Here is a 72089-nt window from a genome sequence, read left to right on the forward strand (position 1 = left end):
TGTCTCCTCATAGTCTACGCCATAAATCTGCGCATTGCCCTTGGCAACCAATCTTGCCTTGTACCTGCTCTCTGAACCATTAGCATTGTGCTTGACTTTATACACCACTTACATCCAATTGCCATCTTTTCCTTAGGCAAAAGCACTAACTCCCATGTTGCATTTGCATCTCCTCATCCATGGCATCTTCCCATTTCTTATTTCCAATTGCCTGCTCAAAGCAAGTGGGCTCAACCTCCTGTATTGTTTTTACCATGTAAGCATAATGATGGGTTGTATATCCATCATATCTCAACCTATCAACAGGGTATCTAACCCTACCTGCATACACATGGATCACTACCAGGTGTCCTCAAAACAGTCCTAGTTCTCCTTACACAAAGAGTAACCATAGACGAAATGCCAAGCTCCTCATCAAGGCTCTGCTCAAAGTTGCTAGAGTCACTCTCCACATATGAGTGACCTGCTCACAGATCAAGCACAAAAGGTTGATCTACCTTTTCCTTCCCTTTCCGTGATACATGTGTACCTGCATCATTCCTCAACCTACCTGACCATGGGCTAACATTGGATCCACTGCTCGAGGACTCCCCAGGTCCACTCAACACCTGTGATGATTGCTCTATATGTGGTGCAGCTTCAGCACTTCTTACATCTACACCTTCTGTTGCCTTCACTATTGGTGCATACCAGCTACTCATCTCATCAAAGACAACATCTCTGATTACTTACATCTCACGAGTGGTAGGGTTATAGCATCTATAACCTTTTTGCTCCATAGCATAACCAATGAAGATGCATTTCTCTGCCTTTGGATCCAACTTTGTTCTCACTTCATCAGGAACATGTACATATGCAATACACCCAAACACTTTCAAGTGAGACACATCCGGTCTTATGCTGCCTGTAAACTTCTGTTCAGGAGTCATACCATGAACAGTTGCAGTGAGTGTCCTATTCATAATGTACACAGCAGCTACTGCCCAAAAGTAATGTGGCATATTCTTTTCAGCCATCAAGGCATGTGCCACTTCTGCAATGTGCTTGTTTTTCCTTTTTGCAACACCATTCTGTTGCGGAGTGTACCTCCATGTAAACTGCCTCTAGATTCCCTACTTTCTCAGGAAATCACTGAAGTCATTGGAGAAATATTCTCCCCCACCATCTGATCTTAGGCATTTTATTTGCATACCTTTTTCCTTCTCTCGACCAAGGCTTTAAATCTCTGAAAAAGAGCAAACACCTCACTTTTCTCCTTCATGAAATAAGCCCACACTTTCCTAGTGTGGTCACATTAATGAATGTAACATAGTACCTGCAACCTGCAATTGTTGCAGTCTTGGTCGGTCCCCATACATCTCAATGTATGACATCCAATGGCCTTGCACTGACATGTTTTTCATGTGGGAAAGCATGTTTGGCTTGCTTACCAAGTTGGCATGCTTCACATACCTTATGCATACCATCAACCTTAAACTTTTGCTCAACCATCTGTCCAACAGAAACCAGGTTCTTTGTAATATTCAGAACATAAAGTACATTAGCCAAGTACTTCATTTTGCCATCCTGTATAGACAATGGCACTTTACCAACATGTGCAATGGGATGCACAGTATCATCACCTATTTCTACATAACCTGGTTTTTCCATTTTCTACATATCTCTAAACCACTCAGCATGACTGGTCATATGGTTAGAGGCGCTAGAATCCACATACCATATATCTTGAGATCCTGACACATCCCATGTTTGTTATGGAACTAAGCATGTGCTGCATCACAAACAGCTACTCACTTCTATCATCACCTCCATGTTTGCTAGATGATGCATAGTTGCCTTGCTACAACTTTCCACTTTTAATGTCATTCTGCTTTTTGTAGCAGTCCTTTGCCATGTGTCCTAGTTTGCCACAGTAATAGCACTCTATGCTATTTGCATTCTGATTTCTTTGCCAACCACCTCGGCCTCTTTGGCTCCCCCTGCCTCTAGACTGGCCTCTTCCACCTATGTATGAATACTGTTGTGAATCATTGGACTGCTGTTGTCCAGAATTTTGATTTCCTTATCGGCCACCACCTTGGCCTCGACCACGACCTCCACCTCTGCCTCTACACCCCTGAATTAGAGTAGAAGGCCTGTTCCGATGTGTCCTTGCTTTGTGAAGAAGAATCCTCACCTAAAGCCTTTTCTTTTATGATCAGCATAGATATCAAGTCGCGAAAGTTGGGAATATTCTCCGTAACTGCAATGGAGGTCTTGAATGGCTTGTACTCTTTGCCAAGCCCATTCAAACAGACACTCACCAAATCATCATCCTCCACTGATACATTGATAGACCCAAGGGATTCAACAATTCCTTTGATCTTTAAGGCATATTCATTGATGGACATGCTTTTCTTTTCCACAGTATGCAACTCTTGCTTTAACTGCAACTTCCTTGCCTTTGTGTTAGTTTGAAACATCTAAACCAGATTCTTCCATGCAACGGCTCGAGTGTTTGCATCCTGTATGTGTCCTATCATACTGTATGTGACACTAATTGAAAGCCAGTACATGACTTTTCTTGCACCCTAATTCCAATCCTTGAATGTCTTTATATCTGTAGTAGGAGTGGCATTCTCCTCAGATAACTCTGGAGGCTCCTCATTGTCTCCCTCTACATAGTCCGAAAATCCTTTACCCACCATTAGGAAATTGGTCATTCTGAACTTCCAGGCATGGAAGTTATTCTTATCCAACCTCTCACTAATAATCTAATTAATTCCATTAGACATGTTTTCCTGCAGCAATCAAATAACCTACCAACAGAGACAACTTCTGTATATGCAACCTGTAATATAGGAGTATCTCCTGTAAAACTGCTGTAGCAGTGGTACTTCAACACAACCTATGTGTCACCAAATGTGACCAGAGTACATGTACATACACCCATTAATCAAGGATACATGTGCAAACCCTGTCTGCGCTTCCAAAATGCGCTTCCAAAATGCACTGTTGCACTCCAGTAACTAGATTTCGAGCAGAACTAGTTCTCTACCAGAACTTCTAGAATACTACCCTGAAAATACCTTGCAATATGAAACATGGCCCGTAATGCGCCCGAAACACGAATCTGACAGAAAAAATGTTATCCAATAAGACAGTATACATGCCTTGTAGCTCCTCTCCTGCGAAGACAGCTCCTTAATCGAAGATGTATAGCTCCTAGAGCTACTGAGGGGGTGTTGTACCTAAACCAAGAAGGGGAAAGAGATGATGGTGCTCTTGAAAGAGATGATGGTGCTCTTACCCGTGTAGTACTGCTTCCTTCCTTGCTTGTTCTTGCCTCTTGCTTGCCTCCTTAGCTCTCACATGAACCAGGCTCTGATACCATAAAGAGAATGTGGGGGAGAGGGAGAGCTTCAAACCCTAGCAAGCAAAACACAGAGCAAGACACAAGAGAGAGATGGATAGCTGAATTTTCTTCTATCTTCTTCTTCTCTACTCAACCAACATAACATAAAGATAAGAGTACACACTATATGGGTTACTACTCAACTACTACAACATACAAGGGTCAGTCCATAATGTGAACCCGACTAAATGAGCTAGCGCTATAACTATGCCAGTCTCTAGTAATCCAAAATGGCTGTCACACACAGCTCGAGTGATGTCTAGGTGGTGGTCTAATCCAATTGTTATGGGTACTTTTACACTCTGTTGGTACACTCTGATGGATTGTTGTGTTAAAATTTAGGGTTATCGCTAGAATTGTCCAACAACACCTTCTCCTTCCCAATAAGGCTCTTTAGGTTCATATATTGTTGTACTAGGTTTGGGTAGAATCATTTAGTGGAAATCCTTCAATGGGATCTTGCCTCACATCGATACTATGTGTTTCACCTTATAAGGTAGTAGTATGTTCTACAAAATAATAACCCTAGTATAGGGACTTATTGGCTTATCTACATGTAGCCAATTTTTTTTGCGAGTTTTTGGTTTAAAAGTTGGTAAGTGTATGAACAATAATTCCCATAGTAGAATGCATAATTCCTTGGGCACCATGTGAGCATAGTGAGCATTACATGTGGGTAGCTAGTTCCCTATCTTAAGATCAATTGATTCTTCTTTAGATTAGTTTGGTTCTTGGGTTGGCATGTAGAGTGGCTATGTCACTTCTACCGAGTGCCAATATTAATGTACCTAGTTTAGGTGCACTAGTTTAGCCTCGTCCACCTAGGTTGATGGCCCAATAATAAATAGATCACAAATCCTAGTACCCAAGTTGGTGCTCTTCCACCTTATGCTAAATGACTCCTCACTTAATAAAGTGTCTAACACTTCCTATCTCAAAAGGCAACAAGTATTTCATTGTGTTTCATTTGAATGATAGGGTTTAACGCTAGTTTGATAAGGAGATTAAGGAATTAAGGGTCATTCAATGTATTTAAATCTAATTAATTATCATTGCTAAAAGTTCTCTCTAAGGTGAGGTGCATCAATCCCTTAGAAAACCTTCAATTTTAGCTCTAGAATATGTAGTATAATATTTTAAAATTTTGAGAATTTTTATCAAAATATGTGAGTGTACACATGTAAGAATACACAATGGCAGAAGCTAGGTGAACACATTATAAATCACTAAATTACACAAAGAAGTGGAGAGTAAACAATATTATTTCTTGTAAAAAACTTGATTATAAACTGATGGCATACGCCTACCCATGTGCTCCGAGTAAGAACCTACTTGATGGCGATCTAGAAAGACTCTAGACGAAGGATATTGCTTACATGAGTGCTTGAACTCAATGATAAACTAAGTTGGCCACATTGGCTAACCCACCACTTGGTCGAAAATGACTGACCGACCATATCATCCGATTGAGATCATGTAAGACTACAACACGATTCCGTAGGAACTATGTGCAGCTCCCACACCCATCTGAAACCGTCTAGACTCTCAAATGGGCCCAACCCGAGAATAGTGTCCTCGAATTGCTATCTAGTGGCACTTACTAATGCGGTCACATAGCCTGCACAAGCATGCATCCTACTTAGCTGAGTGCCAAGTCTACATAAGTTGTCTCCTAATGCGGTCACATAGCCTACACAAGCATGCATTCTACTTGGCAGAGTTCCAAGTATACGTAACTTATCTACTAATCATCCACACTTATGCCAAGTCTACATAAGCCATCTACTAACCATCTGGCCACACTTGGTCAACATCCATTGTCTACCCTGGGAAACTGCGAAGATGCCCGGGTGCTCACCACAATGGTTACTCCTTATAAAGGGAGGCTTACAAAATAGATCACATCCATCACCTGTAGAAACAACATGAGGGTGGAGCATTGAGAAAATGCTTGCATGTGAGTTAGCTTCCATAAATAATGCCCATACTTTTCTTTAAAAAGTATCATAGTAATGAAAACCTTAGACAAAAGTCAATAGGGTTGGTCCACAAATGGCATATGGAATAAGATCAATTCTCCTTCTTGCACGCTTTGAAAATTTTTGCCTTACGAACTTTTTAAATTTTCATACACATCCATGTTCATGATCTGTAATGCTAAAGTATGAACACTTAAGTTTGATGGAAAGTATTTCTTTCAACCTATTTACATGAATATGACTAATTCATTTGTTCCCTCTGCCAATTTATTTGTGCCCTATCTCTAAATCTAAATCATGTTAGTCCCTTGTCATCACCTCTATGAAAGTTATCACAATCTCTAGAAATTTTAACTTTTCCTCTTGCTCCTCACAAAAGTGTACAATAGTTGTTTTTGTTGTTTGATTTTGTTTATGCATCTAAATTTTATTGTTGCCATTGTTATGTATCTTAAATTTTATTGCAGATCCATATTTTGTTGTCTTTGACATTTAGCATGTATATATTGTTCTCTTCCTTTCATACCATGTCCTTAACTAATAATTGTATCAAAACCTTTGTATTCTTGCCCTAATCCATGTAAACATACCAAAGACAAACCTTCACCTACTATAGATTCAATAATAGATCCTAATTAATCATGCAAACTCTTAATGTTCAAGACATATTATGAAACACTCATACTTTGCTTTGTCAAAGCATGTATCTCCTACTTCAATTGAAGTTGGCTTGTAATTGTTAAAGTTTAATGTGGCTTAATTAGAATGACCAATTTTCATTTGGTGTTGTGGCTCCTTGTGCGTACCCAATCATTGACTTTGACACAAAATTGTTATCCATCCAAATATCCTTATGCAAAAAACCTACAACCTCTCTTCCCATCATTTGATGCATCATCTCTTGGTGGTTCTATGTTGCTAGTATCTCCCAAACTCCATTACTGAGATGAAGTAGTGTTGCATCTTTTTTCTTTAACATTGTTTTATTCCTACATTCACCCAAACTCCATGCACAAGCTCTTCGAAGCCTTGCACTAGCGCATTCAAGTGTGTCTCACAAATGTGAACCCAAGTAGGTCTCTCCATGGACTCGCATGTTCTAAACACTTGCCAAACAACACCTTTTTTATTAGTAGTATTACATCTTAGTGTTGTTTATCTAGCTTTTCAATAAGAGGAGGAGAATTTATTATTCTAAGAAAACTAGCGAACGCAAGTTGTGATTGCTTGATGCACCTATATAAGCCCTTGCACATATCTTGAATTCTAATGAATGGGGAATCGCTAATATCCATCTCTTTGTCTTTCATTATTCACTTCATTTTAGATCTACTTTTTCTTTTTCTCTATTGTTATTGGCCACTTTAGAATGAGACAAAAATAATGTCTACTACTCTTCTATATTTGCATGCGCGCACACACATTTTATATAAGGCATAGAAAAAAGAATCAAGAAACCTTCATTTGAATACATCACGAAATCTTAAGATACCCTTTTCAAAGCTTACCAAGCTTGTAGAATTTCTTATAAAGGCACCATTTCTATTTACCTTATCTTATTCTTCTTTTAAAAACCCTAATGTAAAACTCTCATAGCTCCATGAATCCTTCTTTAAAGGAGGAAAAGAAGAGAAACTTGTAGCCCATCCTTGGACGAAAAAAAACAAAAAAAAAACTACCACAATTCATGCTCTTTAATAGCATGAAAGAGTGCCATCAGCAGTGGGTGAGAAGTTTAAAGTCTCAAGGAGTGGTCCTAAGTATGAAACTTGCCAGCTATAATTAAGAGTGACATAACAAGGAGGCACAAGGAGAAATGAGTGTATTGAACTTCTCCCTATGCTCTCTTTGAATACAAATGAAAACCCTCACCTTTGATTGAGACGGTCCCAATTAGAACCTACCCACTCCCTAGGGAGAGTAGTAATTTCAGTAGCGCCAATCCTCCCAATACAAAAAGAAAAAAGCAATGATACACCTCTCTTCAAATTTATAAAACAAAATATCTTATAACACAAAGTAATTTCTCCACTGAAAATGTACAAAATTCAAGCCTACAAAATAAGCAAAAAAAAATTATACAAACAAGTAAACATGTTGTATTTAACCCCCCCCCCACCCCCCAAAAAAAAAAAAAAACAATCACAATCTTAACAACAATTATACAACATCCACAAACAATAAATATTTAAAGTTAGGAAAAAATGTTGGTACTTTGTTCTGCTTGAGTTTTTGTCCTTGCATACATAACTCTTCTCAAGTTAAGGACTCGAGTAATTCAAAAACTTTTTGAATTTTTGGGAGATCTTACTCACACAGGTTGGGTGGATACGGTGACCTTTTTCTTCCCAGAAATTGTGTGTGTGTGTGTGTGTGTGTGTGTGTGTGTGTGTGTGTGTTCGTTCCTAGTCACCAAAATCACTGCTTCGATTCAACTCCCCTCGTTTTGTGATTGTTTTTTTGCATAGATTTTCCTCCTATTGGAAGTCCTCTTTGCACAAATTTTCCTCCTATTGGACGTCCTCTATGCATAGATTTTCCTCCTTGCACTCCACTTCCAATTCAACCTGCTGCAAGCGAGCATGTCTATTCTCTTAGGATGATTGCATCACTCAGCGGCATGTATTTGTTGCATCACCTAGCAACATGGTGGAAGAGGGAAAAGGTAGGGTGCAAGAAGGGAGGTGGGGTGTGCATATATGCAACAAGGAAGGAGTTTATTGTTCTTTTTTTTTATTAACATCCCAATGGATCATCTTCATTAACAAACAACATACAACAAATGCAGACGCTTAATCATTTGTCACCATCAGGATCATCATTATCACACAAAAACAATTAGCAAACGTATAAACAAAACATCACAAGCAGTAAACCAGCAACATGCAACAAACACATACAGTTGATCATCCTCATCATCATCATCATAATCATCACAAGCTATGCACGAAAGACAAACACCAAACTTATTCCCTTGATTATCACCCTCGTCATCATGTAGGTTGTTTATATTCATTAACTGCTCAACAGGATCATCATTATCACACAAAAACAATTAGCAAACGTATAAAGAAAAAACATCATAAGCAGTAAGCCAACAACATGCAACAAACACATACAGTTGATCATCCTCATCGTCATGATCATAATCATCACAAGCTATGTACAAAAGACAAACACCACACTTATAAGCAGTAAACCAGCAACATGCAACAAACACATACAGTTGATCATCCTCATCGTCATGATCGTAATCATCACAAGCTATGTACAAAAGAAGAACACCAAACTTATTCCCTTGATTATTATCATCACCCTCATCATTGTGTTGGTTGTTTATATTCATCAACTGCTCATCAGGATCATCATTATCGCACAAAAACAATTAGCAAACATATAAACAGAAAACATCACAAGCAGTAAACCAGCAACATGCAACAAACACATACAATTGATCATAATCATCACAAGCTATGTATAAAAGACAAACACCAAACTTATACCCTTGATTATTATTGTCACCCTCGTCATTGTATAGGTTGTTGATATTCATTAACTGCTCTTTTTTGCTTTTCCACGCATGAAAACCACATCAGGCATAAAACTCCAGGTGGACCATGCTATGCGAGTCTTGTTAACCATGCTTTGATATTCAGTTCTTCAGGAGATATGATTGCATAAAATTGAGTGCATCTTCCATGGTCTCTTCCATTCTTCTACTTGGTCATCCATGGTTGTGGCATAAAAGGAATCCTAGCTGTGTCATCTGCTCACCTTAATGCCCATCCACAGTAAACTGGCACCACAATTACACTTATGTTTTACTTCACCTCCTTCCTACTAGGCACTGTTCTCGTTTTTGAAGTTCCCATTTCTAGGATACAACTTGCAGGCTGTATAATTTTTCCTTTACCCAAAATAATTCTTTGTAACCTGCTTCAAATACTGTAATTCTCTTTATTCTTTCAAAGACAAACAGGTAAGTTTAGAGAAGCTTCAGAGGCTTGCAGGGGCATAGTGCTGAGAGATGTCCGAGCAATCATTTGAGGGTCCAAGAAGGCCAAGAATATTAGGATGGCCTAACCAAAACTCAAACAACACTCTAAATTCATTTAAGATCAAGCAACATGCCCTCAAAGGCCCTCGGAGGCCCTTGAGAGATGACAAAATTGCCATCGCACAGCAATTCTTGCGGAAAAAACTAAGGGTGCACAGAAGCCATTCCTGGTTAGTTCCTGTTAAGAATACATTACATAAGAAGTAGGCGCACTTTGTTTTCTTTAGCCGTCAAAGTCTTTAAGCAATCACTTGATGGGGCGATTTTCAAATGCAAACAGCCATGTGATTGCTGCTACTCTTTCTCAAAGTTTCTCAACTCAATACTACCACAAAATTTTACAGTTGAGTACAGGAAAGATCTATATCGCAAAACAGCTCCACATACACATGCACGTTCCCTTAATGCGTTATTCACTCCATCCTCCCCTAATACAAACCTAAATACCTTGTACTTGCCTTGACAAGCATGCTGTTATTTGTTCTTTCACCTCTGACAACAGAGCAGAAGCAAGCAAAGTGCAATCAACTGCTTTCCTATTTGGCACAAAAGTCGGCTTTTAATCAGGAAAACGTTCAAAATTAAACAATCACTAAATTTGCCAGCTCAAAAACTGGGAGCACGTGATAGACAATAAGCACGCACTTGCATTTCACATAGAGTTCCATGCAGCCAAAATACTCCAAACTATGTACCAATTTAGTCATGGTGGGGTTTGAATGTGCATTTGTTCAAAACCTGTAGCATTTGAGACATAATGATCTTAATTAGACAAATCAGTAGCTTGTATCGTCAATAAGACCAGAAGCATCGTTAATGCCCCCATTCTTATCTTTCCCATGACTCTCAGAGAAAGGTTAACCAGGAGGCCATTCCATCCGCCTACCCCCAATGAGATGAAGGTGCAGATGGTACACAGATTGACCTGCATACAACATAAGTTGCTCCCTTGTGCTGAGTCTCGGTATGCCAACTCTACCATAAACAAATACCGATTAACTAAAGCATGAATAGCACTTCCTTAAACTTACATCCATTAGGCCCATCATTGATTACAACTCTGTAGCCCTCTTCAAGACCTTCTTTAAGTGCAATAAGCTTTGCAGTGTAAAGCAGATGCCCCAAAATTTCCTTGTGTCTCTCCTCTGCCTTTGGCAAAGACCAAAAAACAAAAAAAAAAAAAGATTTACACTTCATGAAAGTAATAACATTAAGTATCTCATTGCTCTGGGCAGGTGCACCCAGCTAGACAGAACCAACATGATTAGATGTACATGAAGTCAAAAAATATATATATGATCCAAAAGACGGCAATGCAAAAAAAATGTCTTTTATGACTTGCTATGAAAGAATGGATACTATGCTGTAATACCCACAAAGAAATGCTGCAAGAACTGTACAACACTGTATATGGACAGCAAGCATAAAGGAGAAAAGAAGATCACTGCTGAATATCACCAGAAAAGGTAGTACATCATGTGGAGCAGCATAAGGGAGGTCCCGTAGATGTTGTCTATCACTGCAGAAGCTTAAAAGAGAGATAATAATGATGCTAAGCCAAGCCAACTTTACATAGGTGGGAGAGGAGCTAGTCGGCCAGTAGCAAATCAAAGGACTGGCCGACAGTACAAAAAAATCTGAAATAATGTCTAAAAATAGGCAAAAAAAATATGTAGTGCCTAGATGCACATGCAGGGCTTCATATGGAGCCAGATACAAGCATGAATGTGCATGGGAACGTCCATCTCGGGATGAAATAATTTCCAACACCTCTTCAGCACCAGATGGGTAGACCAGGTCCGGTACACTGCAAAAAATCCTCCAAAGAGTCTGAAGGAACGACCTCCTCATAAAAGGCACAAAGCTCATGAATATATGGTACATCTGAATACCGAGAAGGTCTCCGGAAGAAGCCACAAGAAGATCGAGAAGATATCGAAGACGAAACACCAAGATCAATGTGGAGAGAGATGCCCTCAAGAGATGGAGCCATAGATGGCTCCAAAAAATGTGGTACCTCTGCATCTACAACAAGTATCGGGACCGAAGTAGAATCCTCCTTTGAAGAAGACGGAAATGAAACAACTACTGGAACAAACTCATCATCAATGATAGCTGAATTTGCCAAGTTCAAAGTAGGAACAGGCTCCAAGATAGTGAAAGATGCCTCCTTTGAAACACAAGAACGAGAAGCAACTGCCAGGAGAGAAGCCGCCAAAGTATGAAGCTCTAGAATATGTGAGGATATCTCAGCAAAATCATCCACCTACTCTGTAGAAGAACCATTATCCTCCTCTGAAAGAGAGGAGAGAAAATCTGCAATAATAACATTAGCATGGAACAGCGCAAGAGAAGGAAGATACTCATCCAAAGGGATTATAGGGGAAGAGAAGAGAATCCCCAAGAGGGGAGAACGGTGATCTCCAGAAGCCATCACCTCCAAGAGCCCAAGCCTCCTTTAGAAAGACTAGAAGAGAGGGTGGCTGGGAGGGAACTAGAAAGAGAAGAGAATAGAATGACTGTCCAATGGTAAAGGCTGTAAAGCAGCTCTGTAGAAAGAAATTGCAACACTTGAGGCAGCCCCGAGTGAAAACGCAGGTTACTGATGAAGAAAACACAGCAGTAAACAGCTCCTATATGCTGTAAACAGTCAACAACAGCATGGGAATAGAAAACGCAGGTCCCTATAGATGTTTCCTGCTCTGATTCCATGAAAGAATGGGTACTATGCTGTAATACCCACAATTAAATGCTGCAAGAACTGCACAACACTGTATATGGACAGCAAGCATAAAGGAGAAAAGAAGACCTGCTGAATATCACCAGGGAGGGGGAGGTAGTACATCATGTGGAGCAGCATGAGGGAGGTCCCGTAGATGCTTTCTATCACTGCAGAAGCCGAAAAGAGAGATAATAATGATGCTAAGCCAAGCCACCTTTATATAGGTGGGAGAGGAGCTGGTCGACCAGTACCAAATCAGAGGACTCGCTGACAGTGCAAAAAAATCTTAAATAATGTCTAAAAATAGGTAATATATATATATATATAGTGCCTCGATGCATATGCAGGGCTTCATATGGAGCCAGATACAAGCATGAATGTGCATGGGAAAGTCCATCTGAGGATGAAATAATTTCCAACATGCTAGTTCCATCGATACCACTGTCCTTAAAAGCCCTTTCATAACCCCTATCGACATGTCAACCGGCATTCATGCTGCCCGGCCCTTCTGCTCTACAACAAGCAAAAGCTGGTCTATCTGCAATTTTTGGCTGCCACGCGGTTGGGTGCCCACTACCCTGCTAGCCCGGCCAAGCCCTGCAATCTCTGGTGGCCCACACTGCTACCTGCTGCCTGTCCACCCCATTGCTCTAAGCTCTATACTTTATCCAAATATAACTAGCAGCATACCTCAAGGCTCAGACTACCTCATGCACTAGTCAAGTCTTTTTCGGTTTAATAATCCAGCCTTCAAGTGACAATTTCTGATGACCTTAAATGGACCCTCCCTAACTCGGTTAGACTCCCCATTTGTAGCCCCATGTGACATACCTGCATGGTATAACTAGGATTAGCAGCCTCCATCAGGGACGAACTACATAGGGAAGGCGCCAGGCAGCGTCCAGGGCACTAAATAGCTGCAGATGGGTGCCAGACAGATGTACATGGACACCAGACAGGTCCGGACAGCAGTCGGTCAGGCCAACCAGTAGGATAAGGAGCAGATGCAAGTAAGAGGGTTCGCCCCCCTCCCCTCCCCCCCCTTCCCCCCCCCCCCCTCCCAAAAAAAAAAAAAAAACCTTCATTTATCAATGCCTTACTTCAATCAGCAGTCCAGTAGCCTCTGGAGCTCACAAGTAGTGCGTTTCAAGTCCAATGGCAGCAAAGTCAGCCAGCTTTTGGGAAAATCATCCACGTTTTCATCAACTCAGGCATTTGTATTGGTGACCATCGGTTAGCTTTACAGTCATAGCTTCTGTATTTTGGAGCATTTTCTCGCAGTTTAATATAGAGACCAGTTGAAAGTTTTTGGAAAGCTCTGGCATTTCCAGCAGCTGGCCAAAAGAATTGCATTTGGTATCAGAGCTAAGGGTGTTCTACAATTTTTTCCTTCAGCCCATAGAGCCAAGACAGCACAGTAGGGTTTGGGTAACGTTCACTTTTAATACCCTATTTGGGCACCAAAGAGCAGATAGTAACTTTAGCCGATAGACGGTTCGCAAACCTCAACAACTAGATAGCTACACGGCTCTATAACCAAATAGCTACCCTCAATAACAAGATAGGGGCCTTGTAAAATCAAGTGCTCGTGAGGATCAACTATACAGACACCCACAACTCCTCAACTACAGATGATGGGTAGGCCAATAATGTGGAGCATCCAGGGCACTCCATACATCACTAAGAGCTTCAAGCAGTACTCTGGGCATCGCTTCCCATCTCAGGCGAGCCACCCATCAAATCATCATGGGAGCCAGCCCGAGTTGCCATTCCAACCATAGTTGACGTTCAAGGAGGCACCACTAGCAGTCCCTGTTAAGGGATACCTCTCCACAAGTTCCAATCCTTCTCTATCCCATATTCGTCGAAGCGCTATTGTAAGGTTCTAACTCCCAAGACACAATTCAAATGCCCCATGAGGAGCAACCCCATTTGTTGAAGCTACTCAAACCTCCCAAATGCAATGGGATATTGGATGGCGAGTTAATTACCGATTGAGCCAGGAGATGTCTGCCATACTTGCTGTAGTAGAAGGTTCTTGTCAAAATGCACAGCAGAAATGAAGACAACTGCAGTAGAGAGAAAAACACAGATGAGAGAGCAGGAGAGAAGCTGTATAACTTTGCTATATACACACCAGTGACCAAAAAATCCCGGAATCTACAATGTCAAGTGTGGGGGGCAAGGAGCCATTTTATATGGCCTCACGCTGCTGGTCGGCTAGTTCAGAACAGGCCGACAACAACACATAAGCTGCTCATGACCATCAAAGATGCATAGTCGGCCAGGTCACCAAGACAAGTCGGGTAGCAAACCAGCAGTCGGCCAGCAAAAGGAGACAGCCGACAGCCCTCCCACACCTAGAAAAAAAGGAAAAAATACATGGAAGTGAGGAAAAATGGGGAAACACCAAAACTGGGCAAGCACACCCATAACAAAGGCCCTAGTGTAATGTACAGACAGGAGATGACTGCTAACACCCCCTCTCAGCTCCTGGATGTGGAACCAACCCCAGTGAACTGGAGTGCCGCCCGAGCATAGCCTGAGGTAGAGAGTTTGTGAAGAGGTCCGCCGCATTGTCCTCCGTTGAACAATAAATAGCAAACCAGCAGTCGGCCAACAAAAGGAGACAGCCGACAGCCCTCCCACACCCAGAAAAAAAGGAAAAAATACATGGAAGTGAGGAAAAATGGGGAAACACCAAAACTGGGCAAGCACACCCATAACAAAGGCCCTAGTGTAATGTACAGACAGGAGATGACTGCTAACACCCCCTCTCAGCTCCTAGATGTGGAACCAACCCCAGTGAACTGGAGTGCCGCCCGAGCATAGCCTGAGGTAGAGAGTTTGTGAAGAGGTCCGCCGCATTGTCCTCCGTTGAACAATAAAAAAGCAAGATGTCAGCAGCCAAAATCTTCTCACGAACAAAGTGGTATTGTATCTCTATGTCAATGGCCACCCATAAATAGAAATGAGCATTCTAGCTTAATTAGCCGCTCAAAAGATATACAAATCACAATTCATGCTCCATGAGCTATCTGATAATTACCAACTCACATATGGAATAGCTTTGAGCAAGACAATGATCAATTTGAAGAACAAAGTAGGATGGTTATATATTATGCATGTTTGCATGGTGTATGTGGTCGCTTAGCATGGGTTGTAGTATTGCAGTGAGGCATGCAAAGATGAGGCGATCGTGTACAGGTTCCATGGGGTGCAGCAAGAGTGTTGATTGTGCTCTGAACCGTGGCGCCAACCACACACAGAAGCGCGCTGGTAGTAGCAGCCATATGTTCCGCAAGTGGGCTGCCTGTAGAAAGGCTGTACAAGACCTGGACCAGGCTATACAGAGCCTGAAATAGGCCGTACAAAGCATGTGGATAGGCCGTACATGATCCAACGGACAAGCAGGCGTTGATGGGCAGCCTGGCAGACATGTGGGCAGCGGAGCAGAGAGAGAGCAAAGAGGATGGTGGCTGTTTGCAAAAGCAGGCTTTAAGCCATCTATAGGGTATAGACCGACCTTTCTTTCTATTTCTCCCTTTACCATGGCGGCACAACTCCACTTCATTGATGCCGTTTCCAACCACACGGAAGATCGTCCTCAAGGGTCAGGGGAACACATGGAGGCCCAACAAGCGGTGATAGAAGGGGTGGAGAAAACTTACTTCAAGGTGCGCATGGCACAACTCCATGCAAAGTTTCGAGAAGAGATCCAGCTTTCTAAGAATTAGGCGGTTTTACTTCAATGAGCGGTGATTGGTGCAGCAGCTCCTATGGGACCAGCAACAGTAGCTCCTCCTCTCACACCCGAGGCTTTTGCAGGTGAGAAGAAAGAGAGGACCCAAGAGGTGGTTTGTGAGGGCAAAAAGACGAAGGGACCAGATGTACGAGAGATCAGAGTAAATCAACGCAGCATGAAATGGATGAATAAGTGTATGTACAATGATGAATGTAATCCTATACAAGAGGCCCTCTGATGTGAGGTGACTCTCAGTAGTAGACCGACAAAGAAGCAGATACAAGGTCAGAGCTGAAGCATGGTCGGTGACGAAGGTTCGCATCGATGTGAGGCGAAGGCACTCCGAGAGGTGGTCGGTGTCGAGGACTCGCGTCAATGGGTGCAGAGGCACTCTGAGGTGGTAGATGTCTGTAGTGGGCAACGGAATGTGTAGTGGTCCAGGCTCTGGTGACAAGGATGTTTCAGTACCTAAGTGGTGCAGACTCTGGTGACGAGTGTGCTGCAGTTACCTGAATGTCGAATGATGATGAGCAGAGAGGGCTGATGTCCCGATGTCGAATGATGATGAGCAGAGAGGGCTGTTGTCCCGATGTCAAATGGTGATGAGTAGAGAGGGCTGCTGTCCCGAGGTGTGATGATGATGAGCAAAGAGGGATGCTGTCCCGAGGTGTGATGAGGATGAGCAGAGAGGGCTGCTATCCCAAGTAGATAAGATCTGCTGCAGGTATCAAGGGCTGAGCGCTATAGATATCATATCAAAGAGTGCTGCTGCTGTAGAGGGTAGAGTCAACAGCACACAGGAACGCAGGTGACTGCTGTTGTGTGCAGGGGATGGAGCTGATGGATGTTACAGATGATAAACAATGTTGCTACTGTTGCAGAGGTAGCACCGGCAGCAAACAGGTTGATGATATGATGTGTTGTCTCTTTTCAAGTTTATGAAGCGATGCTTATATATGTGGTTTGGGCTGCTGATCGGCCCAAAAATGGGTTGTCAGCCAGCAGCACAAGACAAATAATCAAATAAATAAACCCCTTTTAGGGCTGGTTAAAAAACCATTTTCACACACCCCCTCTCAGACCAAAAGGGCACCATGAGAGAAGATAAAGGATACCACGGTCCCACACTGACACACTGACAGAAGGCATGTATCCCCCTCTGGAAGCGAAGTCTAATAAGTTCCAAGAGGAAGATTGCGATGCCAAAGGTGTAAAAAGTGAGTAGGTGTAGATAGGCCAGTCGTCTCCCAATGTAAGACCTCGAATGGGGCTCTCCAATGAGTAAGAAGTCCCATCCTCCATGTGGTCCAAATCTGAGCAAGAAGAATCAACATCTGGTGAAAAAGGCTGGTCCTCCGGAATCATGGGTAGACGATCCATGTTGTGAGCTCTCAACGTCTTCAATCGCTTTGCTCACGATAGCTCTGATACCACGTGAGTGGCAAAAAGACTAAGGGACCAGATGTACGAGAGATCAGAACAAATCAACACAGCATGAAATGGATGAATGAGTGTATGTACAATGATGAACGTAATCCTGTACAAGAGGGCCCTCTGATGTGAGGTGACTCTGAGTAGTAGACCGGCGAAGAAGCAGAGACGAGGTCAGAGTTGAAGCACGATCAATGACGAAGGCCCACGTCAATGTGAGGCAAAGGCACTCCAAGAGGTGGTCAGTGCCGAAGGCTCGCGTCGGTGGATGCTGAGACACTCCGAGGTGGTAGATGTCTGTAGTGGGCAGCGGAAGGTGTAGTGGTGCAGGCTCTAGTGACAAGGGTGCTGCGGTACCTAAGGGGTGCAGACTCTGGTGACGAGGGTGCTGCAATACCTGGATGTCGAATGATGATGAGCAGAGAGGGCTGCTGTCCCGAGGTGTGATGATGATGTGCAGAGAGGGCTGCTGTCCCGAGGTGTGATGATGATGAGCAAAGAGGGCTGTTGTCTCGAGGTGTTATGAGGATGAGCAGAGAGGAAAGCTGTCCCAAGTAGAAAAGATCTGCTGCAGGTATCAAGGGCTGAGCGCTGCAGATATCACATCAGAGAGTGCTGCTGCTGTAGAGGGTAGAGCCGACAGCACACAGGTATGGACAGAAACGCAGGTGGCTGCTGCTGTGTGCAGGGGATGGAGCCGACGGATGCTGCAGATGATAAACGATGTTGCTGCTGTTGCAGAGGTAGCACCGGCAGCAGACGGGTTGATGATATGATGTGTTGTCTTTTCAGACTTATGAAGCGATGCTTATATATGTGGTTTGGGCTGCTGGTCGTCCCACAGATGGGCTGTCAGCCAGCAGCACAAAACAAAATATCAAATAAATAAACCCCTTTTAGGACTGGTTAAGGTCCCATTTTCACACATGGTTGACTCTTGGCTCAACCTCTCGAACGTACACTTCGAGTTCCACCCATTCCTGGAAGCCCCGAAGATACAGATGGTTAGGGCGTTCTTCTAGAGGGGGAAAAAGCCCTGACATGGTGGAGAAAACTCACGAATAAACTGAGTACTTGGGTAGTTTTTTGAGATGAGTTCCTCCAGGCTGAGGATGAGTTTTATATCGTGGGCAAGTTTACGGACTTGGACATGAAGAACCTATCTTTCGACACGGACTTACAGAGTCACGAGCGGCACACATGGATGCCACAACATTGTGTTTTTTTTTATCTGATGGTTGGCGCGGGAACACAAGTTCCAGGTAAAGAACAATCCTAGCAAGACACTAGAGGATGCAATCTGGTATGCTAGGATTTATGAGGAGACGATGGCCGGCAAGACACAAAAGAACATCTCTGAGAAACCTCAAACCACAAAAACCTCTAAGGAAGCTTCGAGACGTAAACGAAAGTTTAAGTCTAAGAAGGCTCCACAAAACCAAACCCAATCTTCGGGTGAACCCAATCCGAAGAAGGATCTGAAGCATCAACACTCTTCAAAACATTAGGGAGGGCAAGGGTTTCTCTTGTAGTCAGAAGGGAGTTGTCCAGAGGCAAAGACCAAGGCAACTAACTCATTTGACCAAAGTAGCAAGTAATCCTAAAATTTCTTCCGTGAATACTATTGTTTTAGGCCAGAGTGCTTGAATGGAATGTGTTTTCTGCATGACAGCCTTAGGGAGTAGACTACTATATGATGAGTTTCACTAGGCCAACGTGCATCCTTTCCACAGGATGCAGTGGATGATCATGGATTTTCTTTTGATGCCCGTAGCATGATTGTGGCAGGCCAGTTCTACTAGCAGATTCGACTTCATCAGGGGAATCTTGAGTTCCAGTAGTGGAAGTGGGAGTTAGAGGCATTTCAATTCTCTCACCTAGTGGTTCACTGGCTGCTAATTACTATCCTAACGACTTGATACGTATGTATGGGTCGATGTTAGGGGAGACTAAGCACATCCTTTTTGACCCTGGTAGCACTCACAACTTCATTAATGGTAAACTTGTGCTAAAGTTGGGAGTGAAGATGCATGATCACATGTATCCTGTAAACCTAGCGGTGGGACATGGACAGATCTCGAACAGGCGTGTGTCTCAATTATTGATATCTATTCAGAGTTAAACATCCATGTAGAGTGGAAGGGTCATGTTTTGTCCTTCGTAATGGAAAGTACTCCAATATGTTTCAAGGCTGATTTTTCCGTCCCACGCTCTATTTTGTAATTCAACAAGATTTTGTAATATAATATATAATTAGATGAATCCAGGAACATGCCCAAATTCACCTTATAAGAATGAGCAATTTATAACCTCAAGTTAGTCATCCACAAGACAATAAACCATCAACTCCATCATGCATAGTATGGACTGGATACTTAGACATCCCCACTAACGTCATCAGTGCCCAATAGTGGATGTAGAACTTGGTATCAATATATGCTCCCACCCCCCCCCCACGCACGCACACACACAAATAATAGCATACAATCATACAAAGGTCTGTGTACTCAGTTTCTGTCAGAGCTTCGGAGATACAGGGCAGACTCAGCCATAATGAAGCCTAGCACTAAGGATCATAACAAATAGAAAGAATTATTACAACAAAAAGGTAGTTGATAGGACATATGCACCACTAAAGATAGAAAGAATTTAACACAATATCAACTTGCTGCAACTTAGACGAAAACTTCACAATGTGAAATTTGCTACGCTTTCATCTAATGTTAATTGCGGTTTATAACGGTTACGTTAGATATTTGGAAGACAATGGATTAGAAAGCATTAGTGCGGGGTTTCGTAAATGTCTTCTCTGATGAGTTACTTGTGGTCTTCTAGCTGGTCGATTGATTCATCACAAGATTGTTTGGATCCCAAGGGTCTCAACTTGTGGGTATTGCATCTTACAGGATGTGAGCCAGCTGAGGGACAACAAGATTGCCTAACAATAGTTGGAATGTCTCGAGATTGGGACAGATCGTACAATATATTTCCTCGTGGGAGCTCCATTAGGACGAAAATTGTCGAATGCGTGGACGTGTGAATTATTTCATTGTTCTTCTAGTGGTTTACCTATAGGGTTGACCAAGACATGGGGTGGAGGTGTAGTGCACCAAGACTTAGTTGGGAAAGGATTGATCACCCTAACTTGCCTTTAAAAGTCTCAAGGAGATTTTATAGGCTGTGTATCCTAGTGGTATGGAATCCTAGGATCTGTCGCATGTACAGTTTCTCGGTGTAGCTATATTTTCTAACCTTGTTATGTCCTATCCTTATGGGGGATAGTTACCCTACGATGGACAGTGTGACTGCTCCCTACAGGAGGCCTACAGATCGGAAGACAATATACACATATTTAGAACACTCAAATCTAACTGATATTAAACAATGGAAACACAGAAAATACAAATGACACCAGCACTGGGGTCGGAAAGGGCCCGTCCCCCCCGCCTCAATACTTTTTGTATTTCTTGGAGTATTTATATTTATACAAGTGTCACGGGGCTGACAGGCCAAATTTCTCCACAAGGGAGTGAAAACAACCCAAACAGAATTAGTTCAAGTCGATGTAGAGGTGTTGGTCGGAGTAGCCTCAAATCAATGGCTCATTCCACCTTCACTGGGTGCACACTTGCCTTTCACTGGTCTTCCGGGACCGTGCACAAACAGGTACGCCCGTACTAACGCAGGCAAACAATAATACACCGCGGAGGGAGCGTATCTCGATTTTCCTAGATAAGCTTTGTACCTGGTTTTTCCTCATACCCTCATTACCTTCACTGGCTCCTCTATAGGTGAGGGTGCAGTCAGAGCAATCATGGGAAAAACCACTACCCAATGGCTTTCTAAAGTGTATGCAACTACAGAAGAAACTTGCCTACTCAAAGCTTGAAATAACAACATTTAACTTTTAATTGTTATCTGAATTTGAAATAAAAATATAGAAACAAATACATAGCATAGGATTTAATTCAAATCTCAGCAAAAGAAGACCATTTCCCTTTTTGTTGTGCTCCAAATGGGTGCAATCAACTGATGAAATCAGAGCAACCAACCGGTACAAACAGTGTGGCAGCCAGCACAGTTGCAAGTACACGTGGGCAAGTACAACAGCTCCTTAGGCAAGTTCAGCAAGTACAACTGCTAGGAGGCAGGTACAGCCAGGTACAGCTGGAGCAAAGAGGCGGGTACTGCACGCATGAAGAAGACAGGTACAGCAGCTGTGGAGAAGGCGGGTGCAGCAGCCGTGAAGAAGGAAAGTGTAACCATCAATCCACACGTGGGTATTTTCCCAAAAGAGTCCCATGCAAGGCTTTTTTCTTTTTAAGTTATAAAACCTTTAATCAACTTATTACTTTGGACCCCCCTCATAAAAAAATGTCCAGTCCCTATTTAAAATGGGTGTGAACACAATACCTTATAAATATTAAGGTTTACTCTAGTTTATGGATTTTACCTTTTAAAAAGGCCAAAATGAAAAATACTTACCACTTGTTCACACGCCACACCACCAAGTCAGCAAACAGCACTCCACGGTACACTGGGGGCATCCCCGTCCAGTGTACTGGCACGGCATAACAGGCAGACACATGCAAACAAGTCATGCAAAAACAAATTTATGCATGCAGGCATAAATGCATGTGCACATATAATGGACAAAATCTCCCTTTCATGAAACTTGTACAAGAGGTTCCTGTCGGGCACAAAACTGGCGCGACAGAAACATAAAGATATGTCCTCGTCTTCCTATGGAGTGACAGTCCCACAGGTAAGACGCTATCTTGGCCATACACGAGTGGCACCAACAGGCGCCCGTCCATTCAGCACGAAGCAGGTCACACACGGGTGGCATGAAACTGGTTCCCATCCATGTGACGTAGCACTGATCACACACGAGTGGCACTAATCTGGCTCCCGTCCATGACACCAAAAGACTTGCCCTTTCACATGGGACACTGGCCTGGCCCCATGTGAACATGGCATAAATTTGGCCGCTCTATGGAGTGACAGTCCCATAGAAGTGGCTCTAGAAATGGAGATGGACCAAATGGTGACATTCCCCCGGGCTTCTAAACAATTGTCCTCAACTGAAAAGCCTCAAGATATACCTACAAAAGCTGAGGATAGTCAACAAACCCACTTTGCATCAATTGGCAAATAATTTTTAAATTTCACAAGGTATCTCTTGGAAAGTTTCCCATGTGGTAACTTCCTCTCCTTGTGAAATACAATCTGCTCTGGCTGAAGAATCTCCTCAAGCTCATCAACTTCTGGCGGATCTTCTGTGACAGGCTCCTCTGGATCTGGCCCCATATACTTCCGCAAAAGACTCACATGAAAAGCATTGTGAATCTTCCAATGACTGGGTAAAGCAAGCCTGAAGGACACTTCATTGATCTTGTCAACCACTTGGAAGGGTATCGAGTAGAAAGCTTTGGATATGATCCCTTTCGTCCTGGCCTCTTCCGAAGCCTAGCTTTCTCAAATTTCAGCAATACCCAATCACCTTCCTTGACTTGCATGTCCCTTCTATGCTTGTCAGCAACCCTTTTATGCTTGTCTTGTGACCTTGCAATGGCTGTCCGCACCTGAGCAAAGGCTACATCGAAGTCACGTACATACTCATCAACTGCAAAAATCTCATCCTTTGTACGAAGGATGGGTGGCAAGACCACTGTTGGGGTAAAGGCATTATGCCCACCCTTATAGTGTGTACAAGCCCATAAGTTATAGTACATAGTACACTTAGTACTTTTAATGTACTAAGTGCACTATGTGTACTAGTGCAATATACATGTGTGATAGGGGAGTCACACACTCACACTTGATGAGTTGACTTATCCCCACAACTCTCTCTCTCTCTCTCTCCCTTGCTTCTCTGTGTATGTCTCCCACATGAACTCTAACCCTAATGTCTTCTCCCATTCAACTGGTATCAGAGCTATGGTCATTCCCTCCCTCTTGATAGCATCTCAGGCTGCATTTCAGGCTGTGGAGCAGGTGCTTCCAGATAGCATCTTCTGCTAGCATAGAACAGTGAAGCTAGACGGCTGGCTTTCAAGTGTTGGGTGGCGCACCAGGAAGGGGGCGAACCTTCAACAAGAACGCCTTTACGCACTCTTCACAACCACTCGTGCGCTTGCAGCTTTCAGGCGTTGGTCCAAGAAGCGTGTAGCGCTACCAGGTGCAGAGGCCGTGGTGGCATATCTGGGACGAGGAAGAAGCTCAGGCTGCCTAGCGCAGGTAGCCAACAGCCAGTCGTAGGCTTGCAGCAAGGCGCCTGGCCACAAGGCGTAAAGCCACTAAGCAGGCGAGCTCGAGCGGAGGCGACGCCAACAAAACTACCTTGTCGCGTGTAGCGCCGGCTACAGGCGAAGGCGGCGGCAACTGGGCGTGAGCGAGCGCATCGTAGCGAACCACTAGGCGAAGGCGTAAAACCACGTCTACAAGCTTTCCACGGGGACAGTTGAATTCGCCCAGCCTGGCTTCGAGCTGTTTGCTTGTAGGCGCACAGTCGACTAGGATTCGCACAAAGGCTCTTCACGACTACCCCAGCCCTCCGTCATCCGTACAGCAGCAGGCGCATCAGCTTGATTGGAGCAGCCATCAAATCTGCAGCAAGGATCACCTCCAAGAACCTGCACAGCAGCTCCTTCAATTGCCCATTTCTGCAAAAGCAGCAGCAGCATCATCAACCCTTTTTTTTTCTGCAACAAAAAATCAGAAATTACAAGGTATTCTGCTTCAATTTTTCTTTGGGATTTGCAATTGAGCAAGTACAATCATCAATTGAGCAGGTACAGGTGCCGAATTGCTCAATTTTGAGCAAAATTGGCAAAATTGGGTGACATTGGTCACAATCAGGATCAATTTGCAGGAAATTGGATGTCGAAATTTGGGGCTTTTGATGTAATTGTGCAATTAAGCATTCATACATGCTGTATGATGTGAGAAATCGCACATTCGGGCAAAATTGCAGCAAATTGCAGTGCAAATCAAGGGGCTTTTGTGCCGATTGGGTTGATTTGCATGCAGGCAATCGCATTTGATGCTTTGGGCAACGTGTTGATGCCTGTCACGCACTCAATGTGCCTGTAAATCAAGGGGCTTTTATGTACTGGATGTATATGTGGCCAGGGAAAAGCATCACGAAGACTCTGGATGCCTTCATGTGCGTCAATGTACCATGTATAATCAGCAATTGATCTTAAATCAAGGGGCTTTTCAAGATCGTATGCTTGTTGACCTTGGCAAAGCAGCAGGCAAGACATTTATGCCTTGAATCCTCAGAAATCAGCTTGCAGTCAAGGGGCTTTCGCCCAATTTCTGTTCGGGACTGTTGTATGCAGTGTTCGGGACTGTAAAAGTCTGATTTTCATTCATTTGGACAGCCAGGAGAGCATTTATTGCTACTGTACCTGCTGGTACAGATTTGGCACAGCTTTGTGCAAGTTTTGGCATGGTTGTACACTGATTTGAGTGAGGAAAAGGTTCAATTTCAACTGCTGTACTTGCCAGTACAAGTTTGGTACATCACAGGTGAGCACTTGGTACTGTTGTACAGTACTTTGGAAGGGCAACAGAGCACATTTAAGGTGCTGTCCTAAATCTGCAGCAACCAGATTTTGGTGATTTCATCCAATAAAGTGGGAGTAGAGTTGCATTTGTGCTTCCGCAGTGGGAGATAAAGCTTGGGAGAACAACTGTGAGCACTTTGTGTGCTTTTGGTGCAGTGTTTGCACATTTTGCAGGGAGTCAGGCATTGACAGGTTGCATATTGCTATGGCAACCACAGGTGAGAGCTCTTCATTGCTTCACATCAAGAAGCTTGAAGGCTCACATAACTATGATATTTGGCAAACCCAGTGCTATAATGTGTTGCTCCAGAAAAAGCAGCACAAGCCTATCAAAGAAAGGGGTGTAATGCCCGCTTCTCTTACTGCTGAAGAGTGGGAAGATATGGATGAGCTGGCAAGATCTACTATCATGTTATTGTGTCAGACTCTTTACTTTTCAGCATTCGTGAAGAGAAGACAGCTTGGGGAATGTGGCAGAGATTGCAGGACTTGTATGCCCAGCAAAGTGCCTCAAGCAAAGTGTATTGGTTGAAGAAACTCATAGGTCTTCAGATGAAGGAAGGGGCGTCTATGGCAGCCCATTTAAATGAGTTTAATGGTATTGTCAGCCAAGTTATAAATCAAAAGTTGGCAATGGACGATGAGTTCAAAGCCACTTTTCTCTTATGCACTTTGCCAGAGAGTTGGGACACATTCAGGACAGCCACTAGCAATTCGAATGCTATGCTGTCATATGCAGATGTTGAGGGTGCTCTTCTTCAAGAAGAGATGAACAGGAAAAACAACTCTGTTGGAAAGTCCAATGCAATGAATGCACGTGGGAGATCCCAGCAAAGGGGTAAAAGCCAAGAACGGGGAAGGAGCAAGTCCCGCTCCAAAAAGGATTTGGAATGCCATTATTGTGGCAAGAGAGGACACATCAAAAAGCAATGCTACAAATGGAAAAATGATCAAAAGGAAAAGGGAAAAGGCAAAGACAAAGACAAAGATGAAGCCAAAGATGTAAAGCCAAAAAGCAAAAGTGGAGTCAAGATTGAAGAAATCAATGTGTCACATGCAGGTGACAGTGAGGATGAGGTCCTATTTACGTCTTCACTTGATGCCTATTCACTTCTTACAGGTGGTCATGGTATGCACTCATGGATCATTGATTCAAGTGCCTCCTTTCATGTCACAGGTTGCAGAGACTTGTGAAGGAGTAGTTTATTTGGGTGATAACCATGCATGCAAGATTCTTGGCAGAGGTGATGTGAGGCTTGTATTTTCAGATGGCTCACAGCTTATGCTCCATGATGTCAGGCATGTGCCTGAGATCAAGAAGAATCTGCTTTCTACTGGACAGCTTGATGATGCTGAATATGTTACCACATTTGGTCGTGGAAAGTGGAAGATTAGTAAGGGCTCACTGGTTGCTGCCAGAGGCTCTAAGGTGGACACTCTTTATTTCATGCATGCAGGTGTTTGTCACCATGCTAATGTAAATGCAACCGAGCTGCCAGAAATCTCTATGTGGCATAGCCGGTTGGGACACATGAGTGTCAAGGGAATGGAGCAATTGTCTCGTTTGGGTTACTTGCCTTCTCTAAAGTTTTCAAGTTTTCAGTTTCGTGAGCATTGTATATATGGCAGGCAACTGCAGTGCCCCCACAAGAAAGCTCTTGGACAGAAAGATGCTCAGTTAGAGCTTGTGCATACAGATGTATGTGAGATGCCTCAGCTTTCTTTGGGAGGGACAAAATACTTTGTGTCTTTTATAGATGATGCCACACGCAAGGTGTGGGTTTATCCTCTTCGTTTGAAGAGTGATACATTCTCAGTGTTTGAGAAGTTTGTTGCTCTTGTTGAGAATCAAACTGGCAAAACACTGAAGGCTTTGCGTTCCGACAATGGTGGAGAGTATATGTCCAAACAATTTCAGGACTTTTGTGATGCTAAAGGCATCAAGAGGGAGCTCTCTACTCCTTATGATCCTCCACAAAACGGGACAGCAGAGAGGATGAACAGGACCATTCAGGAGAAGGTCCGTTCTATGTTGTCACATGTTGCATTACCTCATGGTTTTTGGGCTGAAGCTGTTATGACAGCCGTTCACCTTATAAACAGGTCACCGAACACGAGGCTTGGTGGGAAAGTGCCAGAAGAAGTATGGACAGGGAAGCCTCCGTCATACAAGCACTTGAGAGTGTTTGGTTGCGTTGCGTACGTGCACATACGCAGGGAAATGCGCACCAAACTTGATCCTAAGTCTCACAAATGCATATTCCTAGGATATGGTGACAGAGGTGAAATGGGGTATAGACTTTGGGATCCCGTGAATAGAAAGATTATACGCAGCAATGATGTCATTTTTGATGAAACATGCATGTATAAGGAGCCTACAAGGCAACAGGAGCGCAGAGTCATCTTTGATGATGATGGACATCATGGACAACAACCAAGGGCTGTAAATCAGCCATTACAGCAGGAAAACCAGCCCTTAAATGGTGCTGAAAATGGTCCAAATGGACAGCCAGAGATGGCAGAAGATATCCCTATGGATATACCACAGTTAGAGGAGATACCGGGCATGATTTTTCAGCCTTGTGGCATGGAACAGGAGCCACCAATGGGTGATATGCAGGCTGGACAGCAACCTGCAAATGATGGTCATTGGGTACGGAGGTCTACTAGACCCTCCAGAGCCCCTGACAGGTTTGTTCCAGGGGTTGAATACTTAATGCTTACTGACTGTGGGGAGCCCTCATGTTATAAGGAGGCTTTACAGAGGGCAGACAAGGCTCTTTGGAAGCGTGCCATGAAGTCAGAGATGGATTCTCTGCACAAAAATGGAACATGGAAGTTGGTGCATTTGCCTGCAGGCAAGAAGGTTTTGCCATGCAAGTGGGTTTACAGGCTCAAAGTTGCACCTGATGCAAAGCCAAGATACAAAGCCAGGTCAGTGGCTAAGGGCTTCAAGCAGGAATATGGTGTGGACTTTGAGGAGATCTTCTCTCTAGTGGTCAAAATGACCACACTTAGAGCTGTGTTAGCTTTGGTTGCGCATGATGATCTGGACTTGATTCAGATGGATGTGAAGACTGCTTTTCTTCACGGTGATCTCCATGAGGAGATATATATGCAACAGCCAGAGGGTTATGCAGTGACTGGAAAGGAGAAGCTTGTATGCAAGCTGAAAAAGAGTCTTTATGGGCTCAAACAGGCACCAAGGGAATGGTATCATAAATTTGATACATTCATGAAATCCCAGAAATTCAAGAGAAGTGACATAGATCACTGCTTATACACCAAGAAAGCTTTGGATGGCAGTCTATTGATCCTCATCTTGTATGTTGATGATATGTTGATTGCCGGGAAATCTCGTAAGGAGATGGATGCCTTGAAGCAGAGGCTGCATCAAACCTTTGATATGAAGGATTTAGGTGATGCAAATCACATTTTGGGTATGCGGATACTTCGGGACAGAAATCAGCATGTGTTGTATTTGTCTCAGAAGGAATACATTGGCAAAGTTTTGCAGAGGTTCAATATGGACGGGGGGAAGAAGACTAGTACTCCTTTGCCTCCATATGTGAAACTCAGTGCTATGGACAGCCCACAGTCAGATAGTGGCAGGGCTGATATGGCCAAGATTCCGTATGCTTCAGCTTGTGGCAGTCTCATGTATGCCATGGTTGCTACTAGGCCGGACATTGCATTTGCAGTGGGAGTGGTTTCTAGATACATGGCCAACCCTGGCAAGAAGCATTGGGAAGCAGTGAAAGGTGTCATGAGATACCTGAAGGGCACACAGGATATGTGCATTTGTTTTGGCAAACAGGATGCATTAGTGCATGGTTACACGCATTCGGATTATGCCGGTCATCCAGATAACCGGAAGTCTACTACCGGTTATGTGTTTACATTCACAGGAGGTGCTGTGTCATGGATATCCAGGATGCAGAAGTGCACAGCCTTATCTACTACAGAGGCCGAGTATATTGCAGCCACAGAGGCTTGCAAGGAGGCATTATGGCTATCTCGGTTAGTGATTGATTTGGGTTCTACAAGGGATATTCCGTTGTTGCATTGTGACAGTCAGAGTGCCATCCAGTTGGCAAAGAACCCTGTCTTTCATGCAAAGACGAAGCATGTGGATGTGAAGTATCACTTCATCAAAGAGGTGATAGAGAACAAGCAAATTCAGCTTGTTAAGATTCATACGAATGACAACCCGGCTGATCTGTTGACAAAGAGTTTGCCTCCGGAGCGGTTTGCTCATTGCAGACACTTGATGGGCATTGGATGAGGCCAGTTTCAGCCTTGATATGGCCTTGTATATTATCATGTACATGCTGATTTTTTCTTTTCCTTCATTTAAGGGCACTTTGCCTTTAAGTGGGAGGTTGTTGGGGTAAAGGCATTATGCCCACCCTTATAGTGTGTACAAGCCCATAAGTTATAGTACATAGTACACTTAGTACTTTTAATGTCATAAGTGCACTATGTGTACTAGTGCAATATACATGTGTGATAGGGGAGTCACACACTCACACTTGATGAGTTGACTTATCCCCACAACTCTCTCTCTCTCTCTCTCTCTCTCTCTCTCTCTCTCTCTCCCTTGCTTCTCTGTGTATGTCTCCCACATGAACTCTAACCCTAATGTCTTCTCCCATTCAACCACTGTGCCATAAATAATCTCAAACGGGGCCTTTCCCGTGGAGGCATGAACTGTGTTGTTGTAGGCAAACTCTACAAGTGGAAGATACTTCTCCCGCGCAGTCTTTTGATCTGCCACATAACACTTCAATAAATCCAACACGGCTGAATTTCTAGCTTCACTTTGGCCATCCGTTTGGGGGTGATAAGCTGATGAAAACTCAAGTTTAGTGCCCATGTTATCAAATAAAGCCCTCCAGAAGAGGCTCGTAGTCCTGGGATCTCTATCCCCAACAATGGACTTAGGCATACAATGATGCTTGAAGATATGAGCAAGAAAAAGCTTCACCATATGATAAATTTTAATGGTTTTCTTGACGGGCAAGAAGTGAGCTTGCTTGCTAAACCTGTCCACAATGGTCCAAATAGCATCATTCCCATACTGGGATCTAGGCAAATCCATAATGAAGTCCATAGTAATGCTTTCCCATGGCTGCGAGGGAATAGGCAATGGCTAAAGCAAACCTAGAGGCTTTTGCCTATCAAATTTCACCTTTTGGCAAGTAAGACATGCACGTACGTATGCCTCAATGTCTTTATGCATGCTTGGCCAAAAGAAATCTCTCTCAATCATGCGTGTAGTAGGCATAATACCTCTATGACCAGCATTAGGTGGAGCGTGACATTCCTCCATAACCTTTGGACGCATATCCTTCACCACACATAAGCAGTTATCCTTCATAAGATACCCTCTTTGATCACATTAGAGGCATGTGAGTGACCAGCCCTCAAATCAATCCATATATGGCAAAAATCAGCATCCAAATGATACAAATCTCGCATGGTAGATAAGTCCCCATGAAAGGCCACTAAAACTGCAACCACATAAGGCCTCCTCGATAATGCATCTGCCACTACATTTTTCTTTCCCGAAGTATGTACAATCTAAAAATGAAACATGGAAAGAACGTTTGCCATTCTCATATGATTCTCCGAAAGCTTTGTTTGAGAAAGAAAATATCTCAAGCTTTACAAAGTTTCAGAACTGAGAGACCCACGAAGCAATATGGCTTGACAAAGAGTTTTTCGAAGACTATCCAGCGTTATTGACGGATTATTTGGAGGCTATGCAGCTTCCGTCAAGTTAAGCAGAAGGGGATGTCACGTGCATCCCGCGCTTGGATGCCACATAGACATATCTGTACAAAAGGTGCAGGACCTGGGATGGTAAACTGGTCCCATGTGAGCCCAGTCCGGGACGAGTCAGCCAGGGATCCATCCCAGTCATCCGAGGTCAGGTGTGCATTGTCCTGCACAGGAGTCCAAGGTCAGGTGTGCACTGTCCTGCACATGAAACAATGCCAGTCCCCACTGTGAGTCTCCCTCTGGAATGATGTCAATGATACTGTGTATCTGGTATGGTGCTGGATGCCAGATCATTGTGTAGGTAGTTAGGGTTTGCTTTTAGTAAAACGGGCCAGCCGATAGGGCTACCCCAAGTCTTTGTGTGGGCATGGGGATAGTGTAAAACCACCCGCATGAGGGCCAAGAAGGCCCTGGCTGAACCCACCAGCCATGGAGAGGCTGTAGGATAGCCCTAAGGGCATGCCAGGGACAGCCGACAGCACATCTAGCATTATGATGGCTGTAGGGCAAGTGTGGGGCAGCCCACACAGGCTGCCCAGCCCTTAAAACAGAGGGGATTTAGTGCCCAGATCTGTGGTGAATCATGCGCCTGATGCCCAGCCTGCCATGAAATGATGCACAGCTTTTTATTGGATTTTTCTAGCATTTAATGCTAATATTCAGTCGTAGGCAGAATTCAAAATTGGCTGCCTGGTTTAGAACTGGCCAACTACTTATTGGGAGTAGTATAAATAGTGAGCCCACAATCCCATTGTGTTCTCATAATTCACCAAGTGCTAAGGCAATCAAGGGCATTGGGGCAAGGACAGCCAAGGAGTGCTAATGCAAAAGGGAGAAGGACTGGAGGTCAAGGGCAGAGTTATCTCAACCAAGAAAGGTCAAGTATTCCTATATTTTCTTTCAGATTTACATCATTCTAATAAAGCAAATACACCATTCGTGGTGGGGGCCTTACAGAGGGTATTTGGGACCCAATACTGTGTCCTCTCCTCCCCCCCTCTCTCTCTCTATTTTCTGCATATCTTCCTTCAGTTTTGTGCGTTAATTCCATCGCGAAAAGTGCGCTGATTTCTAAGCATTGAAGTTACGGATCTCCCTCGAAGCTTCTGCAAGTTACAGTGGTATCAGAGTGTCAAATCCCCACCGGATCTCCTCGTGGAACGCTCCTGGTACGAGACTCGAAACCTGCAAACAAACAAACAAACAAACAACATGGGGGTGCAGGCCTGACTCACCTCCCAACCATGACAGCCGTGGACAAGCCCCCAGTCTTGGCTGTCCCCACCGAGCCACAAGCTGAGCTAACTAGGTTGACGTACCGACCAATCTCCTCCTCGCAACGTCCCATACCGCCACGAAGCTACCCTCGCGGACCTCGAGATTGCTGTCAGCCTCGGCTGTGTAAAGCAGGTGCACGTTTGCACTAGATCCAGGCTCCATACCATAGAGCTCTCACAAATCACGCGAGACTCTATATTACTAATGACTAACCTTGGCCACCCTTTTATAGGCTCTTGGCCGGTCATCGGCCGTCCACACTTTGTCACGTGCATCCCGCACTTGGATGCCACGTGGACATTCTGTACAGTAGGTGCAGGACCTGGGATGGTGAACTGGTCCCATGTGAGCCCAGTCCGGGACGAGTCAGCCAGGGATCCATCTCAGTCGTCCGAGGTCAGGTGTGCATTGTCCTGCACATGAGTCCAAGGTCAGGTGTGCATTGTCCCGCACATGAAGCAGTGCCAGTCCGCGCTGTGAGTCTCCCTCTGGAATGATGTCAGATGTGCTGTGTATCTGGTTTGCAACTGGATGCCAGACATCTGAAGGCATGTAGTTTGCATGTAGAGATGGGGTCAGCCCATAGGGCTACCCCAGGGCAAGGTTTTGCATTGGCATACTTAGCATGGGCATGGGGGAGGTGTATAACCACCCCCAAGGGGCCAGGAGGGCCCAAGACTTTGCCCACCAGCCAAGGCAAGGGCTGGAAGGACAGTCGGCCAGGCCTAGGGCTGCTGGACAGGCAGCCGACAGGGGTAGAAGCCCTGCCCAGCCAGTCGGCCAGGTGTGGGGGGCAGTCCCCACACCCATGCGCAGATGCCCAGCACCCTGGTGCTGTCCCAGAATTACATGCGCAGGCTGGACAGAATTTATTATGGTGTGAATTCATTTATTGCACAAGACACAGTCGTGAGGCTGTCCTGAAGACAGCCGACTGCATGATATGAGGGGTATAAAAGCCCAAGTCTTAAATCATTTCTTCCATCTCATAATTCACCAAGAGCCTCAAGCATTCAAGGGCCAGGACAGCCAAGGGTTTGCTAAAGCTAAGGGGTGAAGGACTGAAGGTCAAGGGCAGGTTTTCCAGCCAAGAAAAGGTCAAGTACTTTGTATTTGTTTCAGATTTACATCATTCTAATAAAGCAAATACACCATCCGTGGTGGGGGCCCTACAGAGGGTAATTGGGACCCAATACTGTGTCCTTCTCCATCTCCCCCTTCTCTCTCTATTTTTCTGCACATCGTCTTTCAGTTGTGCGTTAATTCCGTCGCGAAAAGAGTGCTGTTTTCTGAGTTTTGAAGTACCGATCCTTCTCCGAAGCTTCCGCATATTACAGTGGTATCAGAGCCTACTTCAAGGACGAAGATTCAGCAAAGAAAACCAGAAAATTTTTCGCTCGTGTGGTTGGTTTTTAGACGCCGGTGGACTACCCCTTTCGGAGTGACTCCTGTCCCTCGAAGGACGGTTGGTTTTTAGCCTCCGGAAGCCTCCGGAAGTCTCCCACACAGATAGTGGATGGTCAGATTGCGTTCCGGAAAGGAACTGCATATTCCCGCTATGGCGAGCTTTGGCGACGAGAGAGAACCAGAACCATGGGACCAGAGTGCACCAGGCAGCCCAGCTAGGGCACCCGGCTTGAGTGTACAAGACATGTTCCAGCAGATGATGCGAGCAATCGCAGACCAGACAACCAAGTTGGACGAGCAGAAGGCGCGGATTTTGGCTCTGGAGGAGCGTTCTCGCTCTCCAGCGTCGCGTTTTCCATCTCCTCCTCCCTCTCCTTCCGTACCCCAGATACCAGATCCTCGTCACAGGGACCCTCTCGAGGGGTCACAGCCGCAGTCAAGCTCCTTGCTTGAGAGGCAGATACGGGCATTGGAGATTCGACAACGAGAAGACGAAGCCATGCGACGAGTGGAACACGAGCATTACCTCCGAGCTTTGGACGCCAGATTGACACCGGCGGCGCCCTCGAATCATTTTCCCGAGAAAATGAACTTCAGTAAGTATAATGGTAAACTCGATCCCACTACTCTGTATTCATGGTTACATCAATTTGAAGCTTACTTTGCCGCAGTTAGGAAATCAGATATTGACAAAGTGATCTTAGCCAGTTGGTATTTGGAAGGTGAGGCCATTCCTTGGTGGACTCAGTGGGCTCATGCCCACACCAGATCAGGTATGGCAGCTTATGGGTGGGACGAGTTCGTCCGTGACCTTAAGCAGCGGTTTTTACCGCCCCACTACCTTGAGCGACTCGAAGACGAGTTCAGGGGTGCGCGTCAGAATGCGCAACCAGTCCTTCAGTTTGCCAATAGAATTTCGACCTTGTGTCTACAATTAGGCTTATCTGATGCGGACAAGAAAGGGCAGTTTTTGTATGGCCTGGACACGCACATCCAATGGGAGGTGCGTATGTTTAGACCAGCCACCTTTGAGGACGCACTCTCGCTTGCGCAGAGTGCAGAAATGAAACACAATGGTGGCAAGCCCAAGACTTCCCAGCCGGCTTCTCCCAAGGCTAACACCTCGGGGGGCAAAAGCCAGAACCAGACGGGGTCTTCCCCAGGACAGAGCCCGGGAGCCTCTGGCTCCAAGAACTCGAACAATGCGTCTAAGCTTACTCCAGACCAGAAAGCGGAGGCAGGCAAGACAGGTGGCAAGTTGAGTACTGAGGAGCTTGCTCAGTACAGGAAGGAGGGTAGATGTTACTTTTGTCACACGAAAGGACATACTTCTCGGGATTGTCCGAAGAAGCCTCCAAAGCCCGCCGCCGCCTCCACAGCTTCCGTGGTGAGCACAGCTCCACCACAGATCCCAGCGGCTACCCCTAGTTCTTCAACCCCCGGTGCTTCAATTGGAGCAATTATTAGCCGGGAGCTCGAAGATAAGCAGAAGGGCGCCCATGACCAGGAGTATGAGCGCAACGAATTGCTCAAGTCCTTTGGCTACATAGGTGGCCAGAGAGTCGTTGTCTTGTTTGACAGCGGCAGTACGGAGGATGTGATCACGGAAGAGGCCGCTAGGCGTGCCCGTTTCGAGCTGACTCCGGTGGACAAACAAGTTGAGGGATTTAGCACAGGTATGACAACGAGCGTCAAGTATGAAGCTCTAGGTGCTAAGTTAGTCATTCAGGGCATAGAGTTTGTGCGTGACTTTATGGTTGCCCCTCTTGTAGGAGCAGACATAATTTTGGGTATCCAGTGGTTTCACAAGTTCCTTCCTGATGTCAAGTGGGACAAGCACACGTTCCAGATTGATCGGAATGTGTCAAACACCCCTGTGACCATTAAGTGTGAGCCAGGTATTCCAAACTTTCCGCTCATAAGCCACTTGCAGGCTAAGCGAGCAGTCAAGAAAGGCGCACAATGTGCGATGATTTACGTCCAGACAGCCCAGACGGTGGCCAGTGCTTCCGAGAAGTACTCGGTTCTCCATGAAAAGTTCCAGAGGATTTTTCTTCGGGACAGTCTCCCTCCCCAGCTTCCCCCGTCCAGACCGGAGGATCACAAAATTGATCTCCTCCCAGGCTCGGAACCCCCGAGCAAGTTTCCGTATCGCCTTTCTAAGGCAATGGAATCGGAGTTGGACCGCCAACTCCAAGAATTGTTGCAAGCTGGCTTCATCCGCCCCAGCGTGTCGCCGTTTGCAGCACCGATCTTATTTGTCAAGAAGAAAGATGGGTCTTCTCGGTTGTGTGTCGATTATCGTGCACTCAACAAGCTGACTATCAAGAGCAGATTCCCGATGCCTCGAATTGACTATATTCTCGAGAGGCTGAATGGCGCTAAGGTGTTCTCTAAATTGGATTTAAAGAGTGGGTACCACCAGGTTCGGATTGTTGAGGGGGACATCCCCAAGACAGCTTTCCGTACAGAACGGGCCCACTATGAATTTGTGGTCATGCCATTTGGTTTGACGAACGCCCCAGCTACATTTAACCGCATGATGATGCGTATTTTCCGGGAGTTGATTGGAGTGTGTGTGTTCATATTTTTGGACGACATACTCATATTTTCAGCTACAGTTGAGCAGCATGACATTGATGTGGAGAAAGTCCTTAGGTTGCTGGAAAGCAACGAGCTCTATGTCAATGAAAAGAAGTCAGAATTTTATCTGTTCCAGGTGCATTACTTGGGATATATAATCAGTGCCGAAGGCATTCGACTTGATCCGGCTAAAGTGGCCGAGATTGTTAACTGGGAAGTACCTCAGACTGCTTATGACATTAGATCATTTGTGGGTATATGCCAGGCATATTCCACCCACATTGACAAGTTTTCTGATCTCTCGGCAGACCTCACCGATCTGCTAAAGGGAGTGAAAACAAGGAGGCAAAAGATTCGAATGACTCCACGAGCGTTGGAGGCATTCCAGAACCTCAAGGTGGCTTTGTCTGAAGCGCCTTGCTTAGCCCTTGCCTCGTGGGACGAACCATTTCAGGTGATCACCGATGCGAGTAACATCGCAATTGGAGGTGTATTGCAACAGAATGGTCATCCAGTAGCTTACATGTCTCGTAAGTTACTGCCCGCCGAAAAGAATTACTCAGTCTACGATCGTGAACTCCTAGCAGTCATTCAGGCCTTGAAACATTGGAAACATTTCTTGTATGGCCGTGACTTCGAGGTTCGCACTGACCATCAGGCATTGCACTGGATTCAGACGATGCCAAGTGCACAGTGGAGTGATCGACAGCACCGCTGGAGTCAGATATTCCAGCAGTTCGGTGGTATGATTGAGTACCTTCCAGGAAAGGCCAATCCAGTGGCCGATGCTTTGAGCAGGAAGGGACAAGTATCTGCGATTCAGACCACTAGACTGGACCTTGTTGGTACAGGACTAGAAGACATGAAGCACACGTACGCGGATTCCGAGGAATTCGGTACACAGTGGGAACAGGAATTGGATGCCACAGGACCATGCCATTTTCTGATACGCGATGGTTGGCTTTACTACAAAGGCCGACTGTGTGTCATGAAATCATTCCGGGCAGCTCTTCTCCATGATGCCCATGACGCCATTACAGGTGGTCATAGGGGCATGAATTCGACTCTGGAGAAGTTAGAACGGCAATACTATTGGCCAAAGATGAGGCGTGATGTGTTTACTTATGTACAACGCTGTGACGTTTGTCAAAAGGTGAAAGCTCCTCGTGGAAAGAAGATAGGGTTGTTACAGCCTTTGCCAATTCCTGAGGGTCCTTTCCAAGACATTTCGATGGACTTTGTCACAAATCTGCCTCCCAGTCCGAGTAAGCGTAATACACAGTGTTTGACTATTGTTGACAGGTTCAGCAAATTTGTGATGCTTATTCCTTGCAGGGCCAATGTGACCGCCGAGGATGTTGCCCAGCTATTCATTCGGCATTGGTACCCGATTGGTGGGATTCCTAGGACCATAGTGTCAGACCGAGATGCCAAGTTTACCAGTCATTTTTGGAGGGCATTGTTTGATAATTTTGGTACTAAGTTGAATTTTTCCAGTGCATTCCACCCACAGACAGATGGCCAGACAGAGATATACAACCAGTTGGCCTTTGATGTGCTGAAGTGTTATGTCCACGATCAGCAAGGTAAGTGGGAATCGTTTCTGCCTTTAGTTCAAGCTGTGTTGAATGACTCTTTTTCTTCAGCTATTGGCAGGACTCCATATGAGGCAGCGTTTGGAAGGCCTTTCCAGTCGTTGTTAACCAGGACGTCGTCTTCAGTACCGGAGGCGAACAGAGTGACGGAGTCTTACCAGGAGATCCTAGAGTCCGTCAAAGACAGATTGGCTAAAGCGCAAGATGCCTACACTCGACAGGCCAATAAAGACCGAAGGGACATGAAGTTTTCGGAAGGAGATTGGGTATATCTTCGGATTATGAAGCAAAGATTAAAGCAAGTGGGCAAGCGATGCCCAAAGTTGTCTTTCAGGAGCTTCGGACCATTCCCCATCCGGAAAAAGATTAATGAGGTGTCTATGCAGTTAAAGCTACCTCCGAGTTGGACTATGCACGATGTATTTCATGTCAGTTGGTTGAAGCCATATGCAGGTCCACCCCCTTCAGAGGTCAAAGACGAAGCGGAACCAGACATCATTGATGAAGCAGAAGTAATGGTTCCAGAACAGATCCTTCTGCACCGTTTCAAGCATGGCTCCGGCCGAAGACTACGACAGTTCCTCACGAAGTTTCAGGACCGAGGAACTCATGAAGCGGTATGGCTCGACAAAGAATTCTTCGAAGACTATCCGGCTTTATTGACGGATTATTTGGAGGCTATGCAGCTTCCGTCAAGTTAAGCAGAAGGGGATGTCACGTGCATCCCGCACTTGGATGCCACGTGGACATTCTGTACAGTAGGTGCAGGACCTGGGATGGTGAACTGGTCCCATGTGAGCCTAGTCCGGGACGAGTCAGCCAGGGATCCATCTCAGTCGTCCGAGGTCAGGTGTGCATTGTCCTGCACATGAGTCCAAGGTCAGGTGTGCATTGTCCTGCACATGAAGCAGTGCCAGTCCGCGCTGTGAGTCTCCCTCTGGAATGATGTCAGATGTGCTGTGTATCTGGTTTGCAACTGGATGCCAGACATCTGAAGGCATGTAGTTTGCATGTAGAGATGGGGTCAGCCCATAGGGCTACCCCAGGGCAAGGTTTTGCATTGGCATACTTAGCATGGGCATGGGGGAGGTGTATAACCACCCCCAAGGGGCCAGGAGGGCCCAAGACTTTGCCCACCAGCCAAGGCAAGGGCTGGAAGGACAGTCGGCCAGGCCTAGGGCTGCTGGACAGGCAGCCGACAGGGGTAGAAGCCCTGCCCAGCCAGTCGGCCAGGTGTGGGGGGCAGTCCCCACACCCATGCGCAGATGCCCAGCACCCTGGTGCTGTCCCAGAATTACATGCGCAGGCTGGACAGAATTTATTATGGTGTGAATTCATTTATTGCACAAGACACAGTCGTGAGGCTGTCCTGAAGACAGCCGACTGCATGATATGAGGGGTATAAAAGCCCAAGTCTTAAATCATTTCTTCCATCTCATAATTCACCAAGAGCCTCAAGCATTCAAGGGCCAGGACAGCCAAGGGTTTGCTAAAGCTAAGGGGTGAAGGACTGAAGGTCAAGGGCAGGTTTTCCAGCCAAGAAAAGGTCAAGTACTTTGTATTTGTTTCAGATTTACATCATTCTAATAAAGCAAATACACCATCCATGGTGGGGGCCCTACAGAGGGTAATTGGGACCCAATACTGTGTCCTTCTCCATCTCCCCCTTCTCTCTCTATTTTTCTGCACATCGTCTTTCAGTTGTGCGTTAATTCCGTCGCGAAAAGAGTGCTGTTTTCTGAGTTTTGAAGTACCGATCCTTCTCCGAAGCTTCCGCATATTACACACTTGGGCGCCCGCCTGTCCATACTTGGGTGCCTGCCCGTTAGTCTATCCCTAACTCAGCTCGCCAATCAGCCTACCTAGCTCCAAGCTTCCCCAAACCTCGAAGCTAGTCTTGTGTGCGTGTAGCACACGGTAGATACACACTGTGCACATGACATACTCCCCTTCCTCTAAGAGCTCACTCCTGAGCTCACTAAAAAGCCAGGGTAATCTCTTTGAAGAGTAGTCAATGTCTCCCATGTAGCATCCTCCTCAACACGATCCTTCCACTTGATCTTGTATTCCGTGATAAGCGTATTACGCAATCTTCTTTCACGAAATCCAAGAATCTTTTCAGGTTCGTACGGAACAAATGTCATGTCCTCAACATCTATAATTTCTTAAGGAGTAACTAACTCGTCTCTTCCACCCAGTACTTCATTAAGTCTACTAACATGAAATACAGGATGAACTTTCACATGAGAAGGCAAATTCAATTCATATGCAACTGAACCAATCCTTCGTGTAATACAAAATGGTCCATAGTATCTAGGGGATAATTTCGGAGATCGACATGTCCGTAAAGTCTCAGAATCTTTCGGAACTCGCAAATACACCATTGTTCCTTCAGAGAACTCTCTGGGTGAACGATGTCTATTAGAATAAAATCTGTCTCGGTCTTGAGCACTTCTAATAGATTCTTTCGCAACTTGTAACATTTCTTGCATATCTTGCAAAAAATTACGTGCTGCATCATGCTGAAGTCCTAAGAATCCTACTGTAACAGGTGATCTAGGTTGAAAACCATACATAAGCATGAAAGGACTAAAACCTGTACTCGTATGCTTAGTACTGTTATATGCAAATTCCAACATAGGAAGATTCTGATTCACTCTTTCAGTCTGGCCATCAGATTGAGGATGATCTGAGGAACTCAAATTCAAAGTTGTTTCCAACTTCTCAAAAACAAGTTTCCAAAAATCACTCGTAAACTTAGAGTCCCTATCACTGACTATGTCCTGCGGTAACCCGTACAGTCTAAACAATTGCTCGATAAACTACCATGCTAATTGTGTAGCTGTAATAGTCTTCCGGGTTGGTAAAATCTAGCCATTTTTGTCAAGCGATCTACCACAACCCAAATAGAATCGTGGCCTTGATGTGTTCTTGGCAATCCGGTAATAAAATCCATGGAAATACTTTCCCATTTATTACCTGGGATTTACAAAGGATGCAACAACCCAGCCTGTCTAAAGCGTTCAACTTTATTTGCCTGACAAATTTGACACTTGAGAACATAATCTTCTACATACCCTTTCATCTTTGGCCAATAAAAAGTGTGTTTCACTAACGATAGCGTCCTGTGTACCCCAGGGTGTCCAGCAGAAGAGGTGTCGTGACACTCCTTAAGAATCGTGGACCTAATGTCCGGAACTGTGGTACACAAATTTTGTCATTACGGAATAGTAAACCATTCCTAATCATCCACTGGCCTCCTGCAACCTGAATGGTAGACTGCTCAGTCAATGAGTCTTGATCAATCAATGAGCTCCCGTCCTAGATCTTCTGCCAAAATGGACCAAAATAACTATCAGTCTTGCAAAGCCCTCTCAATGACTGAAATAAGTCACTAGAAATCTCGGTGAACGACAAAGTATTCACCTCTTTAATTCGACTAAGCGCATCTACAACACTATTCATGGATCCTTTCCGATAACGGATCTCAAAATCAAAATCTTGCATTAACTCGGCCCAACGAGCTTTCCTTCCTCTCAAATCAACCGCATCACACACATACTTGATTGACTGATGATCAGTCAATACCACAAACTTGGAGCCATATAAATAATGTCTCCAAACCTTGAGAGCATGAATCACAGCATAAAGCTCCTTCTCAAGGGTTGGCCAACGAGATTGAGTGTCGTCTAGCTTTTTACTTTCAAAAGCAACCGGTCTACCATCTTGAAATAGAGCAGCCCCAATAGCATAGTCACTGGCATCAATTTCAAGAACACAAGGCCGACTAGGATCGGGTAATGCTAAGATAGGTGCTTTCTTGACTTTATCTTTCAAAAGTCTGAAGGCCATATCCAAATCGTTATTCCAAGTGATAGGCTGATTTGACTTACGTCCACGACCTTTCAATAAGTCGGTCATCGTCGGTAGTGTGAGCTGAGAGTACTCCCGCACAGATTTCTGAAGAAAAACTACAAAACCGAGAAAAGAACGAAGTTGTTTCACTGTTCGCGGTATAGACCAGTCCAGAACCTTCTGAACTCGGTCATAGTCAAGGCTCAATCCATCTCTAGTGATCTTGTGTCCCAAGTAAATGATGTCTGTCATAAAAAACTCACATTTACTTAACTCAGCATATAGTCGATTCTGTCTTAAAATAGATAAGACAATCGTGAGGTGTCTAACATGATCCTCAAAAGTACGACTATTTATCAAAATATCATCTAGGAACACCACCACAAATTTTCCCAAATGTTCACAAAAAAGATCGTTCATCATTTGCTGGAAAGTGGCTGGAGCATTGGTTAACCCAAAAGGTAATAGGAGAAATTCGTAATAGCCATACCTAGTCCGAAAGGCAGTTCTTTCGACATGCCTTTCATGAATACGTATCTGGTAATAGTCAGTACGTAAATCTATCTTCATGAAATATTTCGCTCCTGCTAACCGGTCAATCAGGCCATCTGATCTAGGGAGAGGATAATGGTTCTTAATTGTCAGCTTGTTCAATCTCTTGTAATCTATACACATTCTCCAGGTGTTGTCCTTCTTTCTCCTAAGCAACACAGGTGCACCCCAAGGTGATTTACTTGGACGGATCTGGCCCATCCTACCAGGGATCAAGTCAATACGATGATCTACTGCCCTTTCAGGTGGTAAACCCGATGGCAGTTCCTTAGGAAATACATCTTGAAAAGAATCAAGTATCTTCTGTAATTCTTTGCTTTCAAACACACTTAATTCATTGACATCCATGGAAGGGATGAGAAATGAAGAAAGTGGAATCAATACACAATGGAAAGCGGTATACAAAGAAGAATCCATTATATTTCCAAAATCAATTGTATTTACAAGAGGTCCCTGAGAGGGATGTATACAATCACCTAAAATACTATACTGGGTGTTCCTATGCTGAAAAGAAAAAATATGACTATACCAATCTATCTGGACTTGAAGAGTCTTAAACCACTCAATCTCTAATAACAAGTCTACATTTTTTAGGTGCATAACATAGCCTTCCAAAGTATCTTTGTAGTCCTGAATCTGGATTGGAAGCATCTCCACCTTTCGATCCCATACTTGCCTTCTCGCAGGTAGGCGTACCTCATAGGTATGATCGCTGGGTGTCGTATCAAGACTCAATTTCTACACAAGTTTGTAGTTAACAAAGTTGTGTGAGCTGCCAGGGTCTAGAAGAATGTGAATTTTATGGCCATTCACTTCTCCATAAACTCAGAGAAGATCATGCAAGCCAAATACTTTAGAGTTGAACAGACAATCAGAACATGTACTAGGACGAGAAAGTACAGTAACTGACATACCTGTCAAAGACAACTGGTTAACTGCCTTTGGCTTGGGTCCTGCGTTGGTCTTTGCACCCTTTTGCTTTGGGCACTCATTACGCATGTGTCCTTTTTCTCCGCACATAAAACAACGTCCTTCCTTCTTGAGCTTTAAAGCCTTAAGGAGTCGTTTCTTCTTCGCTGGTATCGAACTTGAATTCTTCGAAGGTTAGTCCAAAGACTTTCCTTCAGTTGTGTTAGCCATAGGTGCAGAGAACTTTCTTTTATGCTTGTTTCCCTGCTCGGTAACGGGTTTCGACTTGGAAGAGACCATTGTATCATCATAGATACGAGCTGAATGAATGGCTTCGTCCAATGTTTTACATTTGTTATTTTTAACTTATAAACGGTATGAGTCTGGTAAACCAGCTACGAAGAACCCCAAAAGAGTAGAGGGATCCATCTTTGTAGCTTTCATCTGCAAGTCCCTAAACTTCTAGAGATAGACCTCATAACTGAGGTGCTGCGAGGTCATGGTCAAAGCTGTAAACCGGACAACATCATCATAATCATCCTCTTTCTTGAGGAATTCCTTCTTGAAGACGTCTTCAAATTGTGCCCAAGTTGTTGGCTTAGGGTTGAGTTCCTTCCACCAAAGCAAAGCTTTGTCTCAGAGGAAACCTGCTACTAACTGGATCTTTTTTCCATCATCATATGGATGAAACTGAAAATGGACCTACCACTTATGTAGCCAAGTGTCCACGATCTCCTTGGTACGCTGCTTTTGCTCGCCCCCAAACGGTTCCGGAGTAATATTGGGGCCTAAAGCAGAGGCCAAGGTATCCATACCCAAAAGAGTAGAGAGGGTAGTGGTCAAGAGAGAGATGGAGTTCTGCAAGGCTTGCATCTGGGCGGCGATTTGTGCCTGACATTCCGAAGAAGAAGCTTTGAGAGCAACTTTGAACTCTTGGAAATCTGATTTTGACACATAATCGTCAAAAAGATCGGCGTCGATGTCTTCCGTAGCCGGCAAGCCTTCGCGTTCAACAAGGGGCTCCAACTCCGATTCTTGGGTTGACATCGTGAAGAGGACAAGTGGAGAGAAAATTCGATCTTTGCACAATAAAAGTGCGAGGGAACGTGAGAGCTTGAGAGCTTGAAAACTTGAGAGATGTGTGGCAAGAAGCCCACTTAAGGGATTTATATAACTGTCCCCAAAAGCTACTTGAGCTTTTGCTTTTGTGTTTATATATATATATATATATATATATATATATATATATTGCTTTCTTTTTAAAAAAAACACCTTTAAACCTTAGGAACCTTTAAACTCTTTTTTTTTTAGTTTAATCTTTTGAAAAAAACAAAAAACAGTCCAATCGGCGGGATGCTTTTACTGTTTTTTTTTCCCTGGAATTAGCGCTACCGCCTGCATTGTTGCCGTCGCCTGACATGCTATCGCCACCTACACTGCTGCCGACGCCTGCGTACAGCCCAATCGACGGGATGCTTTTACTGTTTTTTTTTCCCTGGAATTAGCGTTGCCGCCTGCGTTGCTGCCATCGCCTGACATGCTATCGCCACCTACACTACTGTCGGTGCCTGCGTTTGCTCAGGTGGCCTGCGTCGGTCTGCGCCAGCCTACGCCTGGGCTTGGCCACCTGGCTGCCTAGGCCTAGGCGCCCGCCAGCCTGACTGCCTGCGTAGGCCTGCCTACGTAGGCCTAGGCGCCTGCCAGCATGGCCGCCTACGTAGGCCTGGCCGCCTGCGTAGACCTAGCTGCCTACTCGCTTGTGCCTGCAATGTCCTGTAGCCCACGACCCGCACGCGACCAGCACTGCCACGATCGCTTCTCGCGTTCTCTCTCTCTCTCTCTCTCTCTCTCTCTCTCTCTCTCTCTCTCTCTCTCTCTCTCTCTCTCTCTCTCTCTCGTTCAACCCAAAAGCAAACATGCTTTTTTTTTTCTGTTTTCTCTCACCTGAAACTGTTTACACAGTTCAAAAGCATCTATCCTCTTCTTTGCAAAGCAAACAACCCTTTCTAGACCACAATCGCCATCATCACGGGTTCCTATGATGAAAAAACAACATACTGAATCTGAAAAACAGCAGTATGCACAGAAAAAACAGCAAGCTTTTTGAACACATACCTTACTTCGACCTCATCTTCTCTACCTACCGACTTGCTCGTTCACAAGGCACGCTCTGATACCACTGTCAAATCCCCACCAGATCTCATCGTGGAACGCTCCTGTTACGAGACTCGAAACCTGCAAACAAACAACATGGGGGTGCACGCCTGACTCACCTCCCAACCATGACAGCCATGGGCAAGCCCACAGTCTTGGTTGTCCCCACCGAGCCACGAGCTAAGCTAACTAGGTTGACGTACCGACCAATCTCCTCCTCGCGACGTCCCATACCGCCATGAAGCTACCCTCACGGGCCTCGAGATTGCTTGCCGGCCTCGGCTGCGTAAAGCAGTTGCACGTCTACACTAGATCCAGGCTCTAGACCATAGAGCTCTCACAAATCACGCGAGACTCTATATGACTAATGACTAACCTTGGCCACCCTTTTATAGGCTCTTGGCCGGTCATCGGGCGTCCACACTTGGGCACCCGCCCGTCCATACTTGGGTGCCCGCCCGTTAGTCTATCCCTAACTCAACTCGCCAATCAGCCTGCCTAGCTCCAAGCTTCCCCAAACCTCGAAGCTAGTCTTGTGTGCCTGTAGCACACGGTAGATACACACTGTGCCGGAGTGACTCCTGTCCCTCGAAGGACGGTTGGTTTTCAGCCTCCGGACATCTCCGACACACAGTGTGGATGGTCAGATTGCGCTCCAGAAAGGAAGTGCGTTTTCCTGCTACGGCGAGCTTCGACGACGAGAGAGACCAAGAACCTTGGGACCAGAGTGCACCAGGCAACCCAGCTAGGGCACTAGGCTTGAGTGTTACAGATATGTTCCAACACAGACCAGACAACCAAGTTGGAAGAGCAAAAGGCGCAGATTTTGGCTCTGGAAGAGCGTACTCGTTCTCCAACGTCACGTTTTCCATCTCCTCCTCCCTCTCCTTCCGTATCCCAAATTCCAGATCCTCGACACAAGGACTCTCTCGCGCGGTCACGACCGCAACCGAGCTCTTTGCTTGAGTTGCAGATGCGTGCATTGGAGATCCGACAATGTGAAGACGAAGCCATGCAACGCGTGGAACACGAGCGTTACCTAGCAGCTTTGGACGCCAGATTGACACCAGCGGCACCCTCAAATCATTTTCTCGAGAAAATGAACTTTAGTAAGTATAATGGTAAACTCGACCCCACAACTCTGTATTCATGGTTGCACCAGTTTGAAGCTTACTTTGACACAGTTAGAAAGACAGATACTAACAGAGTGATCTTAGCCAGTTGGTCCTTGGAAGGTGAGGCCATTCCTTGGTGGACTCAATGGGCTCATGCCCACACCAGATTAGGTATGGCAGCTTATGTGTGGGACAAGTTTGTCCGTGACCTTAAGCAACAATTTCTACCACCCCACTACCTTGAGCGACCAGAAGACGAGTTTAGGGGAGCGCGTTTTGACGCGCAACCAGTCCTTCAGTTTGCCAATAGAATTTCGACTTTATGTTTGCAATTAGGCTTATCTGAATTCGGACAAGAAAGGGCAGTTTTTGTATAGCCTTGACACGCAAATCTAGTGGGAGGTGCGTATGTTTAGGCCAGCCACCTTTGAAGACGCATTCTCGCTTGCACAGAGTGCACAAATGAAGCATAATGGTAGCAAGGCCAAGACTTCCCAACCGGCTACTCCCAAGGCTACTGCCTCGGGGGGAAAAGGCCAGAACCAGACGGGGTCTTCCCCAGGACAGCCCGGGAGCCTCTGGCTCCAAGACCTCGAACAATGCGTCTAAGCTTACTCCATACCAAAAAGCGGAGGCAGGCAAGACAGGTGGCAAGTTGAGTGCTAAGGAGCTTTCTCAGTACAAGGAGGAGAGTAGATGTTTCTTTTGTCATACAAAAGGACATACTTCTCAAGAGTGTCCTAAGAAGCCTCCAATGCCCGCCGCCGCTGCCTCCACAGCTTCGGTGGTGAGCTCAACTCCCACACAGACCCCAGTGGGTGCCCCTAGTTCTTCAAATCCCGATGCTTCAATTGGAGCAATTATTAGCCGGGAGCTCAAAGATAAGTAGAAGGGCGCCCCATGACCAAGAGTATGAGCGCAACGAATTGCTCAAGTCCTTTGGCTACATAGGTGGCCAAAGAGTAGTTGTCTTGTTTGACAGCCATAGCACAAAGGATGTGGTCACAGAACAGGCCGCTAGGCGTGCCCGTTTCTTCCCGACTTCGGTGGACAAACAGGTTGAGGGTTTAAGCACGGGCATGACAACGAGCGTCAAATATGAAGCTCTAGGTGCTAACCTAGTTATTCAGGGCATAGAATTTGTGCGTGATTTTATGGTTGCCCCTCTTGTCGGAGCAGACATAATTTTGGGTATTCAGTGGTTTCACAAGTTTCTTCCCGATGTCAAGTGGGACAAGCACACGTTCCAGATCAATCGGAATGTGTCAAACACCCCGGCGACCATTAAGTGTGAGCCAGGAATTCCGAACTTTCCGCTCATAAGCCACTTGCAGGCTAAGCGAGCAGTCAAGAAAGACGCACATTGTGCGATGATATACATCAAGACAGCCCAAACGGTGGCCAGTGCTTCCGAGAAGTACTCGGCTCTCCATGAAAAGTTCCAGAAGATTTTTCTTCGGGACAGTCTCCCTCCCCAGCTCCCCCCGTCCAGACCGGAGGACCACAAGATTGACCTCCTCCCAGGCTCGGAATCCTCGAGCAAGTTTCCGTATTGCCTTTCCAAGGCAATGGAATCGGAGTTGGACCGCCAACTCCAAGAATGGTTGCAATCTGGCTTTATCCGCCTCAGCGTGTCGCCATTTGCAGCACCGATCTTATTTGTCAAGAAGAAAGATGGGTCCTCTCGATTGTGTGTCAATTATCGTGCACTCAATAAGCTGACTATCAAGAGTAGATTCCCGATGCCTCGAATAGATTATATTCTCGAGAGGCTGAATGGAGCAAAGGTGTTCTCGAAACTTGATTTAAAGAGTGGGTACCACCAAGTGAGGATTGTGGAGGGGGGCATCCCCAAGATAGCCTTCCGTACGAAATGGGCCCACTATGAATTTGTGGTCATGCCATTTGGCTTGATGAACGCCCCAACTACATTTAACCACATGATGATGCGTGTTTTCCGGGATTTGAGTGGAAAGTGTGTTCATATTTCTGGACGACATACTGGTATTTTCAGCTACGGTTGAGCAGCATGACATCGATGTGGAGAAATTCCTTAAGTTGCTGGAAAGCAACGAGCTCTACGTCAATGAAAAGAAGTCGGAATTTTATATGTCCCAGATGCATTACTTGGGATACATAATTAGTGCTGAAGGCATTCGACTTGATCCGGCTAAAGTGGCCGAGATTGTCAATTGGGAAATACCTCAGACAACCTATGACGTCAGATCCTTTGTGGGTATATGCCAGGCATACTCCACCCACATAGACAAGTTTTCTGACCTCTCGGCAGATCTCACCGATCTGCTGAAGGGAGTGGAGACAAGAAGGCAATGGATTCGAATAACTCCACGAGCGTTGGAGGCATTCAAGAACCTCAAGGTGGCTTTATCAAAAGCGCCTTGTTTAGCACTTGCCTCGTGGGACGAACCATTTCAGGTGATCAGCGATGCGAGTAACATCGCAATAGGAGGTGTGTTACAACAGAATGGTCATCCAGTAGCTTACATGTCTCGTAAGTTACTGCCCGCAGAGAAAAATTACTTAGTCTATGATCGTGAACTCCTAGCAGTTATACAAGCCTTGAAACATTGGAAACATTTTCTGTGTGGCCGTGACTTTGAGGTTCGCATTGACCATCAGGCATTACGCTGGATTCAAACAATGCCAAGTGCACAGTGGAGTGAACGACAACGCCGCTGGAGCCAGATATTCCAACAATTCGGTGGTATGATTGAGTACCTTCCAGGAAAGGCCAATCCAGTGGCCAATGCTTTGAGCAGGAAGGGACAAGTGACTTCGATTTAGACCACTAGACTCGACCTTGTTGGTACAAGACTAGATGACATGAAGCACACGTACGCAGATTCCGAGGAATTCGGTACACAATGGGAACAGGCATTGGATGTGACATGTGAGAGCTTAAGACCGTAGTAATCACAACCTTAGTCTAACTAAACTGCACTTAATGATATTCAAGAGATAGACAGATATGTGTCAATGCAATGCAGCTATATTAGATGAATGAATGCGGTTACAATGAGATCCAAATGGATCTATACTGCTGAATATGCTGAATATATGCTGAAAATGCGGGATGAACTGCTGTCCACTCTTTCCCTTGTCTCCTGGGAAGGAAATGCTGAAGGGAGGCTTTGGGAACAGATGCTGAGTGCTGATGGGATGATGAAACGCAAACCTGTTGGGCTGAACTGACTGCGTTTGCTGATGTTGATGGCTGATGATATGATCCTGGTGAGGATGCGCTTCACTGATGAGCCTATATGGCTGAATGATGGACTTGCTATGCTGAATGGAGAGGCGCCTGTATTTATATGGGTGAGAGGGCTGGTCGGCCAGATGGACTGCAGTCGGCCAGTGCTCAGATGCCCACGACTGCATTAAATGCTTGTCGGCTGCCCCAAAAGTGCCTGAAAAATGCCTATAAAATACCTATAAAATACCTGATGATGTCTATGATGCTAATATGATGCCATGTCACTGTACACCCAACTGGTGTGCACGTGACATTCCCCGCTGCTAAACTGTTTCTGGGTGATAAACCTGGCAACCTTCGACTCTTCTGCGATCCTTCTCCTCCGAACCACTGCCCCCTTCTGTCTTCTGCTGGGACTGAGGCCGTCTGCAGGAGTGAAATCCTTTGAGCCAAGACTCCATGTACTGCGGGAACTGAATGGCAAATACCTGTGTCACCCCTGACCTGCTTCTGGAAACCTTTCACCTACCATCTCCGTCGTACCTGAAGCTCTCAACCTCCTGAGGCGATGTTGGAGCAAACTTCCGTCTTCTTCTGTGGAGGAGAAACCCCCTGCTGCTGCCAGTTGAAGTCCAAAACTTATGTGCTCCTTTGATGATGGATGTCCTTCTTCCCTGAGAGTTCATGGGCAACATGTATGCAAGACTGCTAAGATGTCTGCTATGCAAGCCATGTGCAACCCTATATGCTGTGCAAGAATGCAGATGGATGGGTTACTGATGCAGACCTAAGGGAAAATCCCTAAGGGTGGCTTGCAAAATTTTGAGAACTGGGTTTAACTGTGCGGAAGCGATAAAAATGAAGACTGACTGAATGACTGATGAACTGAACATGCTCTAAGGCTGGTTACCCTGTAACGCTCTGATACCAATGTGACATGTGAGAGCTTAAGACCATAGTAATCACAACCTTAGTCTAACTAAACTGCACTTAATGATATTCAAGAGATAGACAGATATGTGTCAATGCAATGCAGCTATATTAGATGAATGAATGCGGTTACAATGAGATCCAAATGGATCTATACTGCTGAATATGCTGAATATATGCTGAAAATGCGGGATGAACTGCTGTCCACTCTTTCCCTTGTCTCCTGGGAAGGAAACGTTGAAATGTGACCGCAGAGGATGTTGCCCAGTTGTTCATTCGGCATTGGTACCCGATTAGCGAGATTCCTAGGACCATAGTGTCAAACCGAGATGCCAAGTTTACCAGTCATTTTTGGATGGCATTGTTTGATAACTTTGGTACTAAATTGAATTTTTCCAATGCATTCCACCTACAGACGGACGGCCAGACAGAGATATACAACCAGTTGGCCTTTGATGTGCTGAAGTGTTATGTCCACGATCAGCAAGGTAAGTGGGAATCTTATTTGCCTTTAGTTCAAGCTGTTTTGAATGATTCTTTTTCTTCAGCTATTGGCAGGACTCCATATGAGAAAGTGTTTGAAACATCTTTCTAGTCGTTGTTGACCAGGACCTCGTCTTCAGTATCTGAAGCGAACAGAGTGATGGAGTCTTACCAAGAGATTTTAGAGTCAGTAAAAGACAGATTGGGTAAAGCACATGAGGACTACACTCGACAGGCTAATAAAGACCGAAGGGATATGAAGTTTTCGGAAGGGGATTGGCTTTATCTTCAGATTGTGAAGCAAAGGTTGAAGAAGGTGGGCAAGCGATGCCCAAAGTTGTCTTTCAGGAGCTTCGGATCTTTTTCCATCCAGAAGAAGATTAATGAGGTTTCCATGCAGTTAAAGCTACCTCCGAGTTGGACTATGCACGATGTGTTTCACGTCAGTTGGTTAAAGCCATATGCACGTCCTATCCCTTCAGAGGTTGAAGACGAGGCGAAACCAGATATTATTGATGAAGCAAAAGTTATGGTTCCAGAACAGATCCTTCTACACCGTTTCAAGCATGGCTCCGACCGAAGGCAAAGACAGTTCCTGAGGAACCCACGAAGCGGTATGGCTTGACAAAGAGTTTTTCGAAGACTATCCGGCGTTATTGACGGATTATTTGGAGGCGATGCAGCTTCCGTTAAGTTAAGCAAAAGGGGATGTCACGTGCATCCCGCACTTGGATGCCACGTAGACATATCTGTACAGAAGGTGTAGGACCTAGGATGGTAAATTGGTCCCATGTGAGCCCAGTCCGGGACGAGTCAGCCAGGGATCCATCCTAGTCGTCCGAGGTCAGGTGTGCATTGTCCTGCACAGAAGTCCAAGGTCAGGTGTGCATTGTCCTGCACATGAAACAGTGCCAGTCCGCGCTGTGAGTCTCCCTCTGGAATGATGTCAATGATACTGTGCATCTGGTATGGTGCTGGATGCCAGATCATTGTGTAGGTAGTTAGGGTTTGCTTTTAGTAAAAGGGGCCAGCCCATAGAGCTACCCAAAGTCTTTGTGTGGGCATGGGGATAGTGTAAAATCACCCCCATGAGGGCCAGGAAGGCCCTAGCTGAACCCACCAGCCATGGAGAGGCTGTAGGATAGCCCTAAGGGCATGCCAGGGACAGCCGGCAGCACATCTAGCATTATGATGGCTGTAGGGCAAGTGTGGGGCAGCCCACACAAGCTACCCAGCCCTCAAAACAAAGGGGATTCAGTGCCCAGATCTGTGGTGAATCATGCCCCTGATGCCCAGCCTGCCATGAAATGATGCGCAGCTTTTTATTGGATTTTTCTAGCATTTAATGCTAGTATTCAGTCGTAGGCAGAATTCAGAACTGGCCGCCTGGTTTAGAACTGGCCGACTGCTTATTGAGAGTAGTATAAATAGTGAGCCCACAATCCCATTGTGTTATCGCATAATTCACCAAGTGCTAAGGCAATCAAGAGCAAGGACAGCCAAGGAGTGCTAACACAAAAGAGTGAAGGACTGCAAGTCAAGGGCAGAGTTATCTCAGCCAAGAAAGGTCAAGTTTTCCTGTATTTTCTTTCAAATTTACATCATTCTAATAAAGCAAATACACCATTCGTGGTGGGGGCCCTACAGAGGGTATTTGGGACCCAATACTGTGTCCTCTCCTCTCCCCCTCTCTCTCTCTCTATTTTCTGCACATCTTCCTTAAGTTTTGCGCGTTAATTCCGTCGCGAAAAGTGCGCTGATTTCTGAGCATTGAAGTTACCGATCTCCCCCGAAGCTTCCGCATGTTACAGATGATCTTTCTTGACTACAAATTCAGCCCCAAGAAGATAATGTTTCCATATCTTTATGGCATGAATCACAGCCAAGAGCTCTTTCTCATAGATATCCATATGAAGCTCGGCATCATGCAATCGACGGCTCTCATATGCAACTGTATGACCTTCTTGATTTAGGACAGCCCCTAAACAATTCCCACATGCATCACAGTCCACCATGAATGGCTTTTGCAAGTCGGGAACAATCAATACGGGTCCACATATGATAGTATTCTTGAGTTGCAAGAAGGCATCCTGCTCCTTAGGAGTCCGTTTAAAAGTGGCTTTCTTCTTCGTGAGATGATGTAGAGGCGTGGCAATCATAACAAAATGCCTGATGAAGCGCCTGTAATATGAACATAACCCCAGAAAGCTACGTACTTGATGTACATTTTGCAAATCTGGCCAATTTCGAATGGTTTCAATCTTGGCAGGATCCATTCTTACACCATCCTTGGATACAATGTGGCCCAAATAGTGTATCTGTGAAAGAAAGAACTCACTTTTCTTGGCATTAATGAAGAGTTTATGCTTCCGCAACTCTTCAAACACTGTGGCGAAATGAGCCCTATGCTCTTGCTCATTCTTGGAGAAAACCAAATTATCATCAAAGAATACACCTATGAATTTTCGATGGGGTCGGAATATCCTATCCATCATACGATTGAATGTGGCCAGGACATTAGTGAGACCAAAAGGCATCACCAAAAACTCATACAATCCAAAAGCTGTCCTGAATGCAGTTTTGTGGACATTCTCTGGCACCACTCGTATCTGGTGATAACCACTCTTTAAATCAATACGGCTGAAACAAGCCGAGCCATCAAGCTTATCCAAAATGTCATCAATGCGCGGGATTGGAAATCTATTCTTGATGGTGAGTTTATTTAGAGCTCTATAATCCACACATACAAAATGACCCATCTTTCTTTTGAACAAGAAGCACGGGAGAGCAAAAAGGTGAGGAACTTGGCTGAACCAAACCTTTCTCCAAAAGCTCATTAACATGCTTCATAATCTCTTCTCGCTGTGCGGCACTCACACGATATGCGGGTTTGTTAGGTGGATAACTACCTGGCACAAGATCTATGCGATGATCCTCGGGCCTTTGAGTAGATAGTTCACCTGGCAATGCATCAGCAAAACAATCTTTGTATGCATGAAGAAAATTCAACCTATCCTGAGTCAAAACATCCACATTTTCATGACTTGGTTCAATGTTATCACGAACAAAAACCAAGTACGCAGAAAGACTCTTTTTCATTGCTTTATTAATCTGGATGTGAGATACAACTGGGATAGAATCCCCTTCCTTGCCAGCATCAATAACATGCATGCGGCCTCTATGCATAAAGGAAATTCTGTTTGTCTTGTACTCTTTGCGGGGCTCAAGCCTATGATGCCATGGCTTGCCAAGAAATACATCACATCCATTAAGTGGGGCAACCAAAAAATGCTCATGATCAAGATAACCCTGAATATGTATGCGCAACTTCCCAATAAGTGGGATTGAGCCTATGCTTTGCATATCATCCTCTCTTTTCCATCATGCTGCGTGTTTCCCTGCACATCGGGAACAGCATGCATATTTGCCTTGGGTTGCTTGTCCTCGTGCTTTTGTTTGCAATTGGGGCATTGTCTAAACATATGCTCTTTACTGCCACAAGAAAAGCATTTTCCCTCCTCTGCATATTGCTCCCTTTGCTCGGGAGTCAAGCCAAATTTGTTCTTCTTTGGCCCATGATCCTTGGATGTGGTATTTTCAGCTTTACCTCCCTTTTGGACACCCGAAAGCTCTTTTTAGGTGGCTGTCCACCTTTTTGCAGGTTTGGGACAGCCTTCTCTTTGCCCTTAGAACCTCCTTGATCTTGCTTGAGTTTGAGCACCAATTGCTCCATAGCAAGAGCAAATGCTATAAGCTGCTGTAGAGTGTGTTTCGAGTGCAATTCAATGCCCGAACGATAGACTGGTTGCAACCCGGAACGAAACTTTCTTTTCTTTTCATCCTCGGAGAGTTGCATGAAAGGAGTAACCTTCAGTAAAACTTTTCAAAATTTGCTCACATATTGCTGCACACTCTCATTATCCTTTTGATCAAGTCTATCCCACTTTAATGTGAGTGTATGCTCTGCATTTGGTGGCAAGAATTGGACATAAAATCTGTCCTTAAACTCTTTCCAAGTGCAAATGGGGTCTTTGGTGGTCTTTTCAATGATCCACCAATGGGCAGCTGTCCCCTTCAAAAACATGCTTGCATGACGGATCTTGGACTTCTCAGTGAAGTCCTCTTCACTAAATGCAATATCAAACTGGGTGCTTTATTACTTTAGAGAGAATGACCGTGGACTGTAGATAAGCCAAACGCAAGATCTCGGAGGATCGAAAGCCTGGCTGAACTGTACATGGCTGTAGAAACACCTCAATGAACTGATCTCGAGCCTATGCACTCTTCCCAAGGGCATGAGGAAGGGTTGCACACCTCAGGCTAAGAAAGGACTGTGGTGGACTATTCTAAGCTATGTAAATATGCTGTAAATGCTTATGAATGATATGTTACCCTCACCAGATGACTGTAGCACGCATGTATGATGCACAGAAGGCGAGGTGCTGATGCAAGACTGAAAACGCAGGCTGTAGGGCTGAAACGCAATATAAAACTGCTGTAGAACTGCAAACGCAGGGCTAACCTGACCTGGTACCTACTGGCTGTGATATATGCTCAAAACACAGAAATACCTGCTGATCTGGGGCCTGGAAGGGTGCTGAATGCAGGCGCCTATGGACTGTATGCTGCGCCTAGGTCTGCAAGGGACTGAATGAGCTGCTGAACTGCTCTATGAGCCTGCTGATGTGCTGCGTTAAACTGCAAGGGATGTTGAAGCAAAACGCAAGCTCCAGGAGTGTTGAGAAGCTAACGCAGAAGCTCCAGAAGGGCTGGATTAGTCTAGGCTGAAGGCGGGGATGCTCCTAATGCTGAGGATGAAGGTGCCTAGCTTTCTGAAGACTGAATGGGAAACTAAGCACAAGGCTTGCCTATTTATAGTCGTTGGGAGTTGGTCAAAGTTGGCTGACTGGTCATAAAGTTATTAAACTTTATGTTATAAAAATGGCATTAAATACTAATAAAATACTATAAAATATTGGAAAAATACTAGATAAATCCTAGTTAATTTCCTAAGGCTTCTGTGATGTTCTAAGTGATGCACAGGCATATGAATGCATATTATGCAAGATACAAAGTGCTTTCTGATACAAACCCTAAGGCTTCTACTGACTCTACATGCATGAATGATTCTCTCCATGTGGGTTAAGGGACTTGACTGACTGACCGACCGACCGACCCGCTAAGGCTGAGAAATGACCTACGTAGCTCGTGCTTGACTTATCCTGGATGGAGGATATACAATGGGGTCACAGCGTACGACAAATATCATCCTACTGGATTCTAATAATGTACAAATGTTGCACTGCTGATGATGAGCCATCTTGTCACCATGCACTGAGTGCAGAGTGCATGTGACAGCCATAGACTCAAAAGTCATGTCCACCATAGCATCAGCTTTCTTGGCTTCTATGACACTTTGTACATGGGGGTCCTCATCAAGAATTTCAGCTCTTACTCTTTTGCCTGCAAGAACCTCTTCATGTGCTCCAACTCAGCCCTCAATGCATTGGGCTCTTCCTCATGCATGGGTTCCTTACCACGTGATGGCTGTCCCATGAATGCACTGTCATAAACTCTCTCAAGAGGCTTATGCCTTCCATGCAATGCATCGGAATCCCATGTAGCACTTGATTGGCCCCTCGAATTCGGCACTTCCAATGGGTTGCCCTGGCTATCCGTTGAGTCAAGTGTTCGTACTTGCTTCCAATCTCAAAACTCCCTGCTGGGGCTAGAAAGGACCCCCCCCTCCTCAATACTTTTTGTATTTCTTGGAGTATTTATATTTGTACAAGTGTCACCGGCCTGACAGGCCAACTTTCTCCACAAGGGAGTGAAAACAACCCAAACAAAACTGGTTCAAGTCGATGTAGAGGTGTTGGTCGAAGTAGCCTCAAATCACAAGCTCATTCCCACCTTCACTGGGTGCACACTTGCCTTTCACTGGTCTTCCGGGACCGTGCACAAACAGGCACGCCCATACTAACACAGGCAACAATGATACACCACAGAGAGAACGTATCCCGGTTCTCCCAGATAAGCTTTGTACCTGGTTTTTCCTCATACCCTCATGACCTTCACTGGCTCCTCTATAGGTGAGGCCACGATCAGGGCTATCATGGGAAAAACCACTACCCAATGGCTTTCTAAAGTGTATGCAACTGGAGAAGAAATTTGCCTACACAAAGCTTAAAATAACAACATTTAACTTTTAATTGTTATCTGAATTTGAAATAAAAATATAGAAACAAATAGCTGGCATAGGATTTAATTCAAATCTCAGCAAAGAAGACCATTTCTCTTTTTGTTATGCTCCAAATGGGTGCAATCAGCTGATGAAATCAAGGCAACCAACCAGTATAAACAATGTGGCAGCCAGCCATGGTCACCATGAAACTCGTTTCACGTTTCAGTATTGAAACGTTTCATGTGCACATTGAAACCATATCGTTTCATTGAAAGGACCGTCGCCCCCCCCCCTCCCCCCCCCTCCTCAATACTTTTTGTATTTCTTGGAGTATTTATATTTGTACAAGTGTCACCGGCCTAACAGGCCAACTTTCTCTACAAGGGAGTGAAAACAACCCAAACAAAACTGGTTCAAGTCGATGTAGAGGTGTTGGTCGAAGTAGCCTCAAATCACAAGCTCATTCCCACCTTCACTGGGTGCACACTTGCCTTTCACTGGTCTTCCGGGACCATGCACAAACAGGCACGCCCGTACTAACACAGGCAACAATGATACACCACAGAGGGAACGTATCCCGGTTCTCCCAGATAAGCTTTGTACCTGGTTTTTCCTCATACCCTCATGACCTTCACTGGCTCCTCTATAGGTGAGGGCACGGTCAGGGCTATCATGGGAAAAACCACTACCCAATGGCTTTCTAAAGTGTATGCAACTGGAGAAGAAATTTGCCTACACAAAGCTTAAAATAACAACATTTAACTTTTAATTGTTATCTGAATTTGAAATAAAAATATAGAAACAAATAGTTGGCATAGGATTTAATTCAAATCTCAGCAAAGAAGACCATTTCAAACTTGCGCAACCCCCGTTTCATGGTACACAAGCTGGAAGCACCCACCCATGACACTTGTGGGAAACAAGTTGCCCACCATGCTTGCACTATTAGAATAAAAATGATAAAACGCCTAATTTTTGCTAAATTTAACCTAAACACTATGGCAATTGCACAATATAACTATGCTAGACTCCCAATTTCACAAAAATCTGGATGCCCAATTCTGCATTTTCCTCCCATTTCTTAATTTTACCCCCACTTCTATCTCAATTTTTGTTATGAACCCGATTTCTCTCCAACTTTTGATTTCCCTCAAATTCCCCAAATTTTACATTTCCAACAAAATGTCCTCCTCTTTTCTTCTCTTTTCTTTCTCAACTGCTACTTTTATAAATTACGTCCTTTATTCCCTTGATGATTTATATTTCCCCCCTTTGGTTTTAACATGCCATTTCCTAGACATTGCTGCTTCCCACTTGGGGCAGTTTTTTATTTCAAGGGGGTGGCCATTTCTGTTGCATGCAACTATGCCCACAATCCCATGTAAGCTGGTTGACGCAGCACATTGAATCCATGAGACACACCTATCAGTCATTTTGCAAGGGGCTTTATGACTACAACCCCAAGATGAGCTCATTTAAGAGTTGAATACATAGCTTGAGATAAATGTAAACCTAAAAGCGGTGATGACTCCTGAATGTTGTAGGATTCTGTATGAGACTTACAACAAGAATGGCATGGGTGATGGTTGATAGCAGTGATGACAAAGTGTTCAGGGTGCCCCTGCAAAGAGGAAGGGAAGGCAAACTATGCTTGCAACAAGAATGCCTTGGGTGGTGGCTGATTGCAGTGATGAAAAAGCGTTCAGAGTGCCCCTTCAAAGAGGGAAATTGCATCTCCTAGCAAGTCATCCACACTAACAACAAGTGCCGTTAGCTTTTGGGTGATGCCCACCCTCTTTCTAGCTGCCTTCGACATACCTATATTGAATCCCTAAACGTTGTCTGAGAGTCCCTTTCACGAGATATACACTGAAATTAAGCTCACCCAAAAAGACTGGTTTGCATTCTTCTTGAGAATAACAGAAGCAAAATCTTCCACCATGCCATCACAGCTGCAAATGATTTCCTACAGAAACAATGGGTTGTCGTGTTCTAACCTTGGAGAGTTGAGTCAAGCCATCTCTATGTTTTGGGACGATCAAGATGTGGGTTGGAGCTTGGGGAGAAATGTCTCTGAAAGCATAAACCTGCAAAAAAAAAAAGAAAGTACGCATCATAAGCATTGGTCAACAATTCAATAAAAAGATGTTCATGTGATACATGTGGGTTTTACCAAGAGCTCAATATCAACATTATTACCAGATCGTCTTCATACACTGGCGTAGAGGGGATCTCTTTCTTGAGGATCTTGTCGAATCTGTGTGAGCATACAGATCATGACAAACATGTCAGTAAAATGAAGTGTCATATGTCTGCAAAAAGTTGTGTGATGTGCCCGCACAGTGATGTGTCATGTGTCCTGGACAACAATGTGTCGTGTCCCAAAGAATGATGTGACATGTTTCCTGCACAATTTTGTCATATGTCCGTACAACGATGTATGATGAGCCCCGTACAACGATGCATGGTGTCACGTGTCCTTACAACGATGTGTCTGTTCATACGGGTGCCCGTATGGTCACGCATAGCACTGCTAGCTCTAACATTATGTCCATGATTAATGTGTCCGTGCAACGACGTAGTCGTGTCCGTACAGTGATGTGGCCCCAGTCCGTGCTGTGATGTGCCAAGTGTCCGCGAAGATATATGTCTGTGGGTTGCCCGTACGATCACACATCCGCGTAACATTGAGCTACCTAACTTCCATCGTTGCGATTTGCCAGATCGAACAAGGAATATATTGCCTGAAGCAGTCCTGTATCGTAACGCAGAAAGATGCACAATGCTTGATTTGTGTGTACTCACTCACATGGTTGGGGCTCCTGTGTCTCGCAAGGGAGCCGCGGCTATGGCAGCTGTTTCTTCGTCGGCCATGTCAACCGTGCCCTGCAGGTGGGCACCCACTACTCTCAGCCTCCTCCCCTCCAGTCTCCTCCGCCTGCTTTTACACTCTTCTTCCTCTAGCGTATGGGCTCTTAACACACTTCTAGCCAAGGGCAATGGTAATGGCCGACGGTGGAGATCGTCTGTTGGAAAATAGGCTAACTATACCTTAATCTAAGCTAATGAAAACAGGCTAACTATACCTTAATCTAAGCTAATTATCCCTTCATTTATACACCCACAAGAACCAAAGTGGAAAGTGATGGCATTTTATGTGAGTATCCTCTCTCGCTTTTTTTTTTCCTTCCTGGGTCACCTGTTCCTTACAAGATGGTGAGTTTATCCATGCACCCGACCATTGACATTTTCGCCTTCACATATCCATGCATAAATTATGAGGAAAGTTACAAGAAATGCTCATGGCCAAGTTAATTTGACTTGCGAGCAGATGCTCTCTGTAAATGCAAGGATTGCTTCCTGGTACTTTGGTTACAAGGGTATCTCCCTTTTTGGTGTAAGCATCCTTAGATAAATGTGCCTAAGTGTAAGTGTAAACTTACTTTATTCATTGTGCTTCCACATGGTGTGTTGGCAAGTTATCCAGCTCCCCCTCGACACACCCATGTTGAGGTAATTATTCAATGTGCTTCCACATGGTGTGTTGTTGAGTTGTCAAGCTCCCCCTCTACACACACACATTGAAGTAATTATTTTACATGGCTTTAACATGTCGCTCTATGCTCATCTATCCTCCAAGTTTGCAATCTGGACGTTTTGATACTTATCTACTACAAAATGAACAAGCTTTCCCTTGCAAATGTGGATATTGTGGCACTATTCTCATGTGCTTTGAGCAATGAGCTCCTCCTTGCTATTCTGGCAATGTGATGCTTTTGGCCAAAGATAAGCCTTACACCTTTCGTGACCCTAGGTGTATGTCCATCACCTCTCATGCCCAATCTAGTTATAAAGGAGATCAATGCAATCTTTCGGCATTGCCTAGGTGAATATGTCAGTGATAATATAGCTCGTTGGATAGTGATGTCGCTCTATATTCTTCCATCAAATTTTCTCTCATCAATATGCTTAGATTGCTTTGAGATTAATATGTTAATTGTAATGAAATAAAGTTAAGGTCCAAACATAATGGACAAAAAGAAAATTTAAACAAAGAAGAAGAAGAGCAAGATAATTTTTTAGAAGATGAGTAGACCAAGGAAGGATAAGACGAGGATGAGAATGAGCTATAAGAAGGAAGTCGAGGCGATAATCAAATGAAGTAGAGGATAGCCAAAACAAAGACTCAACCAATCTCCCTGACCAAGAGGAAGAAATAGAATAAGACAATTTAAGTTGTCGAAGGAGGATTGAACTTCCATGCCCCCTTAACTTCAAGGGTGTCCCAAGATTCATGGGAAATTGTGGGTAAAGCTTGATATTCCACACTTTGTGAGAAGCTTTTGAAACTTGGGACAATTAAAATAGTTTAAGAGAAAGACTAAAAATAATATTATGTCACCCAAAAGGAGCTCTACCTACTATAAGATGATAAAGAGAGCCTTCATTAAGAGGTTTTAGGATTTCAAGAGAAATGAAGGGTTATTGCACAAGTTGAAGCAAGGATTCTGGACACTGATGGAGTTTCTACAAAAAAATGAAGAAATATCTCAAAGACTATCTACACCACTAACTATGTAGATTAAAAAATCGTGGATTATGAATGGAATAAAGAACATGAGAATTCAACATTATGAACCTATGCATAAAACCACGAGCTTAGAAGCACTAATCGAGCGAGAAATAAAGACAGAGAACATTAGATTGAGGAAGAAGAAGCATTATAAGGGAGAGCCCACCACTGACTCTCTATGCTATCAAACCTTGCTAGCTCAAACATGGGAAAGTTAAAACATGTGTGGGAATTCTTTTGTTCTTCTGTTCTAAATGCGGCTGAGGTGAACCGCCTCTTGATTAGCATGTAAAGTGGGTCCACCTGCTATGTCAATATCGACCATATATGTATGCTGCCATGCTCAAGGATGGTGATGAATTCCTTCTACCATTTCAGCTAGATCTCAAAATCTTCAATCCTTCATTGTGCTTCATCTGTCTTGATCTTGGAATATCCACCTCTTGTTTCGACAAGATGTCCCTCTTTCATCTTCGGTAATCCCTCTTCTAGCAAATCCTAAAAAACCTGTGGATTTGCTAGCTTTGTGGACACAACCGCATTTTCCCAGAGAGAGCCCTCCTTAGCCATTGGCATCAATTCTTCCTATTTGTTCATGAGTGTTCTAATCGGATATGGTGTATAAGGTAGGCTTCGAGGAGCAGTATTGTAGGCTTATGCAGATTTGCTAGCTTTGTGGATACTACCACATTTTCCCAAAGAGTGCCCTCCCCTGCCACCATGGGCATCAATTCTTCCCATTCATGCATGAGTGCTCTAATTAGATATGGTGCATAAATAAGGTAAGCTTATGGAAAAAATCCATGTTGGTGAATTGAATGAGTGCTCTAATTAGATATGGTGCATAAATAAGGTAGGCTTCGAGGAGCAGTATTGTAGGCTTATGGAAAAAATCCATGTTGGTGAATTGAATGGTGTGACCCGCATGAGGACCTTGAAAAATAACTTTGGATTACCCACTCTGATTAGATATTCATACTTTGTGAGACAAATAACTCTATGTAACTCACTATTGTCGATCGACTTACTTCTTGGGGGCTAGTGTGTCAATAAAAAAATTCATGATGTTCAGAAGAAGATTTCAAGTTAGTAGGTTCCTCATTGTTAGTGGGCTCGAGGGCTTGGGCATGAGATGGGAGAAGCTTAGATGTTAGAGGCCTATTAAGCGAATATGTATAGGGATAAGCATTCTCCTCCTCCTTGTCATCTCAGGAGCTAGGGGTGGAGAGGGCTTTGTGGTATTTATGAAGTTATTAAGATCTAATTACTCTTCATGAGTCATAATAGTAGGATATTCAATATATTCAAGAAGTGAGAAATCGTATGCCATAGATATCAAAATTTGTTCCAGATGCTTATAGATGTTATGATAAAGCTTTAAGATACCATAAGGATGGTATGGTAAGTGTGGTATAGTATGGTCTCATGATGATAAAGCTTTAAGATACCACAAGGATGGTATGGTAAGGGTGGTATAGTATGCTCATGAAGGCTTAAGTACTTTTATTATAAGAAAGAGAGGGTTAGTGTAACAAAGAATCTGAGGGACCCAAGGAACCACCAGCAGTGAAGCTAACTGCAAGGCATGCTCCACGAGGTGCTTTGGTTATGCATTGGAGCTCTTCAGCTTATGGCTTAAACTGATGACTTAGCTATTGCTCTAGCTAGTGGCTTAGCTACTGCTCTAGCGTTGGAGCTCTTCAGCTTATGGCTTAAGCTGATGGCTTAGCTACTACTCTGAAAAGATGCAGGGGAGAAGAGAGCTTGAGCTCTTGCAAGCACACACACACTCACAAAACCCTAAAAGAGAACACACAAGGTGAGAGGCTGAAAATCTTCTTTATCTTCACACAACACTCAACACACCATATACAAAGATAAGAGTACACACTATGAAAAGGTACTCAACCAAATACATACTAGGGTTCTCTATAGTGTGAACCCAACTAAATCAGCTGGCGCTATAACTATGCCAGTCTCTAGAATGGATGTCACACAACCTGTCATCTCACTGGCCGCATATCACCCATGATCTCACCAACCATGCCAGTGGTGTAAGTGTGGGGCCTATCCCCCAGGCGGGTCATCAGTGTCAGCCTCACTAGATGAGCTCGATATCTCAACACTTCCCCTCGAGCTCAACTCCATCTCATGTACACCAAGCGAAGCCCTGAATTTGCCAAGCTTCTCTGTACCCAATGCTTTGGTGAAGATGTCAGCGACCTGATGCTGTGTGCTGACATAAACAAGATCAACGTCTCCTGCCAACACCTTCTCTCTGACAAAATGGTAGTGGACCTCTATATGCTTCGTGCAAGCATGAAAAACTGGGTTCTTGGCCAACTATATACTGCTAATGTTGTCACAGAAAATGACAACTTGTCTATCCACTCATAGACCCAAATCTGCAAGTAGCTTTCTCAACCAAGCTACCTCACATGCTGCCATAGCAGCATCTCTGTACTCGGCCTCTGTACTGGATAGAGCAACCGTAGGCTGCTTCTTGCTGCTCCAAGTCACAGCAGCACTCCCTAAAGAAAACATGAAGCCACTAGTAGATCTTCTATCTGAGATACTACCAGCCCAATCAGCATCTGTGTACCCATGTACACATATCTCTGTCCCAGTTGCATAAAATAGTCCACAATGCAAAGTAGACCTCACATACCTTAGTATGCGTCTCAATGCATCCAAATGTGGCTTTCGAGGAACCTACATAAACTGACTCACCAACCCAACAGCATAGCTCAAATTTGGTATGGTGATCATCATGTAGATAAAGCTTCCTACTATGCACCTATACATAGTAGGATCCTCCGAAATCTCTCCTGAATCTGCACTCAACTTGCCATTCTGATCCAATGGCACTGAGATAGGCTTACAGCCTGCCATACCATACTTGGACAACATGTCCAAGCCATACTGTTTCTGCAGTAATCCAATACCATGTGGTGACCTAATCACCTCAATGCCCAAGAAATATCCGAGCTCCCCCAGATCCTTCATCTCAAACTTCTATCTAAGCAAGATCTTTACATCAAAGATCTCTGCATCATGGTCCCCCATAATGATCAGGTCGTCTACATAGATGACAACAAGCACAACCCCTCTATCACTGTGTCTCACATACATCGAGAAATCTGCATTGGCTACATGAAAGCCAATAGTGACAAGATATTTAGAAATCTTGTCAGACCATGCTCTTGGTGCTTGTTTTAAGCCATACAAGGCTTTCTTCAACCTGCAAACATGCTCGGGGTGACTCACATCCTCATAACCAGGTGGCTGCAACATAAACACCTCTTCCTACAAATCCCCATGCAAGAATGCATTCTTTACATCCATCTGATGTAAAGACCATTGCTTTGACGCAGCCACTGCAATCACAACTCTCACTGTTCCTATCTTGGCAACTAGGTTGAAAGTTTCCTCATAATCAATGCCATATGTCTGTGCATATCCTCTGGCTACCAATCTAGCCTTGTACCTGCTTATGCTTCCATCACTATTATGTTTTGCATCCAATGGCTTTCTTGCCTTCAAGCAATTGCACTAAATCCCAAGTCTCATTTCCATATAGTGCATCCATCTCCTCATCCATAGCTTTCTCCCAACACACATTTCCAACAGCCTCATCAATGCATGTGGGCTCTACAACCTATACAACTTTTGCCATGTATGCATAGTGATGTGCCACATAGCCATCATAGGTAAACCTCTGCACAAGATTCTTCACTCTCCCAGATCTTCGCAGCTTTGCATTCGTGGCTTCCATAGCCTTCTTTACACCAGGTGTTCTCATAGTAGCTGGTATCCTAAGATCCTCATCAAGACTCATCTCTGAGTCACTAGACTCTCCATCAACATGAGAATGCCCTGCAGAAATGTCAGGCATACTAAGGGGCTCAACCACTTTCTCTTTGCCTTTATGTGATGTACTAATCACATTTGCAGAACTGGTATTATGACATAGCCTGCCACTCTATGGTCTATCAACTGAACCACTAGATGAGGACTCTCCTGGTCCACTCAAAGACTGTGATTGCTGACTTGCATTATGTGCAACCACATCCCACTCACATCAGCCCCAACAGCTTCTTTTTCAGCAACATACTAGCTGCTCATCTCATCAAAAACAACATCCCTGCTTACCCTCAACTCACGTGTAGCAGGGTTATAACAACTGTATCCCTTTTGCTCAAGGGAACACCCAATAAACACACATTTTTCAGCTTTTAGATCCAGCTTAGTTCTCAGCTCATCTGGCACATGCACATATGCAATGCATCCAAAGACTTTCAGATGAGACAAATCAGGTTTTCTGCCAGTAAACCTCTCCTCTGGAGTTACATCATGTATGGCTGCAGTTGGAGTCCTGTTCATGATGTAAACTGTTGTAAAGACAGCCTCAGTCCAATAGCTATGCAGCATATTCTTCTCTCCCATAATCTCAGCAATGTGCCTGTTTTTCTGCTTAGCAACTCCATTTTGTTGCGGAGTGTATCTGCATGTAAACTGTCTCTGAATACCATTCTTCTTCAAAAATTCAAAGAACTCATTGGAGAAGTACACTCCCCCTCCATCTGACCTTAGGCACTTTACATGTTTCCCTATTTGCTTTTCAACCATAACTATGAAATTTTGAAAATGACTGAACACCTCACTCTTCTCCTTCATGAAGTATACCCACACTTTCCTTGTGTAGTCATCAACAATAAATGTCACATAATACCTACAGCCTCCCATAGACATGGTCTTTGTAGGACCCCATACATCTGAATGCATAACATCTAGTACATTTCTGCTCACATTTCTGTCACGTGGAAATATATGCTTTGTTTACTTTCCAAATTGGCATGCTTCACATATTTTCTGCATACCTTCAACTTTAAACTTTGTCAGCCATGTCACAATTCCTTTAGTCTGCATAGACTTCATTCTCTCCACATTCACATGTCCAATTCTTTTATGCCAAATGTCTGTGTCTACAACAATTCTTGAACCATTTGCAAACATCGTAGCACTCACTTCAGGCATGTTTACATTCAATGTAAACATTCTGCCCACTCTGTTTCCTTTTGCAACCAACCTGCACTTGTCTTTAAAGTCTTCAACATAACAACCATAAGGGTTAAACCGAACCTGCAAACCCTGCTCAATCATTTGGCCAACTGAAACCAAATTCTTGTTATGTTCGAAACATGAAGTACATCTGCAAGGTATGTCATTTTGCCATCCTGCATAGACAATGGCACATCTCCAACATGGGCAATTGGATGAGTAGTGTCATCCCCTGTTTCCACAAAACCTGGTCTTTCAAGGTTTTTCATCTCCTTGAACCACTCCCCATGACTTGTCATGTGGTTTGAAGCACCTGAATCAACGATCACTTGTATCTCTTTGGTATAAGCAAAATTTTAAATTCTCTCCATTGTGTATCTATTGCATTGTTTATTGTGCTTTGTCTTGCTATCTCTTTCCGTTGTGCCATATTCTTATTCCTGCATGCTTCTTCCCATGTGCCATATTCTTATATTCATGCATGCTTCTTCCCATGTGCTTTTTATGCTTTTATGTATATTTAAGTGTTCTATGAAGTAGATATGCATGAAGTACATTATATGAGTCAAGTAGATCTTATTGAGCTGTTGCTTGTTAAAGTAGCCACTTGTTTTGGCAAGGCATGAAAGAATTACATGGACTTGCGAGACTAATTTAGATATCTTCACTAAGTATTAGAGATCAATGTGTTATGAATACTCGAGTTTTCGTTTAGAGAGGTTTATAATTTGAAGGAAAATTCTAGACGATGGGTTGTACCATTAATCTTTTTTGTACCCACAATTGTTGAGTGGCTGGAGTCCTTTGAAGAGCTCGCATATGATCTTTTGGGGGATGTTGTGGAGTACTTTTATTCTTCTTTAGCCTTTGATTTTTGCATTGAGGAAGAGGATTTGATGATCGTGGCACCCAAATTAGATTGGCACCTTTGTAGTAGCCTTGAGCTATAAGTAGCTGCTTTTCCACCCATATTTTGATACCATTAAAATACCTTGATTTCGGTTGTCGTGGTGGAGTTTTCTTTTTGGATGAAGTAAAAGGTTTGGGGCCCTCCTTCACATTGGTTGGTGCTAAGCTTGCGGGTTTTAGACTCATGGACATTGTTGTCGATGGGGCTAAAGTCTTGTGTGGAGTGGTGGCTATTGATGTGTTGAGGCTTTTGAGCTTGTAGCTCTCTCTTGGTGAGGTTAGTCAAGGAGGAAATGTCGAGGTTTGTTGAGTCTTGTCCTTTGAGATCTTGTTTGAAGATAGATGGTTGTGCTTGGGGGACTTCTTTAGGAATAACTATTGATTGGCAAGGTTTTGGTATTGGACTTTCTTAGTGAGGATGGAGTTAAAACTAGATGGTAGATCAGAGTTGGGTGTTGATGTAGAAGTTATGTTTTCATGTAGAGGGGATTGTGAGGAAGAGGCTTGGATCTTTTCGCATTCAGGATCATAGAAATCCCTTAGGATTGAATCCTCTTCCTTGTAGTATGGTATCGTCAACTTTGTGTCGCTGAGCATCATGATGACCAAGCAAAGCACAATGGTGCTTGGGCAGAGGCAATAATAGTCCATTTATGCCCCAAGATCACATCTTCTTCCAACACATACTCAACCACAAAAAACTTACAAGTAAAGGGATTAGATTCTATATACAGTGTTTGTTCAAAGTACCCCAAACATGGCATGTTCATGTCTTTTGTGAATGGAATTTTGTCAGGATGAGCCTTGAGTGCTGGTTGGCCGAACAAATCCCATAACTAGAGGGTCATGAGATTTTCTCATTGTGGATGAAGTTGTGCTTGAGTTGTGGTGATTTTATTGTAAAGTTCAAATCCAACCAGAACTCCTGGGATATTCTAAGTAAGATATGTTGGGAGTTCCAACTCGTCCAAGGTCTCTTCCTCGTGTAGAGCAATTTCACAATGCCTGGCAGGAGTGTTCAAGGTGACTATTTGCATAGATTCATCAATTGAATACCACGTATCCAAGTTCCACCAAGGATGACATCATATTCAAGGGAATCTGGGGTTGCATGGAAGTAAAATCCCACAATTTAGTAACCGATTGTTTAAGTAGCATAGCTAAAGAAACCTGGAAGTTCAATGGTTACTCCATTGGCACCTTTCACAAGAGAATTTTATTTAGGGATGATTGCAGGTTAGCCCAATGATACCCAAGTGTCTATTATTACAAGGTTATGGCTTGCTTGAGGGCTAATCAATGCATGCTTGTGCCTTAACCTTATTTTCCATAGGAAAATGTAACCGTACCATGATAGAATCCTCAAGTGGAACTATGGATGTTTCAGTTTTTGTTTTAGCTTCAGTTTTTGTTTCGGTTTCATATTCCCATTCACTTTCATCCTCTTCTTGGCTCACAGTTTTTTGAAGAGTGCCCAATGTGCACAATGGAACCTTGGGTCCACTGACCACTTTAAATGAGGTATGTTTGGAAACTTACGAATTCTTACAGCCTTATTCTATGTAGCTCTTGAGATCTTGGTACAACTATGAGGATTTGAGGGACTGCTTTAATTTCATAAGAGATTAATCGAATTCTTCACGTGCTTTTTTAACTGCATCATTCTTATAATCTTCACTCTTCTTCACGTGATGAGTTTATTTCGGTAGAGAGTACATCTTCCTCTTGAAAGGGAAAGCGATACTCCTTCAGTTTTTGTATTTTGGTTGCTTTTTTAGGTTTGACATTATGAGGTTCAATCACAATTGGTGATCCTATTTGACACTCAACAATGCTAAGCATGCTCTCTTGAGCTTGCTTTTTGCGTTCCTCATATGTCATGTGATCATAATTTTCAATATGGGATGGTTGGGTGAGTTCTAGTTTCTTGATTGTTTTGGAAGGTTCACTAAGTGATGAGTCAGAACTTGTTTTATCCTCACTAAGTGACATACTAGAACTTGTTTCATCTTCTGACTTTCTTTGGATCATTAAATTTTCATTGTGTTTACCCATGCGACGAGAACAAACTTTTTTTCGGGATTTTGTATCATGTGTCACACATGTGGGTTTTGTGGTTTGAGGGGTAGCCTTTGAGGTGGATGCATTCGCATCATGTGTAGCTTTTGGCCCTTTTGGGGTTAGGTCCTCCATAGGCTCCTTTCCCGTGTCCTTTATTTCAACTTTAGTTTCTACAGTTTGTTGGCCCTTGTTTTCCTTGGGTTTTAAAGTTTTTGCATCCTCTTTTGGTTTCTAATTTAAAACGCGCTCTTCTAACCATTTCGAAGTGTGGTCTTTTGCTTTGTTTTGTTTTTTTACTGTTTCTCATACCTTGGCTTGCAAGCATATAAACACATTCAAGGATACCATGGACAATTGCCCATTTTGCACAGTCAAGATGTTAAGAGTTGTATTTTGTGAGGCAAGTTGCATTATTAAAGCAACTCATTCTAGGTAATCTTGGAATATGTGATCAATGCCACATCGTTCACATATGGGTTGCAAAGTGTCAGTGAGACTGTGGGCATGGAAGTATTCCAAACTGTGCAGTCTGCCACTTTGTGCGGTCAATAATAGAAACATTGAAGTGTTTGCTTAATTACTTCTTGAGCAGGTTCTACCCTTTGAACTATGTTTGTTTGGGACATATGAGGTTGAGGTTTTGAGGTAATTGTACATGGATAGGGACATTGGGGTGTGTTGTGACCAAAGTTTTTGCAATGAATGTAGTACAGAAAGATAGGCCTAGGATACATACATTGGGGATTGGGATGGATGTAGCGATGGCAATGAACACAAGGAATTTTGCTCATCACTTTGAGAGAAATTAAGGATCTTTGGTTTTGAGGGGGATCATCCTCTCTTTGACAGTTTGGTTCAAGGCTTTGAAGCAAGGATGTGTAGAACTTAGTGGAATGACATTTTCAAGATCAATTTTTCTTTAGTCTTTGCTTCACTTGGTTTAGATGAGGAACATGTCATATCGTGATCATCGTCCATCATGTTGTCATCTAAACGTATTGCTTCTTCACAACATTGATTAAATGTTTCTAGATTGGATACAATAATCAAGTTGTGTAAGTTGGTTTTCTTTATGCCCACCATCATGAAACATCTCTTCAATTGAGCATCGTTTAGTTTCTCCCATGGCTCATATCGTGAGTCCAAGATTTTTATTCGAAGAATAAAATGTCTAATGGTTTCATTTTGTTTTCGCTCAATCAAAAATAGAGTTCTCTTGCTACACTCATCGATCACTTCGTCTTGAAAAGCTGTGGATTCACAACGTGATAGTGCATGACCTTCTCACGTTATGAAATGGGATAGTTCACGGATTTTATTTATTTTTTTGCATGTGGACATTTTCATGATGTGAAAGTACAAGACCTTTTCACGTCGTGAAAGGAGTATTTCACGGATTTTTCTTAAAAAAAGTCTAGATCTTTATGTGGAGAGAATATTTTTTGAATTTTAAATTAGGGAGATATGGCCGTTTTCCCAAAAAGGTAAGTGTGATGAAAAAAATTCATCGCTTTTATGAAACCTCCTACACCATTCATAAATGACCCCCAAAATGGACAAGCCGACATCTAAGAGGCATCTTTTTATTCAATGCTCATTAGCCACTATTGAGTTGTGTAAAAATGTGATTAGAAATTAATCAAAGATTAACACTTTCACTAATCTTTTCTCCTTTTGAACTCATCAAGAGTCTCATATTAACTCTTAATTAGTTAACCCATACCATTAAGCACATCATTAGATAGATCCTTGGATTAATAATCTTTGTGCTTAATCTAAAATATAAATTAACTAATAATCAAAGATTAATTAAACCCTTAATTTTGGCTCTTTTCTTTATGCAAATTAGACCAAAGAGAGCAAAAAAATTTCTAATTAGTGAAGAAATTGATGCAATTAAATGTTTTGATGCACCTACATGCTCCCAAAACACCCAAAATATTAATTTTAACACCCTACATGATCAATTTTGATCTCAAAAAACACATTTTCTAGTTTTTTTAACCTCTTAAACTGGAGTAATCACCCCTTAATGATAAAAATTAATAAATTAAGAAAGATTAATCAATTTCAAGAGTTTTTAAAAGTTTTTATGAAAATTTTCAAATGATTAAGCTACCCCTAATACTTGCTAACACTCTAATGCATACAAATCAAACAAAAAACACTAAAAAATTAATGATTTTATCTCTATATTTAACTCTAAAGAGAGCTAAAAAATCACTAAAAATGTATTCCATTATATTTTTTTGGCAATGAAAGCAAACAAATCCTAATACACTCTATGTGCAAGCCCTAGGAACCTTAAAAACCACATTAACAACAACCAAAACAACGATTTAAACTAAAAATTAAACAAAAAAACATTCTTGAAAAAACTAAAAAAAGAGAGAGCTATTCTTCACCAAATCACACACAAATTACCATCAAACCCACATCTTTTTCACAGTAAACCATTACTAAAGACAATGGGCAATGGTTAATGCTGCGTAGATCAGATAAATACAATGAAAAAATCCAAGGGATGATTTCCCAATGGT

The 72089-nt window shown here is 44.0% G+C and overlaps 1 protein-coding gene across 1 annotated transcript; it reads right to left on the bottom strand.

The window, feature by feature from the left end:
- Positions 1-10057: 10057 nt before the first annotated feature.
- On the bottom strand, positions 10058-60029 carry HIT3 (HIS triad family protein 3). Its single transcript, XM_086814494.1, has 5 exons — positions 59755-60029; positions 59145-59202; positions 58943-59032; positions 10462-10579; positions 10058-10355 (listed from the first exon to the last, which is right to left on the bottom strand). The coding sequence occupies exons 1-5, from the start codon at positions 59817-59819 to the stop codon at positions 10288-10290; spliced, it is 399 nt and encodes a 132-aa protein (XP_086670620.1). The 5' UTR covers positions 59820-60029; the 3' UTR covers positions 10058-10287.
- Positions 60030-72089: the final 12060 nt, after the last annotated feature.

This window comes from Cibotium barometz, chromosome 20 (assembly GCF_041138505.1).
Source record: "Cibotium barometz isolate CiBa-2024 chromosome 20, ASM4113850v1, whole genome shotgun sequence".
NCBI classification, from domain to species: domain Eukaryota; kingdom Viridiplantae; phylum Streptophyta; class Polypodiopsida; order Cyatheales; family Cibotiaceae; genus Cibotium; species Cibotium barometz.

Coding starts and splice junctions, on each gene's coding strand:
- HIT3 (XM_086814494.1), bottom strand. CDS start 59,819: ATGGCCGACGAAGAAACAGCTGCCATAGCCGCGGCTCCCTTGCGAGAC. Junction 59,203..59,754: donor GACACAGGAGCCCCAACCAT/GTGAGTGAGTAC, acceptor ATGCTCACACAG/ATTCGACAAGATCCTCAAGA. Junction 10,356..10,461: donor CAATGATGGGCCTAATGGAT/GTAAGTTTAAGG, acceptor TGTTGTATGCAG/GTCAATCTGTGTACCATCTG.